At 40.2% G+C, this 72,089-nt stretch overlaps 2 protein-coding genes across 2 annotated transcripts in view; one reads left to right on the top strand and one right to left on the bottom strand.

The window, feature by feature from the left end:
• The first annotated feature begins 5,724 nt into the window (after nucleotides 1-5,724).
• LOC135708285 (uncharacterized) lies at nucleotides 5,725-29,307 on the top strand. The gene is given in 6 exon segments (XM_065230285.1): nucleotides 5,725-5,863; nucleotides 5,920-6,029; nucleotides 6,140-6,320; nucleotides 6,323-6,446; nucleotides 19,220-19,472; nucleotides 29,173-29,307. Coding segments are annotated over 6 exon segments (942 nt in total).
• Nucleotides 29,308-69,017: 39,710 nt separating this feature from the next.
• LOC135708267 (tubulin beta-1 chain) overlaps nucleotides 69,018-72,089 on the bottom strand; it is a 14,869-nt gene continuing 11,797 nt past the window's right edge. The window contains exon 2 of the mRNA XM_065230268.1: nucleotides 69,018-70,374. Within this exon, the coding sequence (XP_065086340.1) occupies nucleotides 69,088-70,374 (1,287 nt within the window). The 3' untranslated portion in view covers nucleotides 69,018-69,087. The remainder of the gene's footprint in view (nucleotides 70,375-72,089) is intronic.

Consider the following 72,089-nt stretch of genomic DNA (forward strand, 5'->3'; position numbering starts at 1 on the left):
CGAGAAAATGAGCGGTTCATGTTTGCTTTTAGGCTAACCATATTCAGAAGCATGGAGAGACCAGTGGAGAAAGCTCAGGTCTGATTGTCGCAACATCCGTGGTTCGAGTCCAGTCGGCAACCTTTTTTCTATTTTTTTCGACATAATTAATTTCACTCACTAATACACTCCACATTTTTTGGTCTCCAATTTTCTTACATCGGACCGCAGCTAGGTATATCGCATCCTCGGTTCATGCGGTCTCCACTAACATCCTCTGATGATGAATCACACATAATTGTAAGCGAATCTTACATCCCCCGGTTGGGTGCAGTTTTTACATCATTTAGATTAGCTCCTGTTGCACACTCAACAATAATAGAGCCATCTTTACCATTCCTAAAATTACTGATTTTGTGTGTTTTTGGATCCAACTGAGTTTTCAAAAACTTACGAGTAACTTCGCAAGCTTGTTTGGACTCTTTAGGTTTGATCACAATGACCGGACTAGTCTTACGATTGCTCTGTTTGTTACTGTTACTGTTAATGTTACTGTTACATTTGGGCCTGGATGCACTTCAATCGTGGTGAAAATACGGTGTAATATTACTTTCCAAAACGGACAAAATTATCATTAATAGTGCATGAACTGACATTATGCTGTTTTTACAGCATTTGTTTATTTGTGTGGTCATAGAAATTACATGACATTGTCGACATGATTGAGGTGCATCCTCTTGGATGTAATATTAAAATTTATTTTTTGCTGTTTTCATGCCGTGTTTTAATGTCACGGCAATCAACAATTTACAATTGGTTGTTATTTAAAAATCCCGTAATCTAAGCGCATTCAACAAAATTTTAATTTCCATAACAGTTTTTCCAAACTTGGATCCATAATAACTTAGTTCCAGGAGTTCGACGATTTGATGCTGAAAAACTGATACCACCCAAGGCCATTTTGTTCTCTTAGATAACTGTTCAGTCCATCATCTAAACGATGAACTCAAAAGTCATGATGGGTTGATCACAATGCACTTTCTGCCTGCCAACGTAACCGCTGTAATTCAGCCGATGGATCAACATGTGATCCAAAATATTAAACTACAGTACCGAGAAAAGCTCTTGTTCCATGTGATGGCTCGCGACAAGGATAACAACACACATTAATGACTGAAGCAGATCTCGTTGAAAGAAGTCTGTATTTGGGTACATGGGCAATGTGATTCAGGAAGCATGAATGAAAATTGGAGCATTGGTTGGAGGAAAAATTGTTCATGAACAATGGCGCAACTAATAGGCTGGAAACTTGTGATGAATGATCAGCAGGTGATCAATGAAGAACAGCCAGAAGATCCGGAGTAAAATGAGTCTCATATCTTGGAATTCAACCAGTAAATCCAGGAGCAGCATAGAATTAATAAGAATGTTCGATAAAATAATTGATTAAGCTGAAGCATCTATGTTATTTATCCCCGTCGAATACAAGAATTTGTGATAACTAAATATCTTGAACATTTAAAGTCAGTCAAAACTTTTATGAACAATGCATTTTTATTACAATATGTAATGCTATTTTTTATCTAAGATTAAATGTTGTTGACAATGAAACAATGTTTTTTTATTACAATAGCAAAGAAGACATAGGTTTCCATGGTAAAAATTATGTTACCAGCAAACAGCAGTTCAAAACTAATAACTCCTAGTTGGGAAACAGGGAGTAAAATGTACAATTGATCTTTTAAACGGTTAAATTATATGCATAGGCATAGTCAGAGGGGGGCAAGGGAGGGCAGCTGCCCCCCCTAAACCCACCAACACAAAGGCTTTCGGTGAAATGGCGTTCGGTAAAATGGTATTCAGCCAAATTATCTATAGAATTTTTTTTCGCCCCTCCCTAGCTCGAAACGTGGCTACGCCCTTGCCCACCAGTAAATTGAGCTACTTGACATTTCATTATCTTGCGTCGTTTTCTGGTGTGCTCGTATGGATTTCATTCCGGATTTCAAACATGAAAAAAGAGAAATAAAATTGTTGTAAAATATAGAGAAAAATCATGGATTCAATAATCGAGAAACTGCGGGAAACCGGTGTAGGGGCTCAAGAAATGTTCCGTAATTAAAATTTCTCATTAAAATTGTTTGTTTTAGCTGTACAAATCTGAAGTTAAAATGGCGGACCCTCCAATTAATTGCATGTCCTGTACCCGGATTTACGAAGGGCTTGAGTCGCCACGTAAATTGGAATGCTCAAAGAGGCGAGTTATCCACAGATTTTTGTCATTATGACTGCACTTATGCTCGATGCCAAATGCAAATCAAAATTTGTCAAGTTTGATTCGTCACATTAAGGAAATTCATCAACCGGTTGAACCATCTAGCGCGTAATTCCTTGTTTACTGATTTTTCCGATGACCTTAATTCCGATGACGTATAATTTCTAACCTCCATTTCCTCACTCAATACTCATTTTTCTGCAACGATTTTTTTTAAACCAACCGTTGAATAAGTTGATTTATATTTAGATTTAGATCGCGAATTGGTTGATTTTCGGGATGTGAAAGATTGAACATAGAATTTAATTTGGAAATCTTGAAGTTGAAAAAATTGAGGCGCAGAGAAAAATGTTCAAAGTCTTAGACAAATTTTAAATCCATTTTAAAAATCTAGAATCTGTAAAACTTCGAACATAGACAAATTTTCATGTTCTGGAACGAGAAAAATTTTCTCGAAAAATCTCGATCTCGAAAAGTTGTAAGATTCTGGCACAGACAAACAGACATAACATATTGAATATTTCTCATCGTAAAACATCGTCGCTAAAACATTACCGCCATCTGTTGCGTACACTGTGGTGGTAGTACGCTGAACAGATGGCGGTAGTGAGTAAACGTCAAATGCAAGGGAATCTACTATGCGCGCCACAGGTGGCAGTACTACCAACTGAGATACTTTCAAATTGACTGTTAAATGATTGCTCGATGAACAACTTATGAGTGTTATGTCTGTTTGTCTGTGATTCTGGTATACATTTTAGAGCTATTGGACATTTTTTTGCTGGTACTAGGTAATTCGCGATCTTTAATTCAAACAAATTAAGAAAGCGTAGAATAGTTGACGGTATGTAAAAATATGTTAACAGTTCGAGAAAAATGTAATGTTTCTAAAATATAGAAAAGATTTCATGCTTTTAAACATAAAATTTATCTAAAATCTGGGATTGGAAATTTGTTGATTCCGGACTTGTAGAAAATACAATTTTATGGGCTTGGGAAAGAACTTCTGAGAAAAAAGGAGATTCTGCTGCATGATTTATCGATGTTTGCCGATACTAAAGCTTCCGGCTTTCAAAGATTTATCGAAATGCAGGTCTTTGAAAAAATCTCTAGCGCTTGGAAAGTTTCCTAAACCATTTTTCAACAAATTAGGCTCGGAAAACTTTCAAGTTGATGAAGAGATATCGGAACCAGAGTTCATCTTTTCGAAACCTCAGAAAATTTGTGATATCTCGAGATCATATACAATGGAAAAAAATGTATATCCTATTTTTTTTTTTCGAAGATAACGGACTTGAAACAAATACAGTCTGGCCATTCTATTTAAGAATTTAAAAGTCTGTTGTTTTGTTTTGTTTTCAGTTGTCTAACCTAGTTTTCCCAGTTTAATTGAAACAGTTAAATATGGTAAAATACCCCAAGTACCATCACAAGTTTTATCGCATAATAAAACCCAAATCCTTACTTGAAGCATAGATTATTATTTCGCTTAACTGTTAACCCTAAAGAATGTGATATGTGGTAAGGTCAAAATATGTTATTCTCAATTGGGGATTGGAATTGAGAATAGAAATAAAAGGAAATTCCAATAATGGTTTTTGAAATAATCTTTAAAGAATCTTTACAGCGGCTGATTTGAGAATACTTATAAAAATTTCAAGGAAAGTATTTTTTATTTATAGTAATTTTCACACTCTCGGACCATTCGTGCTTTATCAAGGTGAGATTTGCACTCATGATTTCGGAGTGAGAGGTATGGATTCAGATCTTTATGTTTTACAGACTAACCTCGATATTCAAAGATGTCCTCATTTTGGTATCTGGTTAGCACACAGTGCAGAAATTAATGTTTAATTTATCTCTTTGTCCGGTGTCGAACATTTTCATGCCAAACATGATCGGAGTTTGCAAGGAGTTTGAGACGGCATGAATCTGCTTCTCTATCTTGAAGTAGCTAGCTTCGTAACAGGATATGTCTCGCTCAGCCTTTATACTAGAGCTACTTCAATCGGAAAACTGTAGCCAAAGAATTCAAGCAATGACACCATATGCCACCTTATGGAATTCTATAAATTTAGTTATCGTAGCAACGATAAAACCACCGCTTGATCAGGGCGCGAACAAATTGCGAGTGAGAGAAAGGAATAATATGAAACTTGTAAGCAAGAGAATATAATGGTGTATGTGATATAAAGTTGATTGATTCCAAGGATTCTTCAAGACCAAATTATGGTCTACAAGACTAATATAAAATCAAAATTGTTACTTAGGATGAGTTAGAGATGAACTAGCCTAAGGCTAAAAATCTCTTTAATAAAGAATCAAAAAAAAAAAAAAAACGGTGCAATTTGGGTTTTGCCGCATTTTTCGCGGTAAATTCGAATTCCCGGTTTTTCCCGGATTTCCCGGTTGGATGGACACCCTGTAAGATATGTTATTTATATTTATTTAGGGTGGAGAACGGTTTCAGAGTCCCCCCCCCCCCCCATGGATTATCTGCCAAATTAACGCGAACGCACGGCAACCGGATGCAATTTGCGTGGCCCTTGAGACTCCATAGATTTTCCAAGCAATTTTGTTTTGTCATTGTCCACTAGTAGGATAAGTGCAATAATTTTAAACATTTTTTTAACTTCAATCCTTTGATTCAATCAAAAATGACTCGAAAATTACCAGGCTAAAAATTCGCTTTCAGGTAATCAACATCAATCGTGTCTTCAGAAGAACAGACCAGGGTCAACAAATAATGGAGTCCTTGAAGCAAGGAAGTAAGCCTAACGGCAAGGTTTTTACGAAAATAAAAAAATATGTGTTGTGCGATTTCCTTAGATCAACGTATGGGCCGTAAGTTCAAGCTGTTAAGTTCCATTGTTCCTATGCTTAATCAATTTTTACTTTTCCAGGCGTCCTTCAGCATTTCAAAAAAATCTCATGATTTTGCGATCAAGCAATGCCGATGTACCTCAAACACTGTGGTTTCACCAACATGCTCGAGGCCAACATAGACATACTGGCAGGATACATTATCATCTTGAGTATCTCATTCGTAAATCCACAGATAGAAAGATTATCCGCTGCAAATCCACGGATGAGAAGGCAATCAAAATTGAATCTTCTGACACGATGGATAGTGAGGATCCTGCTGAGAACGTTGAAGAATTTGTTAATTTGTTGTATCTTGTTTATCGTTAGTAGCTACACAGAAAAAAACAGACGAGACACTGTGATTAATGTTCTGGTTCAGATTATCTTCTTCATATGCATGGAACTGAGAGCTTTCAACATTTCAGCATTAAATAGTCTTTCATATAAAAATTGCATAGAAACGGGGACGATGTGAGTTAAATTTCAGTATTGGTGTTCACACAAGGGTTTTTCGAGTTTATTAACCAGTTTTTTTTTACTTAAATATAGGAATAAGTGTGTCTTTAATCTGTTTCTCAGTGATAGTAACGTTTTTTAGACACGTCATGGCTCTTTCTGCTTTAATTTATTTTTTTCTATTTCTACGGCTTTATCATAATGCTCCAGATTTTTGGCGAAATTTTGTGGATTTACAAACCAGGGTTTTGAAGACTTACTCAGCTATACTTAAGCATGTTCAAAGCGGTAATGATAATCGAACGATTTTTTTTTAATTTAATTTAATTGAAAACTATTTATAGTTACTATCAGAACACTTGGGATTATGCGTCTGAAAAATCCAAGTCGTGGAATGAAGTGGACCATAAATGGCACTGATGACAACAATCCACTAAGTGGCATCGTCGAATGGATTCACATTTGTGCTTTCAAAAATGTTCTCATTATTACTGGATTTTGTTCCATTTCTATGGTTTTACTCAATCATGAAGTACCTACCTATTTTTATATTTTTCCCATTTTTTACAGCATGATGAACCGATCCCGATCGTCAAAAGCAACAACCCCATACTCTACATGAGAGGAAATTTTCCGGAGGACAACTCTGATGCAGTAATTTCATGGAAAGGCATCACCATTCCCATCAACAAAGATTTTTCATATAGTTTTGAGTTGATCTGCCAATCCATTGTGATTTAGCTGGAATTAAGCCAACTGACAAATAGTTTTTTGTCTCTTTAATGGCGACGATAATGGGAGTCAACACCCTCACCACTACGGGAGAAAAATTCTACATACCTAAACATATAAACGCAAAGTGCTGTGGATTGTGAGATGCCCGATTACCCTGGAGGGATCGTTTCTGCTTACTGTGTAGAAAATCGCGGGTTCAATCCCAAGCTCTCCATCATAACTCTTAAGGGGGGAAATATAAGTAAATTTTTTTTTCAACGATTTTTATATTTTACTTTAATTTTTTTTTTAAATGCTACGAGCACGACGAAGAAGTGATCTATGGCCCCGGTATCGCCGATTAACCGTAAGTTCCAGAAATCATGTTTTTACACAACCCAAAACTTTAAACGCGTTTTTCTCGAAACGGTGTTCTCCAAATTGGCGGGAAAGATAACTCAAAAAGTTCTCATCCAAATGACTTGAAACCTGGCGCATCTTAAAGGAAATAGATTTTTGATCTATGTGAACCACTGATATCAATAATAAATAATTTTCAGGTCTGCCTAAAGTGGAAAAAAAACAGTGAAAAATTATGCGGTTAATCATTTTTTTTGGGTTTTAGAACAAAAATCTTTTCTGAATAAAGTTCAATTGATAAAAGTAAGTTTTGTTCATTTTTCAGGTCTCTAGAACGCCCGTCAATTACCAATCCCCACCGGAGGCGACCTCCTTCCGATGTGATCCCAAAGAGCCACAGAGATCACACACCAATGAAAAAAATCTCAAATGTAGAGGAAGATTTAAGCAATTTAATGCAAAAAACCCCAAACGTTTGCGTTGTTTCATTTGCTCACCAAAAATTCCGAAAATTGTCGAGTTTTTGACGTCTTACTTGTTTTCCCCCCTTATGGGGAGGTTTACTTGGATTTTTTCAAAAAAAATTATTTTTTTGTATAAAATGAAAGCTACAAGTGTGTAGAATATGTGGCCAAAAGGATTTTACGATCCGAAACATATTTAGCGAGTTATGGCGCTTTGAGTGAACCTTTGTCATGCGCGCTGAGGGACGCAACAAAAACTTTAAACGCGTTTTTCTCGAAACCATATTTTTTATAACAACTTAGAGCATAGGGCTTGAACAAATGATCCGATTTACAATCGGAAAATTGCGCTTTGAAGGATACTATTTTTTGTTATTTTTATACCTAAAATGAAAAAAATTGTTAGTTACTATTTTTTTAAGCAAGGTCAAAGTGAGAAAAAAAGGGGTAAAAAAGCACTAAATTTTCAAATGTCCATAATTTGGTCAATTTTTGTCGGATTTCGTTCTAGTTAGGTATAAGCCATAGGAAATATTATCAACTTGAACCACAATAAAAAAATTTCATTTCAGTTCACCACCAGAGGGTGTGCACTCGAAGATCTGCAGCAAAACCTGACTGACACTCCTCCACGCGAGCCGCCATTTTGAGCCGCCATTTTGTTTTTTTACCTTCAAAAAATTTCCAAGTATTCAGGAATAGTGGACAAATATAATTATCGAAACCGGAAGTTCGTATGTCTTTTCATTCTCCTGAAAAAAAATTCCAAAGTTCAACTGTTTTTCAGCCAAATCCAAGTAAACCTCCCCTTAATATACATTATCACAAAACAAAATGAAAATTTTCTTTCGATAGTCGGCTATCGGGAGATTAAATGAGCAACACATAAACAATATATACTTTTGGTTGCATCGCCAACTTGAGGCAAATCCTAACCAACTACCCTACCCAACCCCTCCAACTCCGTAGCACTTATGAGGATGTCGCTAAGTCGGTGGTCTCTCGTTAGGTTATCAACAACTCCTTCCCTAACCTTCCTGGCGTCGGTAGCATTGGTGCTCAGCACGGAAAACAAGATCGACGAAAAACAAATCAAAGAAAAAAAACTGTTTCAATCGTGATCAAAATTATCACCGATTGCCTACCAAAAGCGCTTTCCCTAACACAGATTTCAAAATCGCTTATTCAATCACCGTGTGTGGTGTCTGGTCGACAACATACAGCTCGCCAGCCTCATCCGTGTTGAACAACCTAATAGCTCAGTATTACTCAACCACAACGACAAAACGGTTCTATTCAGGACCACCATAAATTATTGTTGTTAAAGAGTTAATTTTCATTGAACGTTCTCTCGCCTTGCTGCCAGCCAGGTCACCCCCAAAGCTCTTTTATAATGTACCCAGCAACCAAACGTTTGTGGTCAAAAGCGTAATAACAGTACCAACGTAAGTGGTACACAAAAATTCTCGCAATGACCGAATACCACACGACCTTGTCAATTAACCAGAAACACTTCGAATTAAGGTGAGGTTTTCTCCAGGACGCTAGAAAAAACGAAAAAATCCCGAATTTATATGATTGACCGCGAATATCTCGCGATTGGAAAATTTTAGCAAGAAATTCCTCCAATCAATTTATGCTTTTCTTTTTCGCAGGATTACGTCTTTCGGCAACATATTGGGGGTGTAAAAGCGGATGGATTTTAATTTTAAACAAGCCAATCGACAGGAATTTTTTCTACGGAGCTGCTAAAATAAATGCTTTATCAATTTTCAATAGTTCACTATTTAAAAATACACAAATGTCCAACTGTTGCAATGGTTACCTGCAAAAGGGGTTTCCCTAACACAGTCGCCAAATATAGATACCGAGCCAGTAATCCTACGCCAAATTTACGGTTGTGTCTAGGATACAATCTCTTAGTTTTTTTTTATTTGTTTTCCGTTGATCTTGTTTTCCGTACTGAGTACAAATGCTACCGACGCCAGGGAGGCAGCTCCCACACTTGAACCTTACCTATCGACCCATCAACTCATGGACCGGGGATCAACGGCTTTACTTCCCTTCCGAACCTATAGCCTATAGGCCTTTTGGGATGAGACGCAATCACGCTTACCACTACACCACCGGCGCCGCTAACAGTTTCTTATTAATGCACGGCGGATTTCACGATTTTGCGGATTTGAACTTTCAGTCGCGAAAATCGCGGAAACATTATTAAATGATGTCGCGAAAATCGCGAAGGGACTGATGTGCTGTCACAAAAATTGTGGTATTCATTGTAACCTTTCATTTGGCTCTCATTTTTTTACCGCTTCAAACCAAACACCCTGCAAATAATCGAGAAATGATCTCAATTCCATAACTCACACACCAGATTTACACGGAAATTCCCTGGGGTTTGTCCAATTTGAGACATTTTTATGTTTCTTTTTATTTCCAATATGAACATAGCATTTTTCATTGTCAAATCATTAACGAATCGTATATATGCGAGTAATTGCCATGTATACCGGATATTCTAGGTTCTCCAAATCGTCCTGGAGTTCAGTTTATTTTTTTTTACTATATCAACCAAGACTGCAATAATGTCTGTGGTATCGAAATATGCCCAAACAGATTCAAAGTGTCTATGTGGATCGTGCCCAACCTATTGCTACGTATACAAGATGTTATAGGTTCTGAAATCATTCTGGAGATCAGATTATTTTTCTACTAGATCACCCAAGACTAATTCAATGTCATTAGTATCGAAATATGTCCAAACAAATTTGCAGTGTCTATCCTGCCAACCTATTTCCGTGTATGTCAAATGTTCTAGGATTTCCAAATCGATATTTCGATACTACAGATATTATCCTAGTATTTGTTGATCTATAGGCTTATATGTGGGCTTTTGTATACAATATTTGCTACATTGCATGAAATGTCTCAGAACTTTACATGATTTATAATGTAAACTTATATGATATGTGACGCTCCATTTATGTGCATCATATTCAACAGAAATTTACACTACTTTTTCGAACTGTATAGTAAAACAAATCATCTGAAATGCAACACAATTTGGAGAGCCTAGATCATCTGGTATACGTGGAAATAAATCATACATTATCCATATGGACACTGTGCATCTGTCTGGAAATATTTCGATACTAAAGACATTGTCCCAATCTCGGTTGATCTAGTAGATCAAATTATCTGAACTCCAGGACGATTTGAAGAATCTTGAACATCTGGATTACTCGGAAATAGATCATACATAATCAACATAGACACTTTGACTCTGATTGCACATTTTTCGATACTACAGACATTATTGCAGTTTTGGTTGATCTAGTAGAACAAATCAACTGATGTCCTGGACGATTTGGAAAATCTATAACTTCCGGTATACATAGTAATAAGTCGTTCATGATCCAAAAAGTCACATTTATACGATTCGGTTATGATTTGACAACAAAAACGGCTAGGTTCATATTAAAAATAAAAATAAAAATAGAATATCATGAAAATATCTCAACATTGGACAGACCCCAAGGATAATCCGTGTAAATATAGAGCCTCGACGTGACCAATAAGTGTGACTTATGAAACACTGGTAATTTCTCGATTATGTGCAGGGTGTTTGGTTTAAATCGGTAAAAAAATGAGAAAACTAGAGCCTACCTACAACATTTAGGACAGCAAAAAACGTCAGGGACGCAAAAGTTAATGTTCAAGAAAAGTTGCATTTCAAATAATAGTATAATAGCAGTTTTTATTTGAAAATTTACGTGCTGCAAACATTTTTTTACTATTATGTACCTATGTTAATTGGGTAAGGAAGAATTTTGAGAAATGTGAAATTTAAAATCTCAAAATTAAGCTGAAATGAAAATTATTAGTACTGCTATTATCTTGAACAATTTTACCTGTTGCCTCAATTTCCCGCAGGTACTTTCAAAAATATAATTTTTTTTTTTTGGTTTGTTTTTTGTCGATCTTGTTTTCCGTGCTGAGCACCAATGCTACCGACGCCAGGGAGGCTGCTCCTACACCTGGACCCTACCTATCGATCCATCAAATCATGAACCGGGGACCAACGGCTTTACTTCCCGAAGAAAGGCGTATTCAGAGATGTTATGCCTCGGAACATCCCGGCGGCGTCGACTGGGATTGAACCCAGGCCTTTTGGGGTGAGAGGCAATCACGCTTACCACTACACCACCGGCGCTGCTGTAAATTTAATATTTTGTAATCGTAAAATTGAACATCGTTAACGCGAACGTTTCAGCTCAATTGATCATAAGTTAACAAAGTTACATAATTCATTTTTTTTTTCAAAGGTTACAAATGATACTCCTTTAGCTCAGTCGGTAAAGGCGCAACTACAAAGCAAGTCCATGCTGGAGGCGACTGAGTTCGATTGCCGTCCGGTCTATTAATGTTTCGGTTTGGAAATTTCTCTACTTCCTTGGGCATAGGCATAGAAAACTCTAAATTATAATGTGAAAGTACTTCAAAGATCACTAAGTTGAGAGCAGGCAAAAATCTAATATGCTATAAGCAATAAGCTTGAAATGCCTTGTAGTAGTTTGCAAATGGTAAATTTAGGAAATGAAAACAGTTTTTTTTGTCGCGGATTAGTATTTGAAGTCGCGGATTTCTTTTGAGAAATCGCGGATTTTGCGGATCAAATTGAGAAAATATTGTAACAGCCCTGTTAATGGTAATACATACTCATCAAATGGGTAACAATTTTAACCCATTATTGAATTGAGTCAGTTGGTGAAATTGTACTCATTAAAGGCTTCTTTCAAGTTATTAAGTTGTAAAGCAGCGTGGTGAAAGCTCGTCTAAACACGAGAAACTTTTTCGAAGCGTTTCGAAAGTTTTATTCTGCTTCCACATTTAAAAGCACACTGACGATCAGATAAACTCAAACTGGAGTCACGCAAAAGTGAGTTGAATTTTCCAGGTTTACCTGGAAAAACTTCTCGAATATGAGGAAAATAAAGGAAAATCGATAAAAGCTTAGTCAGTCTATTCCTCAAGTAAAGTTTTGGATTTTATAAACATTCGAGAAGAGTAAATCCTCTTTTCGAAAATGGTTCGACTCTATTCAATTTTGAGTTGGTCTGATCGTCCGTGCAGAAGGCATCATCACAATTAATTGCACGCGATATTTCATACTCCGGCATACTTGCACACAATTTTACTTGCACGGAACGAATTATTTTGTATATATACCAGCTTTAAACGAAAGTCTTTATATTGAAGCTTTCAAGTTCGTAAGCTTTCACTCGCTTTTGACGAAAGCATTGAGCTTTCAACGACACTTAACACTCAGAGAAAATTTTAGGTGAAATTTTGAGGAATATTTTCAATCGTCATAATAAGATACAATAGAATAAAAAAATAACAAGATGTACAATATTAAGTGTAAAACTGTTGTAATGTTAGACATTTTAAGTAAAAAAGTTTTCGATTTTTAGCATGGATGTTTTCTCTATCTAAAAATGAATTTCTGTCTGCCTGTCTGACCCTTATAGACTCGGAAACTACTGAACCGATCGGCGTGAAAATTTGTATGCAAGGGTTTTTGGGGCAGGGAAAGGTTCTTATGATGGTTCGAGACCCCTCCCCCCTCTGTACTGGGGGGCTCTATACAAATGAAATGTCTGCATAACTGGAGAACTAATCAAGCAAATCGAACCAAATTTTGCATGTGGAGGTCATAGCCCCTTAGATAAGAGGAGGGGGGGGGGGGGTTACGTACAATGTAGCATGCTTTTTTAATTGGCGCATAAACTCAAGCTAATATTGAATCCCAAGCAAGGCCGGGCAGACTCAACTAGTTTGCTATAAACGTTGAAGTGCTAAAGTTAAACTTTAGTTAACAACAGGATTTTCAATAACTACCTACACTTAGACATTTTTACAGAAATCTGTAAAATTTTACCGAAATCTCAACAGCTGAAGCTTCCGGCAGTTTCACAGATTTCCTGTAATTTTACACAAATATCTGTGAATTTTTCACAGATATCTGTAAAAAAAAATTACAGGAAAACTGTAAAATTGTTTACCAAACGTTCAGCTGTTGAGATTTCGGTAAAATTTCACAGAAATCTTTGAAATAATCTTAGCAGGGCTTACCACACCAGAGGCGACGGGATCGATTACCAAGTCATAGAAATTGAAAATGGAAAAGCTTGGAAAATATCTCGACTTCATACAGCATTCTTGCCTCACTTATCACAAATGCCAAATAGTGTACACCTTACACACCTCTCAATTAACAATTCCAGATTTTCCAGGAATAAGCTTTAACCGGAGCACACTCATCGTACGTCTTTGATCAATACAATTATAACTCCATCACACGTTATCTCTTGGACTGATACAGAAAGTTTCGTATCAAGCACCACTAATTAGTGAAACTTTCGTAATGGACCGTAAACAAAAATTCCGGAGGCCTATAATTTCCCATCATCGCCAACCTCCTCTGCCGGCGTAAATCAACCGGACCCGGCTAGCACTTCATTACTAGCAAGGTGGTAAATTTCGTCGCAACATTGTTTAACTATAAAAATCCAGACCTGAGTGAAGGTGTGAAACTCTGAAAAGCATGAAAGGGGAAAAAGACGCAGAGTGGACCATCATAGCATATTGCATACACACGCGAACATTTAATTTCAATTAATTCGATCATCATCGCTCTTCCCTTGGCGTCACGACCCCGCATCGTCTCCTTCTTTCTCTGGATGCAATATAACCGCACTGAATGTATGAGGAATCAATTATATTGAGCCCACCGGAGCCGGTATGTTTCAATGACCTCAATATGGCACGTTTTGTGGTTTCACCTTTTCGTTTCTTGATCAGACCTAACCGAGTGATCAACGCCAAAGAAGGTTCCAGCGAATAAATCAGTTCATGTGACCCCGCCATCACGATTTAAATCCCTTCAGTTATTTATCACTAATTACTCACCGGATCTTTCTTTTCTTTTGATCGTCGTCTTTATACAATATTTTTATCGTCAAATAAGTTTGCATGTTTTTACATCTGTTACATTAGTTGCTACTTACGAGAAACGTAATGATATGCGAATAACTGTAACAATCAAATAGTATATTACTTTTCTTCGAAATCAAACGCACTGAGATGGACTTATACATGAAATGTTTAAAATATAATTGACAGGGCTTTCGACGACTATGCACCAGTGAGGAGGATACGTGAGTGAGTAATGGGCTGTTTACACTTATACTAGTTCACTAGTATAATTGTAAATACCAACTAGCACGAATTAAAATTTTTCCTGAAATCTCATGCTGGTAGATGCTGACGCCGATAGATTATGTTGGTTACTTTTTAGTACAGTTCTAGTACACTAGCGCCAGAATATATGGAATCACCACATAAGCACAAACGAAGTGACAGACGACTAACTGGCGAAGAAATCCATTAAAATAATGTGGTTCACTGTAATAGAATTTTCTTAAAAGCTTGTGCCATCATCCACCAGATGGGCTAGTATTTTTGTTTTGATTTAAACAAAGTTTATTTTGTGTGCAATGATCTTTGACAGTGTGCAAAGAGTGTATCATTTTGTCATTTTTATGCATTTCAGCTTTGAGTAGAGTGAAAGAGATAGAACCAAAATATTCTAGTACATTTGGTGTTGCCATGTGGTACAATCCAATAGTAGTGTTGTCATCCATGTGGTACACTGAAAAATTGCAATAGCAGGTTCGTCACCAAAGTTTTCGAGCCGCTTCGTCTGTCACTTCTTTTGTGACATAAGTATTCGAAGACCTCAAAATAGGACATATTTATGCGGTTAACCATTACAAATTTTGCAAATCTTTCTACCAAAACTATACTAGAATCTCACAGTCGGATTAATGTTCATGTTAAAGCATTAGCTTATTATGTTTTTCCAAATGTATAAGTTACAAAAATAGCTGATTTTTTCCCCAACGAAGCGAGAAAAAAACGTGCCTAGAGCTCGAGTCACCGTTTTTCGATCATTAATTGGAAGCCATGCCAGCGTGAAGTAAAACAACGGACCCAATTTGATTTAGAACAACAAACTCCCAACGGAAGCTATGGCTTGAAAAAAAACGGCGAAAGGCAAAGCTCAAACAAAACCGAAAACCTATTACAATTCCGTGCACTATTACTACTTTGCGTATTGTTCGGAGAGAGGCAGACGGATCAAACGAAGGCAAATCAATTACCTCACCATACAGCCCGTTTGCATAAATTATTCACTGCGAAAGGTAGATGATCTCATTCTATGACTGAATGTTTAGTCCGCTTCGCAGCCCAGTTCAGTCTGTCCACTATCATAGCGATTCTTGCGAATACACAAACACACACTGATATGCGCACCTTGAGCGATGATGAGTGATGGAGTAGCCCCAAACAAACTGATGGTCATCTAACAGTCAACCGGGCGGCCGTTGCGTTGGTGAAAAAGCAGTGTAGGTTAATTTGCACCTCTTGGAAAAGGTTTGCCAGCTACGCTGACTTGGAAGGTTGAAACATTAATACTAGGGTGGTTCAAAATATCGATATTGCTTTAGATTTAGAATCCATTGAGCGGGGTGGAGCAAAATCTATATTTTGAACCACCCTAATAAATACATACATAGTTCTGTGTTAAGCTTTGTGTATATGAATTGTTTTAGATTACATCTGGACGAGGAAAAAACAACTGTGTAAGCTGCCGACCTTAGGCCCTAGTGCTCCACTAACTGGACCAATCTAATCGGTCACTTAAGTGCTCTAAAACATTCGATAACAGAAAAATATTGATTTTTCACCTAGCGAATAGCATTCGCTAACTGCAGAAAATATAAAATCAGTTAAGTAGTGCGTTTAAAGTGCAATGGTATCTTACTCACTCACTCATTTATCCTGCACAGCCCTATTGGTGCACACAGAAAAAAATTCTGAATTTTAACTATCGCGTAAAATCTCCCTTCGTTTAATTTTGAGCTACTGTTGGCATAAACAACGAAATTTTTTACAAGCTTGCATACAATATTGCTAATTTAAGAGATATTGCGCCTAAATTTACACGAAATATCATGTAAATTAATGCCAAATCTAGCGTTAATTTTATGTGCGCTATATCTCGCAGAAATTAACATGAATTTTTCAAACGGTGCATAGGGCCAACGTGAAAGATTTCCATCCTGGGCAACTGTTCGCTTTTGCCTTGATCACATCCTTGACATCCTTTATTTCTTTGATGAGGCTCCGCCACCATGAGCGCCTGGGTCTGCCTCTGCTGAGATGTCCAGCGCATGCTTGCAGATTTCGTTTCCGCGCCTTCGTAGTGTGTGGCTGACCCATCTCCACTTACGTTCTGAATTTCTGGAGATATCGGCTTCTGATGACATCGGCGATGGAGCTCAGCATTCGATATTTAGTTGTGAGACTACCAGGCAAATTCGGATTTTGGTGTATTGACTTATCTGGTTAGATATCCATACATTTCGTACACTCGCCAATGTAGCCCCAGCCTTATTGGTTCGTGCACCTATGTCGCTATTGGTCCCGCCGTCTGATGCTATCTGGAAGCCAAGATATTGGAAACATTCGACTTTCTCCACTGCTTGCCCCACTACTGTAAAGTTGGAAAAGTTGTCCATGTTGACATGGAACGAATTGGTCTTGTTGACGTTGATGGTGAGAGGAGTACTCGGCTAGGTCGTTGAGCTTATTCTGCATATCAGAGCGCCGTTGAGCTAATAGCACAACATGATCAACCAAATCAAAGTTGTAGAGGTGCATCATAGTGATAGGCTTCCAAAGCAGTCCATGGTCAATCACCAATCACCTACCACAGTAGTGGTGATTGTATACATCCTTACCTTACATCTGCGACTACCCGGATAGGGTCGGACAAGGCTCCGTTATGCAGGACTCTACATGTGAAAGCCTCGTACTGCGTACGCTTCAATGAGGCTGACGATTCTATCCGGGACTCCATTGCATCGCAAGGTGCCCCACAGTTTTTGGTGATTGAGTCCGCTTGGCCGCTTTTTCGTAGTCGCTCTGAATCCCATAGACTGATATGGTTCCGTCTGGAAGTAATCGAGCTCCGTAGCGTGGGTAGATCACCTTTTCGTGGTACGTTACGGGATGTAAGATCTACCACCGATTCCTAGTCCTGACTACTTCAAACTAGGGGAACAGGATTTTTCAGTAATCAAAAGAACACATCTTATAGCGAATTCGTTTATTATTCAGTTCCAACCTGGATCGGGTATCAAGATTGGGTCTGCTTGTTTTCTGACAAACGTCAGTTTGCTCGTTTGTTTTTAAAACCTAGCTCAGGTTGAGGTTCACACTGACAAAAAGTTCGGTTTCGCACTGGGTTGGAACTGGTGTTAACCCCGATAATAAACCTATTCGCTATTAGTCCTTGTTACTTTTTATGCCTTGTTATTAGTGATAAGTCCTCGGGTTGCTTGGACCGAGGATGATCTTGAAACAAGGAAAAATGAGTTAGTTAGTCTTCATCTATATGATTCCTTATCTTTCATTCGTTGTTCCCTAGTTTGAAGTGGTTAAGACTAGAGTTCTGATGCATGGTCATTATCAATGCCATTCTTTAATTTTGTTGCTAAGGAATCCAATTTTGACTGACATAGGGCCTCGCCTTTGGAGGGTGTTCCAACACTCCGAAGGATATAAATAGCGGGACCTTTCAATTAGAGTCGGATCGTTGCGATAAATGGAAGAATGACAACTGTAAAAAATCGAATACTTCATCATATCTCAATAGTGCTGGAGTAATACGACATACAATACAAATTCACAATACACAATAGATCAAATTACTGGTCGCAGTGGTGTTAGGTCCTGAACAGAGAAAAAAACGTAATCGAGCTTATTACTTACGGAAATGCGTTCATCCTGGTTTTGAATTTGCCTTTATACCTGTGCCATGTTAAAAATTATACTTTTTAACTTTCACTGTAACAAGCCACGGTCGCACTTTTCCCAGGTTGCTGGTGTGTGTTAACCGTATAAACAAAGCCGTTCTACGATTTGACAGTCTGTTTGTACAGAAGTTCAGTAAGGGGCTGTTCATAAACTACGTAGACAGTTGGGGGGGGGGGGGTTGACAATTATCCATGGCCCATACAAATTTAAAAAAATTTGTATGGTCAATTGCCTACGCAGGGGGAGGGGGGAGGGGGGCAAGAATACCAAAAAAAACTTTCTACGTAGTTTATGAATAGCCCCTAAACAAATTTTCGATTTACAGTGTGTTTGGTACTTTTTTACCGAAGCGGCGTTTGCCACATTTTACAGTTCGTATTCTAAAGTTTTTTACAGTGTTCGGCAATTAAATATTTAGATTACCAAAATATCGTCAAAATTTTACCGAAAATTCATTTTGTTTACCGAAAAATCTGTAATATTCTGCATTTACAGATGTTTTGCGTAACAAAATTACATAACAAACTGAACAAACAAATTGTCGCTGAGTGTGCAACATATAAAGCATAATAATTTACAGAAGTTCGGTTCTGTTTTACAGTTCGTACTGTAATATGTTTGACTGTGTTTGTCAATTTAACATCCAGATTCTTTTGGTTTTCCGAAAAATCTGTAATATTCATCCTTTACTGATTATTAGAATGAAAAACGTTGGTTAAAGATGGTACTAAAAAAAATCCAGCACTTTCTTTTGTGTATAACTTTTTATTACATAGGTAAAAATTAATGAAATTTTGAGTAAAACTAGTTTAGAGTGAAATGTTAACATGCGCAAAGTCTCGTCACAATCTGTTAAGTGGTTATCGAGATGACTTCCAAACAAAAAGTGCTTCGACAAAAAATTATGGGAAAATCCAGGCCAGTCCCACAGGTGGATCACGAAACAGTTTGGAATCGACAATTCGACCGTGTTCCGTGTAGTAAAATCGTTCAGGAGACCCAGACGACTCAGCGGCGAGTTGACAGCGGAAGAAAAGCGAAGAGGACCGACCCCGCGAACGCAAGGAAGGTGAAAGATTACTTCTAGCGCAATCCGAACCTTTCGATTCGGGACGTGGTCAAAAAGGTCAATTCTTCCGTCTGGTTTGTCCAGCAGACTTCATGCCATCAAGGTAAGGAAGGCGCCTAACCGAACCGATAAACAGAATACGGTGGCCGAATTCCGCGCCAGGAAACTGTACCACAAGTGGTTGGTGCTGCCAAAATACATCGTAATGGATGACGAGACGTACATTAAAGCGGTCTCCAAGCTGATCCCCGGCCTGGAGTTTTTCGTCAACAAGTCCCACCTGGATGTTCCGGAGAAGTTCCAGAAGAAGATGGTTGACCAATTTGTCAAGAAGTACTTAGTATGGCAGGCTGTGGGTGCGGCAAATTCAGCAAGCCGTACATAACGACCGGCAAGGCAAAATATACAAAGAAGAATGCCTCCAGAAGCGCCTGCTGTCCTTCCTCCAGTCCCACGAATGTGACACTTTGTTTTGGCCGGATCTGGCATCGTGCCATTACGCGAAACCGGTGATGGAGTGGTACGAAGCCAACGATGTGGTTTTTGTGCCGAAGAAGGCTAATCCACCAAACTCCCCTCCCTTTGGCTAGTTTTTGCACGTTGTTGCTGGTGGGCAGGCTTAATTTCATGCTTTATAGCGGAGTGTTAGAGACGGTAGGTTTATGGCCGGCGTTGCTGGCTCATGCCGCGATAGAATGGCGTTATGGGCAGGCGATGGGGATTACTAAGCTTCCCCTCTCTGATGAACCACTGCATGAGAGAACCAAAGATCTAGTCTGGCAGTCATAGTATCACACTTGTTACTCCTTTGTTTGAGAGCCGCGTCGTAGTGCGCTTACGTATAGGCACTGGCGTTGGGTGCGATACTGGCGGGTTTTGCTGTAAATCACTCATATTTTATTTATTTTTATGCAGATAGATTTATTTTGGTTTGCAAAGAAATTATAATATTGAAATATTTCAGAAAGTTCCCTACAGTGCTCTTTCTATTTGCTTGACAAGCTTTCATTGTTGTTTTCATTGAACAATGTTAAACACCATTTTTGTACATGGTATTGTAACTAATCTTATGTGTGCTTCATTTTGATTTGGGATAAGTGTTTGAACTATGGCTCGGGATTTCCACTGTGGCGTGCTTTTACGTTTTTTGTGGTGCAACATACTGGAAGCGTGTGAGCATAGTTGGAGCATATATCCTATTTAATTAAAAAATCAGCTAGCAAAACTAACTTCAAAGTGTCACTTGAAGGTGTCACCTGGGTCGAAATAAGATATAATAAATATAGGTCAAAGTCAAAAGTACTTGAAACACGTTTAATTTTTCATTACAAGCACAAGTGCAGGTACTTAATAAAGCATAGGTTATGATTGATTAGGTGAATTAGAGATTTCAATAATTTATTAAATTAGACTAATGAGATATCATCATATAATCATCAAACGAACATAAATAAGAAAATTCAGAAAGTCCAATAACATTAGGTAGATTAACAAAAGAATTAGGATGTGGGGTCCGCTTAGGGAGGCAACTAACCTTTAAAATTGTAGAATAAATCTTCCTATTTAGTCTTGAACTTCAATAAGAAAAGACGCAAGCAGACCAATAGCATTAAGCAGATAAACAAGGAGAGAAATAGTTTAGGAAATAATTAAAATTAGAGGTATGTGACAATTAATAACATTTAATCTTTTGTAGGTACTGTTTTCCCGTGAGTTTATTGTACTCGATTACTATATTATTCTATCAATACTCGAAATCTCTGATATATGCGGCTAAAGCATTTGAGTTAACTTATTTCTTTTTGTTCAAGTACTTACATTTGTAAACAGCTATGAACGAAACCCTACGTGACTGTAAAATAGATCTTTCCTTATGTGATATTGATGTTTGTTTAACTGTTCGCGGCTGTCGGATTCAACGCGCCTACGTCTACGGAGCTTACGCAGAAGTGGTTCGCAATTCAGTAGAGCTTGCCAAAAGTTTTTTGAGCTTATGTTTAGAATTTGTTCGGTACGGTCGCAAAATTTTTATATGATTGATGCATGCGGTAAAATAACTAATTTGAAACAAAGCTCAAATTAGAATATCTAAGGAGGAAACCAATATGAATCAACTTGCCAACATAGGCTATCACATTTATTTTGGTGGCACTCTTTAAATGCTAATAAACCTTTTTTCTTTTTTTTTCGGTTCGGTTGTTTCGCACGGCGTTCGGAATTCACGCGGTTTTCGTAACTTACATAATCGAGATATATTTCGTTCGAAACGGATTAAATTCGTTCGGATTACTACGCGGATGTATCTACGCGGACACGTCACAGCATTTTTTCTATAACTATACACAAGGAATCCAGTGTTCAAGTTGCCAACATAGGCTAGTCCTTCTGCTGTATTGTCAAAGATAGAAGCAAAATTTATTCAAATGGGTTAAGTCTTGAAAACAAAACTGTCACGCAGCTCCAGCTTGATACCCAATAAAAAGGAGGCAAATCCGCCAAACTCACCTGAACTTCACCGAATAGAAAAATTCTGGGCGATTATGAAGGGCAAGCTCCGGAAAAAATGACAAGGATTTGAAGAAAGAGTGGATGAAAGTGTGTAAGAAAAATGGCGCAAGTGTTGCACAGGATTTGATAGGTAGCGTTAAGTCCAAGGTGTAGGCATTTAGCCTAGGAGAGGAGGTTGAATAAATCAACTTTGCAAAAACAGAGAGTTCCAAAAATATACGACTTGAAATAAATTTTGGTGATCATTTTTGTCTGCTGCATTTTTTTCGAGAACAGTCTTTTGTGTTTAGATTTAAAAAAAAACGATGATAAGTTGATTCTATTGTACTGCTTATAATCCCATATCAGTCCCATGTGGAAAAAATAGGCATTGAGAAAATGGCAGTTGAAGTTACGAAGTGCAATTCCCATGTCAATATTTGAAAAATCATAGTAAATTGATATTTTTTCAAGTTGAAATCAGTTGCAATTAAGCAGGCATGTTTTGTTACGTTAGTGAAAAATATGACGGTCCAAAAATAAGAACGATCTTGACCTCTGGACGATCGAGTTTCAAGATGAGACTGATATGCGATTACTTTGCTTGATGGGAAAAAGTGACACATTTTTCATGATCAAAGTCCGTAGTTGTACCACGTAATATGAAAGTAGAAACCAATTATTGATAGTGGATAACATTGTTATCTTAAAATTTACGAAAATCCATATATGTCTGATATGCGATTTTAGGCAGTATACTGATCACAAAAACAGGAACAGAGTAACATGCAACACATGCGGTGATTGGGAGTGCTCAAAACATCGCACTGTTATACTCACAACCATATGTGAAAGTTGTGTTTAACAATAAGAATGTGAAAATTGTTATTGTTTGGGTTTTCATAAGGAAACAAAAAAACATGAAACAATTGTTATATTTTAAATATTTACTTAATCGTTGTACTTCGGTGTCATTTTACGGTAGGTTTCTGTACTAAAGACGAAATATTGGACATTAAATTTAATGACTTACAACATTGCTGAACATTTAGAAGCTCCATATTGTCATCTTCTAGATTTAGTTGAATGATGCACTAATATGATAAGTCACTTCTTACTATTCTCTCAGTTCCAAGTATTTATAAAAAACACGGAACTTTAGTATCAGTTTCATTCAATGAGCATTCTCACGGATGATCCAGATCGTCCGGAGGAGCAGTTCCGTAGCCATTCGGATTCATGTTTATGTGATGACTTCAAATTCATTCTTATATCACAGTTCCACGAGTTTTCGGAAAAACCGCTTATCTCTAGGATCAGTTTCATAGATGGATAACTTTTACGTATGTTCCAGATCTACCGGAGGACGGTCTAGGTCCATTTTTATGTCACGACCCCAAATTATTTCTTATACCACAGTTCCTAATGTTTTCCAAAAAACCACGGAGCTATAGGATCAGTTTCGTGGATTGACCACTTTTATGGATGTTCCGGATCTTACAGGAGACCGTTCGTTTTCTCCAGGTTCCTTATATAGGAACCATGTCTATATTCTGGTTAATTATGATAATCTAAAGCCACTTGCAAAACCCATAAACACACCTTTAAAAAAAAGGTGTAACGACTCTTTTTGCTTTAAAAAAAGTAGGTGAACCTATTTTCAATCTATTTTCAATCAAAATAATCAACAAACACTAAGAATTAACGTTTGCATTAAAAAATGGGCTTTTTTCGGATGGTGATAAAAAAAGCTAAGACAGATAATTTCTTTTGATAAATTTCACATGGAAGATAATTATTTAAGCTTACTTGCAAAAAAATTCTACGCCCTTGCGAGCGGCCTTCCGGCAATTAACCGGAACATTCGCCATGGCGGACGAAAACATGCGTGTAGGCATGTTTTTGAGTTCTTTCTTCGTTTTATTTATCAATTCCTCCTCAGTTTTCGCGACAAAATTGTTGGAGTAGATCTTACGCTTCAGGTTGGTCCAGAAATTCTCGATGGGACGCAGCTGGGGGACGTTGGGTGAGTTCACCGACTTGGGTACCACATCGAATTCAGCCGCTCCATCTCCTCCAACGATCGCTTCGAGTAGTGGGCCGAAGCCAGATCCAGCCAGAACACCGCGTCTTCACCCTTATGGTATTTCTTGATGAACGACGCAACTTTCGACAGGCATTTTTTATAAATTTCCCCGTTCACGGCCAGTCCGGAGCAAAAGAAGAGCGGCTTTGACATCCCCTTCTCGCTGATTGTCAGCCACAGCAGCACCTTCTTGGGGAACTTGGTGTGTGAAATAAACTTCACCTCGGAGCTCATTTCCTTCGTGGGGGAAGTAAAATACGAAGTGCCCTGCCAGTCGTTGCCATCCAGGGTGAGATAGGTCTCGTCGTCCATCACCACCACCACGTCGCGATTCGCCGGGAAAAACTAGTTGACCATCTTATTCAGCCAATGCCGCTGCGTCATTGCCTGCAGTTCCGAAACCAGTGGACGTCACTTCCGCTTCCTGACATGTATGTTCATGTTCGCCAGGTACTTTTTCACTGTTTGGCCGGTTGCACCGACCTCCCGCACGCAGCGATGTAGCCACTTTTCCCTCGGTCTTCCTCTTCAACATCCTTTGGAGCGACAAGAAGGCTCAGGGTCGTCGACCGTCCGGAACAGGGCTTTCTTTCGATGCTCTGATTGTTGTCTAATAGTGCCAAGATGTTGTAGATGCCGGAACGGGCGTATCCGGCGTCCACAAAGTGCCGCACGATGTCCGTTTTCGACGCGGTGGGGTGCCGTTCTTTGAACGCGCACGCTTCTGAACGGAGTTGCTTCACTGTTTTTGCCATCACGGTTAGAGTTCGACTGATAGAGCTGTCAAATTTTGTCTGCTGACTCATGGGCTACTATGATTGATGCTGCATGGGTAGTTTGGTCAGGGTGAAGGTAAACCCATGAAAAATCCACATTTTTTGTCCATTTTTTTAAATGCAAACGTTATATATATATATAACTATAGTATTAAAACAAGTTTTGAAATTCATCAAGAAATGGTTAAGCTATGTCATTGCAAACTTGCAATTATACGTTTTTCGGAGGCATCGTGTTCGGAATATTAATCTAACAATAAAACTTTTTTTCCAATGCTACCGACGCCAGGGAGTCAGCTGCAACACCTGGACCCTATCCATCGACCCATCAAATCATGAACCGGGGACCAACGGCTTACTTCCCTTCCGAAGGAAGGCGTGATCAGAGATGTTATGCCTCAGAACATCCCGGTGGCACCGACTGGGATTGAACCCAGGCCTGCTGGGGTGAGAGGTAATCACGCTTACCACTACACCACCGGCGCCACTGAGATAACAACGTTATCCACTATCAATTAGTTTCTACTTTCATATTACTAAAACTACGGACTATGATCATGAACAATGTGAAATAACATCAAGTAACTTTGTCCCATCAAGCAAAGTAATCACATTCAGTACCATCCTGAAATTTGATCGTCAAAAAATTAATTTTAATATCACATCAAAGTGGATGCACTTCAATCGTGTCGAAAATATGGTTTAACGTTACTAGCCAAAAAGGACAAAATTATTATTAATACTGACATTACGACCTGAACTGACATTACGCTGCTTTTACTGCATTTGTTTATTTTTGTGGCCATAAAAATCACATGAGATTTTCGACATGATTGAAGTGCATCCTCTTGGATGTAATATTAAAATTTGCTTTTCCTGTGAATGCAATCCATTTAATAATTCAAATTCATCAGATACAGAATTATTATTAACCAATAATACATGCATCTCATTTTCTTAGAAATCTCATCACTCCAAAAGCTTGTATTGCAATCAACAAATGAGTTATTGTTTCGCAGTCGCTATTTTTTGTGATGGAATGCATACTTCAATTCTATCTGTACGAAGATCCATATACGGAACACATCTGTTCAAGATCAGGTCCCGGTCGACGCACAAATGGTCTGCGAAGGGAATGAAAACAACAGTGACGTAATCTAAGAAAAAGTCATTTGCTCACGCAAAGTGGATTCCCTTCTTAGAATACGACAGTACATTTTACGATCGCAAACATTTTCATGCATCCTTCGCACGCAGGAGGATGATTCGTAATACACGTACCTACAGCTTATAAGTAACATGCCTAACCGGTTGAAACGACAAAAATGTGGGCGAAAGCACTAAACCAGCGAAGATGCATGGGGGGACTGCTTAAGTTGAATTGGAAGCTTTGTGTTTGTACACACAACTTCCCAAGATCTATAAGATAAATAAAGTTTATTACGAAATCGGACCGGGTAATATCCATCCACATCATCCCCACATGTAGACGCGCTTGTTAATGGATTTGTCGTCATCGAGCGCTCGTGCGATTTCTTTTAAGTGGAAGTGTGCACAATACAAACAATCTCAACAACAACAACAACAACAATAACAAGAGCCATACGAGATGTCGTTTTGCCTTTATTTGGTGAAAAGGCGAAATCTCTTGGCCCAACGATGAATCAAACGCATATAAATAAAATGCTTATGCCACTTTGGCGAAGAAGGGAATATATGACGAGACTTATCGAAACCAGAGGAGGTTGGGAACTGTTCTGTGTGCGGTGTTTTGATTTACGAGCGACTGATGGGCGGCGGCCTGCCTACCCACTTCTTACTTTTATGTGAGGATTCTACACGAATAAATATATTTAAATGACGAATGGGTTGTAGGCATCGATCAAACATTGACTAGCTGCTGGCCCCAAGCTGAAAGTGAAAACCATGGATCGAATGTTTGAAGGTTTCGGTTAACATTTGTTAGTAGCTACAGTTAAGCTTATCGGATATTTGGTGCTATTTAGAGGAACATTATTATACAAGATATTTGCTCCGTGTTGTGTAGTAGGGGAAACCTCCATACACAACAATAGGCTTCTAACGCTGCTAACGTACCGCAACAATAGGGTTGTTTCCCCTATACAGGAATCCATTGAGGAGCACTATGGGTTGTGCAATCCACCTATAACTTCATTTGAAAATTATGCAATTAAAAATGGATAGAATTATCCATCCTAATTTTGGTACACAACATTCTTAGATGTACAGATCGGACTCGATTATCTTTATTAGCTTTTCGAAACGAAAAATGACTATTATTGTTGATTTACCACTCTAAAGAAAAGTGTTCAACATCTACCATCACGCTAAGGTTCGCATAAGTATATAATGATGCATTATCAAATCTTGGTGACATTGTTGAATTCAGTTAAAATGATGATTGCATTATGAAACATTTCTACATTTCTACTAACGTAATCGTCCCCCTAATGCTTTTCGATGACCAGAAATGTAAATGGATGTTGAACAAAAATATTATATTATATCTTTTTTTCAAATTAGTTTTTTTTTATTTAAAGCAAATAGGGGACATGGATGTCGGCCTAAATGCCCCTAATTTGGACCCATACATAAATTCAGCAATCGACTTAATTTTCAATAGCGACCAAAAATATCCATTAGTCCCAATGACGCGTTCATCTAGATAAAATATATAAATAGCAGAATTTTAGCCAATAGCCCAATCTTAGATCCATAGGCCAACATTGGAGCCATTTCCCCTATCTAAAAAAAAGACACTACGGATCCGATTAACAGTAAAGAATTTCTTTAAAAAATACTAATAATAAACAATAATTATAAGATAGCAGCGCCTCTCACCCCAAAGGTTTTGGGTTCAATCCCAGTCGGTGCCGAGGATTTTCTGCGGCATAAAATCTCTGATCACGCGTTCCTTTGGGGAAGTAAAGTCTTTGGTCTCCGGTCCATGAGTTGATGGGTTGATAGGTAGGGTCCAGGATAGGGAGCTGCCTCCCTGGCATCAGTAGCATTGGTACTCAGTACGAAAACAAGATCGACGGAAAAAAATCAAGGAAAAAATAATTATGAGTTCTTTATCACGTTTTTCTTCAGCTCCTCGACGACGAAAAATTTGCTCTTTTGGGTGCACATGGTAGGCCACGTTGATTTTTCTTCACGCAGCCATCGGGGACCGTACTTCCACAGCTCACTGTTGACCAATTCCTCCACTGAAACCCCACACGACACCATATCTGCAGGATTCTCTTTTCCGGAAATGTGCTGCCACTGTGAACCGTGAGCAGCAGCCTGAATTTTCGACACACGATTCTCTACGAACGTCTTCCACGTACGGGGGGGAGCTTTCACCCATTGGAGCACTATGTTGGAGTCGGACCAGAAGAAACAGTCGGAGAACTTCATACCAAGCGAACTGATGCTCTTTTCGTAGAGACGAGAAACGAAGAGCGTGGCACACAGCTCAAGGCGTGGGATGCTGAGAGGCTTTAAGATCCATGAGCAGTTTCGGTTCGAACCTATATGCATGCGCCGTACACTACCTCTGACGAATCTGCAAAGCAGTGTAGCTCCGTGGAGCAATAACCAGGAACGAAAGCAAATCGCTCGACGGTTGGAGTAGTTACTCGCAGAATTCAGCCCTTTTGCGTTGCCGATCTTATGTGCCTACATCGTCCCAATCCAAAGCCAATATGTTTGCCTGCACCACAAGTGGCGTGATAACTCCGATCGTGTAACTGGGCGATGGCCAACAGGATACTGCGCTTGGTAGGAGGCTGATCCTTGGCGGTGACGGAAACATCGAAACGGAAAACATTTGCTGCGGATTCCGTCGGTCTTGATGCTTTCTTCAGAATCGAATTTCAGCGACGATTGAGTGCCGAGTAGTATGAGCACGAGTTGCGCAATTTGAAACCACCCTTCTACAGAAGTTCGTCCAGTTCTTCTCGAAGTTGATACTGTCATCGCCTGCGAAGAGATCGTCCACGTATACATAGGGGAAACGCTCCTATAGTTACGGTTCGTTAGAAGCGTTAGGTTCCTATAGTTGTGTATGAAGTCTCCATACACAACTATAGGAATCTAACGCTTCTAACGTACTGCAACTATAGAAGCGTTTACCCTACATCATTCTTTATCGCTTTGCTTGCTTTCGAGAATGGGGTGCCTTCATCTTTGAAGAGCTGCAAAAGAGTACGAGTGGCAAGAAACAAGGATGGAGGAAGGTCATAACTGTAATCATATTCAGCTCATACGTCTGCAACGGCTCGAAGCTGTTAAAATTATCACGAGAAGAAGTAGGATAGACAACTCTCACGTTGGTTGTAGAGCTGGATTCTTTTACAACGCGATGGTAAGGGATGTAATAAACTTTCGATTCGTTTCCTTCTTCCTCCTGGACGAGAGTTATGTGCCCTAGGGACAGGTATTCCCTCATGAACTCTTGGTATTGAGTCTTTGAGGTTTTCATCCTTTGACAATCGCTGTTCCAGCAACCGAAATCTACGCAGCGCTGCAGTCTCCGAAATTCCAATCAACTGGTCATGTTCGGGATGCATCGGTATTCGCACGATGTATCGACTGTTCGGGTCACGGGAAAGGGTTTCTTTGTAATAATCTCGCATTTTTGCTCGTCAACGGAATTAGTTCGAACCATGTATTTCTTACACTAGCCAAAAACGTTCCAGCTGATTGCTGATGGAAAGAACTGTCGCAGCACGACAGGTTACCGCAGACCGGGAGTCCAATCCATAGAGGTTATCGAGGCTTCCGGGTTCTATCCAGCCGAACACCGTCTCGACAAGTAGAGATCCAGGCCTGGGCAAGCGGATCTGGCCATCACGCATGAACGAGTAGAAACGAACAGCGCCGATAATCATGTCTACCTTTGGGGACTTCTTGAAGTCGGGATCACATTCGGGAATGTTCAATCCCAATAAACAATTTTTGTTTTATGAGGGTTCTGTAGATCATGATTTAGACTTGTATTATGCTATACAATACAAGCTTGCAATGTTACTTGGGCATTGAACGGCAGGGAACTATATACGCGGAGTGTCACGGGTCACCTTCCGCAGCACCAAGAACTCCATGGATTCCTGGAATTCAGCCATTCGAGAACAGATTTCTGCTCGGACTTCGTGCTTCGCGTTGGTGATCGTGCTATCCACACTGGCTAAGGAGCACATTGGTGTTGCATGACTTACTCTTTGATACGAATTCGGGAGCAGGTATTGCTGTGGTCACTACGCTGGGTGATCCGAAAGAAGAACTCTCATTGCTGGATGCGACATTGCCTTCTGAAGCAGGTCTGTCCACCTCAAACGGTCCTAAATGGATCATCGAACGATATCTCCTCGAGAAATGCTGGCAGGAGTCTTTCGAGTGGCAGTTTATTTATTTATTTATTTATTGTTTCAATTGTTCATCTGACAAATGGTTGTCCTAATGAATTAAAAAATTATTATTAAAACAAAACGAGGCACGTTATAATTCAGGGAAGTCTTCTAATAAAAACAGCTAACGGCACAATAAAGTCAAACAATGCATAAACGTCATTAAACGCATTAGCGACGGCAAGGATAGATTCATTCAACCCGTATTGCCGATTACGAGCAGCGAGATGTACAAAATTACGCTGTCTAATCAATCTGTCAGGTGCGTAAAAGAAAAGCTGCCGAAGCAATTCTGGGGAATCAATCTCGCTGGTATCTTAGCAGCAAACAAAGCTTGCACGTTCCGTCTCCTTCGTTCCAAGGTGTCAATTCCAAGCAGACGACAGCGATCCACGTAAGACGGAAAGAAAGCCGTGTCACGCCAGGACAGATGACGAAGCGCGTAGAGAACAAACTTTTTCAGTATACTCTCAAATCTAGCTATCCAGCATGCTTGGTACAGGTACCAGACGACAGCACTATACTCTAAGATTGAACGTACTAACGAACAATACAGCGTCCGCAGTATTACTCCTAAATCTTTAATCTGGTTCATCCGCTCTAACGTTTGCTCGGAAATGGAATAATCAAATATTATCGGGCTTTGTTTGCGGTGAAAAGATATCACAATGCACTTGTTGATGCTGAGCGTCAAGAAGTTACGGGAGTACCAACACGATTCACAATCAGCTGCAACTCCTCACAATCAGCGATGCAATTGATAACCATATACATTTTGACATCGTCAGCGTAGAATAGCCGGCATCCAGGTGGCAGTAGACACGAAAGCTCGTTGACGAAAAGCGAAAACAGAAATGTTCCCTGATTACTTCCTTGAAGAACGCCGGAAACGTTCGTGAACACTTCAGGAGAAACTCCAATCTTAACGCAAAGCGAACGGTTCGTAAGGTAAGATTTGAACCACGAGATGAAGGATCCAGCCACTTCGAGTTTCTAAAGCTTGCTACGGGCGAAGTGATCGCTACGGAAACAGTTCCTGCATAGTTATTTGCCCACAACTACTTTCATGCGGCCTTTCGCGTCGAAACCGTTGAACAAGAAACAGTCGAAGATGGAATTCTTGTGCCTTTCACAAGCAGGACAGTTAGGGAACGATTTCGCTGGAATTTCAGTTGTTGGGTGGGCGCTGAATCGGGGCTGGTTGCATTTCTTCGGAGCAAAAGGATGATTAACGGGCTTGAGATTAGCATGCTGCTGTCGATTTATCAGTTCGTTTCCAGAATACGGGTTCGCTTCTGAAGAAACTTGACCCTTTGGGAGTACATAGGGTGCGTCTCCGTCCCATGAAGTAATCGAAGCATCGTACAACTTGTCCTCGACCAACTGAGGATTGAGCTGAATTGCTCGACAGTCTCGCCGAGTTGTTCAAGCACTTTGATGTGGCGCTGAAACTCATCCACAATCCGAAGAAAAGCTTCCACGGCTCTGAATTTTCGGGGACTTGATTAGGGCTCGAATGTGCTTCTTGTGGAGAATGGCCTTGTTCGAGTACCGATTGACCAACGTTTCCCAGGCGACAGCGTAATTGTTCGCCGGTATTGAGATCGACTGGATCAAATTGGGTGCCTCTCCCTTGAAGGCAACCCAGAGGTAATGGAACTTCTGCACCTGCAATATTTCCGTCGACGAATGAATCATCGACATGAACGTGTCGTGAAACGTCAGCCAATTTTTTTTTTTTTTTGACTAAATGTTTTAGTATTACTTCTACGTGAAGTCAACGATTTACATAGTTGAAGATGCTAATTTTAAATAACAGACTGTAGTGGTAATTTTTATACGATAGATGGAGTAAATGAAAGCATAGAGTTGATAGTTCCGTTAGAGTACGGCAGTGTGAAGATTGTATATAGATATTAGACAAGCGAGCTAGGACAACTTTTAAGGAAGGTACAAATCGGTTTTTTCATCTCTCTTTACCAAACTCCCCCTTTGGAGAGGGATGGTGAGGGGTGTCCTCTATTTATGCTTTCATCTACTCCATCTATCATATAAAAATTACCACTACAGTCTGTTATTTGAAATTAGCATCTTCAACTATGTCAGCCAATTGTTGAAATCGCCATCGACTCGGGTAGCGATATAGTTGGTAGCAATTGAATAGCTAAAGAACTTTTAATAAGGGCAATAGGAAAACTGCTTGTATACAATGATCTAAAAGCTTGGTTAGAAATGTTCATATAAACTTCAAATGGTTTGTGCCAAGTAACTTTCTTAGTAAATAAGTTCAGATTTTGAGAGGCTAATCAAGACCCGATTTGGAGCCGTTTGAGCGAATATTTCTAAGTTTGCATCAGTCTATTTAGTGTCTACTGTCCATATGTTTTTTTTATATGTATGGATTATTTTTCATGCAGGGGATGGAGGGGAAACTGAAACCTATCATAACCTGTCCACGTGGATTATGGACAGCCCTAAGTTGTTCTCAAAGAGAGTTTTTTCATGTTTTCCATGCGTAAAAGAAATTATAATTGGAATTCGACCATAATTTTCTATAGCGAAATTCCCTTCGTGGTGAAATAATGGCCAAACGACGGACGGCGAAATTACACAGCCAAGGTAAGCGCAATGATCGTCCAAGAAAGCCATACATCTATCCCTAAAATATCCTCGAGCAAGCCAGGGGCACGAACCAGCGACTTCCAGGATGGCTCACCACACGCCACACCAAATCGTTAGGTTTTATGCCATAATTGTATTCCCTAATAGCCCCTTATATTGCAGTAAGAGGCAGTTAACTTAAATAACAGGCTTCAAACTCCGTAGTGTCCTGATTCCAAATGCAGTTAAATTGAAAATTGTGCCTACATAACTACGTAGCGAGAATACACTCACACACGCCTTACCATCACACGTGAGACTGCGCTTGGGGTGGTCTCCTTTCGGTCTGGCAGGAAGCGGAAATATTCAATATACTTACCAACTCTCACTGCAGTATTCCCTACGGTCGGTAACGGGGTTCTGCTGACGTGGCTGACACTCCGCCTGACCCAACAGGATGCAACGACGCAATCGCGCCTAGTTACCCCCATTTTCAGCCGAATGCGGTGGTGTCGAATAAATTGCAAGGAACTAAGGAAATTCATGAAAGCAGAGCAATGAAAGAATTTCTTCTTTCACCCTTCCTCAACATTTTGCCTGGGTGGTGGTGGGATCCAAGTTGATGACTCATACTTTTTTCCTAGTCTGAAATTTAATTTCCGAGTTTGATAAAATGGAAAAGCCATAACCATACTACATAAAAGCAAACAAAAAAAAGTAATTGGATTTTTATGCCTGCTATTTTTACATTGAAGTACTGCACCATTTAGGCAGTGATTGAGTAAAAACGCAAAACATTGAAAAAAGCGTAGTAACAAACATGTGCTTGCAACTTATGCTAACGAAAGGCTCGTTCTAGGTCACCTCGGGCAGCAACCGACACAGCACACTCTTTTGTGATGGCGATGGGGTTTTCCGATTCAAGATTACCTACCGAGCATGTTAGTGTACTTGCTTGAGCTTCAGTTAATTTATGGAAGTTTTAAATGACAAGCAGAAACGCTAAAGTGAACCGACTTACGACAACAACGTGCAGACATACATTTTATGCCATACATATGTTGCAGACGACCATAAAATATTGAATGCGTTGCGTTGCTCGCATACAACAAATTCCAGTTGAATGTTTATGGTGATATGCCGGGGAGTCGATTATTATTAGGGTGGCAGTGATGTTCAAACATGTTGATCATTCATAATTGATACAGATTCTTTTGGGGTAAATGGAACACATTAAAAATGAATTAATCGAATATTTATGGACTTACTAATATCGAATTATGGGATATCTGTTGAACTAGCACTTTTCTCTCAAATCGGAGAAAGCAAGTTAACACATAACGACTTACAAAATTTTGCAGAGCAACATGATCGTTTATACCACGTTCAGACTATAGACTTATAACATTTTATAGAAATTATTGACAAGTAACTTTCATCAAGATAGGCGTTCATAAACACGTATATAACTGCTCAGTCTGGCCAACGTCTTATGCTGATGATCTATGAAACCGGTTTATCGATTTTCAGTAAATCATAACCAAATAATTACATAGGAGAAATGGATGTAATGTCGGCCTAAATGCCCCTAATTTAGGCTCATACATAAATTCAGCAATCGACGACCAAAAATATTCATTAGTACCGTCCCAATGACGAGTTCATCTAGATAAAATTGATAAATAGCAGATTTTTAGCGATGGGCCCAATCTTAGATCCATAAGCCAACATTAGAGCTATTTCCCCTAGTACATTACAAAGAAGACAGGATTACGAACTATAAACCTCCTATAAACTATACTCCAACATGCACAACAGTTGAAAAAAAAAATACAAAAATTAATAGTAAAGAACAAAATTTGAAAGCCAAAGTGACTTCCACCAACGCAACTATACCTACGATGCAGTTTTTTTGAGAATCCGAGTAAATATGACAATCATACGCACAGCTTTTAGAACTGAACGAAAAACGGTACAACTTTATATCCTCTGAAGTAGGTCAAGTCAAAAGGTCGAAACGTCGGACATAAAAGATCTTAACGTTTTAATCCACAGTGAAACTGAATAGCCGATATCCGAAAAATCAGTTATAACGACTATCTTTATAGCAACAAATCTCTCAATAGTAACATTTCTAATGATCCCTTCAAATTCTCATGCTAAACCAGTACTGTATTTTTCCATTTTGACAGATACGAGTCTGTTCAAATCTTATGTGAGTAATCATTAATGAAGCTGGAATCTTTAATGATTAGCTTGCCTAAATTAAAAATTAATATAATAAATATGTGATTCCTACATGTACGCGCTTGTTGAACATTTATGTGGACATCTATGTGGACGGAGCATAATTTCTTAATAATTGCATCAGCTGTCTTATAGTACGTTCAGACTACAGAGTTATAACATGTTATAGCGCTATCTTGATGGTGGTTTCTGTGTTGCAATTATTTGACAACCGTTATAACATGTTATAACTCTCCAGTCTGGACAGCGTTTTAGATTGGCAGATAATCGAGCCGAAGAACCAACAACTTTGCCTTCAAGCAAAATTTTCGTGCATGACGTTTCTGCCACCAGAGTTGAAATATCGCTCAGGGTGGTATATACCATCAATCCTAACCCTAGCATAATACAAAGATAATAAAACCATACGACGCTAATAATAACCCTAAAACGCTGTCCAGACTGGAGAGTTATAACATGTTATAGCGGTTGTCAAATAATTGCAACACAGAAACCACCATCAAGATAGCGCTATAACATGTTATAACTTTGTAGTCTGAACGTACTATTACACTAGAGTACAATATATCTAGAGTAACATTTGAAATGGGCCTATGTCCAAAACGTAAACAAATCGGGTTTTGATACCAGTCTTTAGCACCGCTTGATAGTTACTAATCGTGTAGGAAATTTCCGCATAATCGAGAAAAATTATTAAAAATAACTCGATTTTCGAAACGGCTGATCAACGAAATTTTTTGATTCATTAATAGGCCCGCACGCTAAAACGACCAACCATTCATTTATTTCATTTCATTTTTAAGCCTAGTGACGTAGAAGGGCCGATGATTGAAAAATTTCAAACCAAAGCTACACAGCAAAAAAAAAGTTAATATCGATCAATGTAATTCAAGCTGATGTATGAAATAATAATGATGTAATAGCAAAAAGCAGATACAATATTACATCAATGGATGTAATTTTGTTCGCAAAATCGATGTACATCGTACAACGTTATATTACATAACCGATGGATTGACCTGGTTGCAGCATTTTGGATGTAATATTCAACAACTTTTTTTTTTCTTTATAGGCCCTACTGCTTGAGGCAGGGCCGATGATTTGTTTTGAATTTATTTGACGTTGCGAAAAGGCTTAGCAAAGGGCGTACCATTTCTGATGACAAGCACAATGGCTTAACAAAAAGGGCCTATCCATTGAAAGATTCACAAAAAAGGCTTATTAATGTATGAAATTAAATTGTTATCGATTTTCATATATTTTTGAAAGCTTTTCGCATATTTTGAATGTTGTATACTGAGATACAGTTACTATTGTTATTGTGAACAATATTAATGCCTAAAATACTTAAATTTTCTTAAATACAAATTGAATAGTGGCGGAAAAATTTAAAATTCATTGTCTGGTTTGTTTACGTTTTGAACATAGGCCCATTTCAAATGTTACTCTAGATATGGAAGATCTATATGGAAGAGAAAACAGAAATAAAGCAATTTTGTTAAGTCATTGGAGCAGTATACTTTAACAAAATCCGTGAGCTTGATTCAAATCGAAGTCCGAAAGTATCTGTTTTGTGCGTACGTTCGCTCTTATAGTTTTGGGCTGCATTTGCCGGATTAGCGCTGGCACTCAGCCTCCCGGACGGTTAAACGTGTGTGATTGGTGGTTTTTTTCGCTTTCCGGGAAGTTTTAGATTCGAGAAAAAAAACGTGATTCATCATGTTTGCAAGCAACAGAAGAGATGTCGCTAATGGGGGCTCAATCTCGCGAACAGACTATACCAAATGATAGAGGAATCATGCCTCTACAATGTTTGTGTTGTTAGTTTTTGAAGATGAGCTTTGGTTCGCGGGGGGTTGTTGATTGACGTGTTTGTTTGCGGAGGCGATTGCGCCCTGGTCTAAAGGTTCTCCGGAAACACACGAGCAATTTCAGGCTCCACAAAGTACCCATGTGTAATCTTAGCAACTTGAAGTTCAAAATCAGATCCGAAGAGCAACCCTAAGCAGCATTCAAGCTGAATATGAGTTCCCTAGTCACTTTTTATAAACTCTAGACAAGGATGCAGAAATGACCACATAAAAGTTCCAAATAAGTTCACAGTGAACTTCTAAGCAGCTTTAAAGATTCTAAGAAGTTCCATGGGCCTTCCTTAGCTTAGTCGGGAAAGTAGCAGCTACAAACCAAGGACATGCTGGAGGAGCCCGGATTCGATTCTCGGTTCGTTCTATGTATTTTCTGGCTGGGAAATTTCTAGGCTTCCCTAGGCATTATGTGTAATTGTACTTGCCACACAATTATAATAATGTAAAAATGGTACAGGCATCGAAAGCTCTCAATTAAGAACTGTGGAAGTGCATCTAGAACACTAAATTGAGAGCATGCATTAGGCTAATATGAAATAAGTAATATGCTTCAAAATACAAAGAAACGGAAGAATAAGTTCCGAGGAAGTCCACATGAAACAAATCGCACAAGTCTTTGTTTGTAATAGTATTTCAAGTGGGGTAATTGTCGGCTTCGGCACCCATTGACTGTTTTCAGCAACCAAAATTTAAACGTTAATTTCACTGTATTTTCCCATAAAAAAACTTTGCTGATTGTATTCAAACGATTCGTTAGTCTTTTAGCTCAATCTGATTACAATTTAAAGACTGAACAATCCTGTTATGCTAGATTTTTCTTTAAATGACTACAAAATGCGGCTGATTTCGAGTTACCGATAATAGAACAGCTGGTTAACACGCAGTTAAAATGGAAAGGTTACCGAAGAAAAAGGGGCTGCCAACAATAGTCACACTCACTTTAGTAGCTTGAAGCGTTGTAAAATGCTTTCAAATAGTTTTGAACAATTCTGTCGATTGAAATGCATATAAATGTAAACAAACAAATACGTATGTGTGTGCGTGATGCTGATAAAATGCTTATAGAAGTGCGGACACTACTTAGATTGACGAGAATACGTCAAATCATCTACCTACGTAAATCAAAAACAATCGGTGGCTCAAATAAAGCATAATCCTTATATTTATGCGATTTGATGCTATCCAAACACTTCCTGAATTTGAACTTAGGTATTCCGCATGCAGCCTACGACCGCTAACCACTACGCCACGAGTATGTTGAGATATCATGCGGGAAAACTCCAATTTGAAATTCATGAAAGTGGAATACCTCTGCATCTTCTCGGTTGTCACGGGAAAGGTGACTTAGATCTGAATTCTATTTGTAATGTGATGCGATCTTTTAAAGTATGGTAAGCAAATGATGAGACTCTATCAACTCTCTACCGTGAAGGGGCTTGGGTTCTAAACTACGATCTGCTGATCAGTAAGCAAAAACGGTCGCTTCAAGGCCACCGTGCTCTTTGCATGACAACAATTTACGACCGACGATCGTTCAAATTCCGGGTACAAGAAGATATTCAAATTAAATGACAACCCCGAAGGCAGTTAACAATGTTTTCCAAACCGGATATAGCGTTATATTTTTCTAAACATATTAGTTTTTCCGTACCGTTCCGCCCGACTTATATCAGTAACGATGCTAGAAAAAGTTAAACGTCAAAATTTGTTCATCTTTCGATAGTTTTGTTGTCTACTCCAGCGTTGGATTAACGAGTTGCGTGAAATCCTTGATAAGGGTGATTTTCATCCATTGGAAGCAGGTACTCAGGAAGTGTATCTACATAACATGGAACAGTCCACATAAACAATTACCATAAGAAGCGCCTAACCACCAATTCGGGATATCATCCCAATTTTATGCGGTATTGGCGTCCCATTTATGATATCGTTAGTGTATGGTACCCGTTTATTAGGAAGGTGGAAGATTCCTTCTCCATTGCGATGAAGTTTATGTGCGCTTGCTTGGAATGTTTGGAAGAGTTAACCCTTTCACCGAATAAAATCACTGCTATGGTTCGAAAGGCAGCCAATTTGCAGCTGAATGACAGCTTCTGTTGGCAGATTTCCGCAGTCACAGTCTTGCAATGGTACATGTTATTCAGATTATCATGGAAACGCAATTTGTGGAGAAGGCTGTTTTGTTTTTATTCAGAACATGACGTACCATTTTAAGAGTCTAATTTGACGGCTTTCAGTGCTTCATGGACCACATTCACTTCATTCTTCTCAGTTGGTTGCTCTCTTGTTGTTTTTCTATTCGGCCGGAGCTACTGAACCTCCCAGGAAGTTTTGGAATCGCTAGAATTATTCGTCCTAGTTCGACTATCCTTTAGCATTTCCTTGTTGTTTCTTGAAAGCCTAACTCGACCATTTGTTTCACTATTTGTCTCAGGGGAGTATTTTTTTATACCCTTTATTTACTCCAAAAGACATGCTGCTTGTTCCCATTTATAACCAAATGGTTTTATAATGACTTTTAAAATGATAAAACAAATTCATGGTGTATTTAATCGTGACATCAATAAACAAACACTAAAGAGGTTTCTGATTGATTTTCAGAACAGTTTTATGGAGTGATAGAGTGCTGCATTAAATTCATTTTTAAAACCAGACACGTTTTGGCTTTATCGTCAGACGTTAAACGGTTTTAAAAACAGCAAAATGCTGAGCTTCTAACCATGATTGATTTTTGCTATTAAATGCTGTATTTAAACTAAAAATATTGTTTATTGCCGATATAAAACTACGATAAATCAGAGTGAAAGCCACAAGGCTGTTGAGCTGTTACTTGGGATACCAACCACCTTTTAAAACTGTGCGTTGCGCTGATCGCGTTGCAGTTTCATGTCTGACAGTTTCAAATTTTAGAACTGTCGAGTAGTTTAAATAAGTTTCGAAACTCAGCATTGCGAACGGCCTAAGGCCAACCGGTGGAAACTAAAGATTTTAAATTGGCACACTACTTGACTAGCCTATTGGTCCCAAGTACATCTATAAGCGTTCCCCATCCTAGTCGAAATTTTAGTACTACACTATGTTTGTTTTGATTCGCTATGAAAATTTGACAGATAAAATGAGGGGTTCGTGGATTTTTCTGTGTTTAGAGGGGTGCATCGATTAGCTTGGGACCGAAGGAAGTACCAGAGCTGAGCCAAAAAGTTGAGCACGTTTCTTCGGGACCTGCTGGTCTTAAACTTACCTCTTTGCTAAGGCTGTTTTACATTTGGTGACTTTTCACTTAAATTTGACAGATGGAACCCTGCCATTCCAGCATACTTATTTCTGACAGACAAGGAATCAATTTTGACAAACACATACTAGAAAATCGGTTGATCAACAACAGATGGGTTTTCGAATATTTTAATTTATTTTCGAATGGTTAATTTTAAGTGAAAATGCATTAAATGGAACACAGCCTAAATATCTGTTGTCGGAAAGAAGCGAGCGCGATAGAGCTCGCATATGCCGAAGCCTTCAACCCTTCTGGTAAATTCAGCATAATTTCCTAAACTTAAAAATACCTCAGCCGATCAACCCTACTGAGTAGGGTTAGGGTAGCAGTAACGACAGCAGTTCAAACACACCAACTTGCCAATCACACTGCCAACCAAAGTAGTGGAGCTACGAGTTTATTTAGCATCTCGTCACAGTTCAGAAACAATATGCGATGGCCCTGCTCATGCTCATAAATTACAATTTATTTTATTTTCGCTTCAATGAGCATCTCTTTCAACATCTGATGGCATTTATGTGGCTTCGTTTGTTCTATTGTTGATGTCAGGGCAAGACTGCTTTCGGAACTCCTTCTTCTGTTGATGAGGTGCCCAAAGATCGCCTCGACACGACAGGAGAATGAGAAGAAAGGGTGATCGTTGTCCGTCGGCCAGTTGCTACCAAAACAGCGTGGAATGACAGCATCGGTCATTTAAAAATATGAGCTATGGATGGTGCGTTGCTCACCATCCCAAGTGATCTGACCTTTGCTGGTTGCACACTTGGAGTTAGTGATAATTGAACAAGATTCACTTTGATTAAATTTTACGATGTTTGAAGAATCTTGCGCGTGTGGAGGTGAGATCATGTCAACAAATTTCGGCAAGGTGCGATGGCGTCAATTGAAGGTTTTTTGAGCAGGCAATTACGGGTATAATCAGTGGGCGACTTTCAGCATTCATTTTGGCATGTTGAATGCCTTTCATAAATATCGGGCTCGGCTCGGCTTATCGTGAAATGTTATTGATTTTATGCTTGAACTTTTGAGCGGTGCATTTGCTTGTTGTGTCTGGTCGGGTAGTGCAGTTGACAATGAGTTGGCGACGAGCCGTAAAGGCAAGACTCAAATGTATAAGAGACCTGCAGCACACGATGCTGTTGCGTACTACATGTTATATGTTATACGAGCCGTCACTGTCGTCTGCGATTGCTGTTGCACTGGCAGCTATCCTCGACATATCCTTTTACGGCAGCTTGGACGAACTTTCCCTTTCTTCAACGATCTGAGTGAAGTATGCAGTGGATGCTTGACGCATCTAGTTGTGCATTGGAGATTTCTCGTAAAATTTTCTCTTACATTTTAGAGTTTTTTAACCCACATGTACCATTTACGATGGAAAAAGTTTGTGATTATGGTCCACCCATAAAATCCAAACCCTGTTCTTCATACCAAATGCGCCAACGAAAATCGAAACATGCAAAAACTACATAAACTGCCTTCCAACTGAGACCTATTCCCATCTGTGGACATAACCTCTTAAGAAGATTACCGTCGCCTATGGCTTTGGCAGTTTTCCATTTATCTTCCATGTTTGCTAGCAAAATTTCCTCTCGCTCAGATGAAATTACATCTGACACAACACCGTCTCCGGACGGTTGTTTTCTTGCCAATCCGGTTCAATTCGTACCTATGTACGAAAGTCTGGGACAAACATATAAAGGAAGCTAGTAGCAAAACCGAACATCTCTGTTTGCTTCAATAATGTATATTATCCCAAGAGACTCCACGAAAATGGTCCGGCTCTTATGGCTATTCTCCCGTTGCCGAGGACTCGCATGTTACATCACTTGAATATGGCTGGAAGGAAAGACCTTCAATCGATATCGGAGGTCGAATCCAGGACAACCACATTTCGGCTGCTTCAGCATGTGGTCTCGGTCGAATGATTTTGCATTCTAGGAGAGAAAAAATACCGGCTTGAATACAAATTTTCCATTCTATCGGTCGGTACCGGGAAGCAACAGCAAACGGAAAAGTCATGCGCCAAGCATAATATGACACTATAGCAGGCAGCAAGACAGTCGGACGAGCTTGTTTCCGAGAAAAAAGAATTATCTTCGCTTCATTTTTTTTTTTTTTTTTGCACAGGCCTCTGTCATCGTCAGCTGGTTTTATGGTAGGTTTTATGTCTGGAATAAAATGCTGCTTATTTTTAAAATCGATAATGCTCCGATGCGGATGGATTGTCTTTATTAGGAGAAGTCACAACCGGCAGTCGATGTCGAAGGGAGCGAACGTCAGCCAACAGTGACGACAGTGCTGTGGCTATATGTGCGCCAGAAGAACGTCGAAATAGATGGAAAAGGGTGGAAACATGCCAGCCGGAATGGTTCTTCATATATGCAACGTGCTTAGAATTTTTATGTTCAGTTTGTCAGCTATTTGCGAGCATGCTTCATTCATTGCTAAATGATGTGGCTTATGGATAGAGTGGAGTATCTCGGTGAATATCTTAACCATACTCTTCTAGGCTTATTTACGTTTCTACTGTAATGTTTACCTGCTTTCAATATTGGTGTCTCATTGAACACTTCCCGAGCCAATGCATTTAAATTCCAGACGCTTGTACTGATCTCAGATTACTTGTTAAAATAAAGTAGCATTACTGGAGTGAATTTATTTAATTTTCCAAGTAACTGGCAAGCACTAGAACACAAAACACAGCTCTGATCTTGCTCTATATTCATGTTATAGCCTGATTTTTGAAAAATTGTGTACTGTAACTGAAACAGATTTAGAAACCAAACTGTATTTATAGCAGTTCATCACTCACTAAAATGTGTGATTTTTCGTGAATCCGATGATTATTTGACTAATAATAAGGGTTCAAGAACCAATGTGACGAATAAAATAGAACATTTAACCTAAACCATTTTTTGTAAAACCACGATTTTTTAGGCATGGTTTGATTAAATAGTTATAATTTCTTCGCCAAGTTAGCTCTTGAACATTTATAGTTGAAAAAACAACGGAGTCGTATTAATGTCCGTGAACCGTGATGAAATTTATCTCACGAAATCCTCGGTTTACTACTCAAGTCTGTTGTAAAGTATGATAAATTTCCCATTAAAATTTACCAAGAGTTTACAATTTGAGTAGCTCAAAATGAGTTGGTGAGCGGCAATGTTGCGTGACGTTACACCGTTTTGCACTTCTCAACAACTACTTACCAAAATGCTTTGAGCTAATCAAATCAGAAACTCTTGGTCACTTCTTATGTGAAATTCGACGCACTTTTGAAATCTGCATTAAAATTAAGGGGTTTCTTTTATTTATTTATTTCAGTAACAGTACAAAAACCGTCAAACAGAAACAGGCAAAAGATGCGTAGAATGGGTCAAATATGCTAATACAGTACTTTTCCGATTTTGTCAGCCCCATCTGAAATTTTAACTGACAAAAACGGGAAGCTGACAAAATCGGGAATTTTGTTTTCAATATTTTAATTATCAAAATGATTTTAAAATCAAGATTAACCATTATTTACCCATTATTAGTGGATTTACAGAAAAATGTTACGTCTCGAAAAGGCAAAACTGTTTGCGTACGGTTTGTTGACCCGGTAGGTACTGTTCAGTTTCTTCAAGTTCTGCTTGGTTTCCAGCGCTGTAACCCAAGCTGGACCTCCGTATCTCAGTATCAACGTAGATACACTAGCCAGGAGCCGTCTCTTGCTACTGCTTAGTCCCGAGATGTTCGGCATGATTCTGATTACTGCGTTGATGGCCGTCGTTGAAGGATGGTGCAGAACCGGAGACGGAAACAACAGGACCACTGAAGACGGACAGAATGCCGCCCTTCTACGTGAAGGGCTTCCCTCCCGGACTGCGGGAAAAATAAACTTCTACATCACGCAGGGTGTCCGGTGCACCATCCAGCTGTGCACGGAAGGATACAAACTTATGGTTCCGGCATTGAAATATTACAAGGCGGTTCAGACCATACTGGACCAAGCACTGGTGGATTACTTCTCCACGACATCGAGGCTGTTGAACCGTTCAAGGTGGTCCGGCGAGGACTATACGACATGGACACAGGTGTCCTCTTGGAAGAGCTGGTGGCTAATGGACTGAAGCCGGTCCAAATTCACAAGATAGCCCGCCACAACAAGGCCGTCAAGTACCGCGACCAGCTATACCTGGTCCACCTTGAGAAGAACTCAACAACTTTGATGGATCTCCAGGGTATCTGCGTCCTGTTCAACATTGTGGTGAAGTGCGAGCGGTACAAGCCGATCAGTCGTGGAGTCACCCAACGCTCGAACTGCCTGCTGTTCAGGCATAGAACGAAAAATTGCCATATGATCAGTTGCTGCATCAAGTGTGGCAAACAACACAAAACCGACGCCTGCGACAGACTCGATGAAGCCGATCCCATTTACGCCAACTGCGGTGCTCACGAAGCTACAAGCAAGGCCTACCCAAAGCGCACCGAGTACATCGAGATCCGGAAGAATGCATAGACGAGAAACCAGCCCGGCCGAAAGAAAATGCCGGAAATTGATGACCAGAACTTACAGTGCTGCCACCGCTGCTACTCAATCAACGATTGGCTGCTGCTTATGCCACTGATACTGCTGCGGCGGCCGCCACTGCTCAAGTTCAAATTGCAAACTCAGGTCAAGAGACGACTGCTGCTCCACAGCCGCAGGATCTCCCCACAGCCCCTGGGCTAAACTGGCGTCAGGATGAACCGTCCCTAACGCAGCCAGAAATCAACGATGGTTCGTGGTTCACCGCAGCGTGGTTCACCACAACGGATCATCTTCCTCAAGATGCACGACATTGCCAACACCACCAGGAACAAATCTGACCAGCTCCAAGCTGTGGCTACCTTCATGCTCAGTTATGGACCGTGAGCTCATCAAAATCGCAAACTGGAACAAAGCTCAAGAGCAAAATTATCGAGTTCGTTGACTTCGCCAACGAACATAGCATCGACATCGCCATCATCACCGAAACTCATCTGAAACCGGAGATGAACGTTTTTCTTCATCGCTACCAGAAACAACATCTGCTGCCAGCTGCTACCCAGTTTTCAGCTGAAAATGATTGAAGTGGAAGTCTCCACACCCGAAAATTCATCATCGCTGGTGACCTGAACGCCAAACATCAAGCTTGGGGCAACCAAAGGCGGAATCAGAACGGCACCATCCTAAACAACGACGTGCAAGAGGCCCAGTACACCATCCTGGTGCCGGACGCTCCCACCCGGGTGAGCCGGTTCGGTGTGCACTCCATCATCGACATCTTTGTCAGCAATATGGAGAACAACTCCCAGCCCCTCAAGAGTTAAGGTCTGACCACTTTCCGGTGGTGGCCGAGGTGGGCTCCTCCGTTAATTGATTTCATGCTTCCCGTCGGAATTACCATCGGGTAAGCTGGGATCGGTTCCAACAAGTCGTCGACGAAGCCATCGATTTCGGCGCACTACTGGAACATCTTTACCGAGGAATCCGAGATCACGGCTGACGAACTGTTGGCTTATATCAAAACTTCAAAAACATCAAGGCCCCAGGTTTCGACAACATCCTGAATCTGGAACTCAAGAACTTGTTGCAGCACTTGCTGGAAGTTAGCTAAAGTCATCCCCATTCGGACATCTTGGAAGGATCCTTCCTCTACTTCAAGTTACCGATCCATCAGCCTTCTCTCAGGTTTATCCAAGCTGTTCGAAAGGGCAGCTTACAGCCGGCTTCTAACATCTGCCAAAGAAAACAACATCTTACTCAAGGAGCAGTTTGGTTTTCGAAAAGGTCGATCAACCGTCCACCAACTGACCCGAGTAACAAACATTCTTAGACGGAACAAGGCTGTTTCAAAATCATCTGCTATGGCATTGTTAGACGTTGAAAAGGAGTTTGACAATATATGGCATGATGGCCTGGTGTATAAGTTGCAACAATACGGTCTACCGATCTTCCTAATGAAGATCATACAAAATTATCTATCGGAGAGGACGTTCCAAGTCACAAGTCACATCGGATGCCTTTAACATCGGTGCAGGTGTGCCCCAAGGAAGTATCCTTGGGCCCATCCTGTTTAATCTATTCACCTCCGATATTCCGGCTCTCCCTGATGGTGGATCGTTGTCTCTGTTCGCAGACGATACATCCATCGTCTTCAAGGGTAGGGTTATCGGAACTCTGACTACCAAACTCCAGAGCGGCTTGGATGTCCTATCTGAGTATTCCAACAGCTGGAAGATCCGTATGAACGTGGTGAAGACCCAGGTCATAATTTTTCCACACTCAAAATCTCCCAGACTTGTTCCGTCTGAGAATAACAAAATTTGCCTAAAAGCGAAGAAAACAAATCAAGAAGACCTTTCCATTTTCTCATACGAACGCTATGAGATAGGTACAATCGCGTCATCTACCGCTCAAAGGTAAATGCTTCGAACGAATTTGATAGCAAAGATTACATCGATCCTCAGAAGAAAGGATTGTGTATTTGCTCATTTTTCTATGCGTTGCTTCCACCTTCACTCAAGCGCAGCGCTTTTGTATCTGTCGCTTGGATATGATGTCTTCGCTAAAAGGCACAGTGGTGGAGTGGTCCTCCGAGGTAGTCTACCTCGGACTAACACTCGACAGCAAGCTGATTTTAAGGGAACATGTTGACAATACAAAAACAAAATGCAACATCTTGATAAGGTCGTTGCACCCGCTTATCAATAGGAGATCCTCCCTATCCCTGAAAAACAAGCTTGCTATCTACAAGCAAATAATCCTTCCCGTCATAGAGTACGGGTTGCCAATCTGGGAGAGTTGCGCACATTCTCATTACCTCAAACTACAAAGGATCCAGAACAAGATTCTGAGGATGATCCTCAACAGTCCACCGCGTACTAGAAATTCTGAGGTCCACCGCTTGGCTGGTCTTCAGACCTTGATGTTACCGAGAACTGCTACCATCAAAAGGTTCAGAGATTGATGCATGCGATCCGATCAACAAATCATTAGGGTTCTGGCAGGTTAAGTAGGTAGAATATCAAATTTTCTAATTAAAACATATTTGTTCCGTCCACTAGCAGTCCTACGTCAAGCTTCCGTTTGTGCCCCTAGGTACAGACCCTTCTACTTTTTTCCTCTGTTCTGGACATAAAACTACTGCGACCAGTTATTTGATCTACTGTAGTATATCCCGTATCCTTAGTTTAGTGCATGTCGCATTACTCCATCACTATTGAGATGTTTAACGGGGCTCAATTACCAATGATGGCGACCATTGTTGCTTACTAAGGGTCTGTTCATAAACTACGTAGACAGTTTTTTGGGATTCTTGACCCCCCCCCTCCTCCGCATGCGTAGACAATTGTCCATACAAAAAATTTCAAATTTGTATGGGCCGTGGATAATTCTCAACCCCCCCCCCCCTAAACTGTCTCCGTAGTTTATGAACAGCCCCTAAGCAGAAAATCGTGGGATCAATTCTATGCCGCTTTACCTTACTAAGTTTAAGTGGTCGCATTATTTGCTTATCAGGCAATGAAAGATCGCTTCCTTTCTAAAATAAATCCAGATCTTATTTACCCTTCCCACTGACTAAATCATTATGGATGACCTCATCACAACGGTTACCGATAAATTACTAGAATGAATGTAAAAAAATGTTTCGAAACTAGTTTCTATGTTACAATCTTCCATTCTGAGTCAACCAAACTTCTTCGTCAAGTCCATAAACGATATCTAAATAATCCTATGCCACCATATAAATTTCCCCTACGGGCTAGGACCGTTTGGGGACCAGTCGATGACTAAACGCATAAACCGATCATCACTTGAGGCACTCGATCAACCTCCTTCGCACTCTCGGCGAACGCTGGCTCTTCTGGTTGGCTTGTTCGTGTTTGTCGCGTGGGTGACATCCTATAGCCTCTGGCAAATGTTCACATAAACAAACTGATTTGATCCCTGGTTCAATGTGCAGCCCTAGCCCCAGCCACAGCACAAACCAGTCCCCGGCTAGAATTGTGGTACGAGATCGACTTGATACTTTTTGTACTTTTTCCAGTCGTTTATTTTTATTCTTTCAACATTCAATGTGTGCTGGCGACGATGGTCATGAGGAGGCGTTAGTTAAACAACCTTCTACTTGAGCTCTGACAAGCCGCAGGAAAAAAAATGGCTAATTATGGCCATCGAGTAGCACCATCTGTTACACAATCGATCGTTTTTGGACTCAGAGAATCGGCGCCACCAATTTCGGATGAGCTCAGTCGAATATGCCCGGTTGGGATATTCTGCCGATGCAAGATTCAAGGCAAACACGTTCTAATAAGTACGGGTTTTATGACTATTTTTAAATTAGCAGATATTTTTAAATCTCCTATAAGGAGATGCAATTGGTTTCAATCAAATAAAGTGAGCTCAATCCGGAAATAAAATGCTCTAACGGAAAATGGATTCATAATTGGTGTTGCTCGGAAATAGCACAAACCCACTCAATTATGCGACGCTGAATGCAATAACCTCATTCGGTTGTGCATTTTTAATGGATTCAATATGCTTCTCCCCGTATCTATGATATACTACAAGAGGCAGTTTATGCGTTTTCCATGAATCGATACATTGGGGTTGTTCTTGCATTGCTTCCTGAACCAACGACAGAATTCCATCTCGTAATTACGGTAAGAACCCTACCCGATGTGTTTGTCGTCAGAATATTCAAACCAGATGGAAGTCATTCAACCCTAGAGAGCTGGAAATGGAGTCACGAACAAAAATCAACTCGCACATATTCGTGGGGATGTGTACGAGGTAGTTTCCCACTCGGTACACGCCTTGATTATGATTACAAAATCGATACACGCGGCCAAACTTTGCCGTATGCACGTAGCCATTGAGGCGGCAAGACCTCAGCTCCTATGTAGGGTAAATTTGCCTTTTTATGAATCTTTTCCCCTTAGTGGGTCACTAACAGGTAAATTAATCATTTTACGTGATTGATCAAATGCTATTTAAAACAAGAAGAAAACACATTTTAATATAAAGCACGGCACAAGCTGCCAAATAAACAGAGGGTCCATCTAAGAGCACGTTTTTTGAACTTTTCCTTTAGTGAACCACTTGACAATTTATCAAAACATCAGATTGAAATAAGTGTAATTAAACACCTTCTATTGATTCTACCCTGGTTCATAAGCTGAATTCTTTTTTTAAATGCTATTTTATTCTAGACGATTTATCATAAGATGTAAACAATCATCAGGTGGTCCCATGAAAGGTAAGGTACAGGATAAACTTACACGTTATTGAAAGACATTGCTTAAACATAAATTAAAAGGTAATCAATTTAGCGCCAATGGCTGAAACAGCTACTAGAGGGTCCATATTAGGCCAATTTACCTTAGGTACACGCGAACAGAGCACTAATCGAGTGTGACATCAACCCAAAAAGCAAAATATTAAGCGCTTTTTTCCTCTGTTGGTTGGAAGGCAAAAGTAGGCAAATGATTTCTTGGTCTAGATTTGGCTTCTAACATCGTTCATAGTGCCGTGAATGTGGGTAGCAATGCCACCGTGTAGGCACGCGTAGGTGGGAAGGAAGTAAGTTCTACTCGTACCAACGAACACCTCAACCAGGTGAGTCGTTCAGTTGTTGGCCACACACACTTTTATTGCCTGATGGCCTTGGGTCTTGGCGGTTTCCAAGTAGAATGAGTCCTTCAATCGGTACGCTAGATTTGGTGTTACCGGTGGAACACAATTCGGAAGCTATAACTATTTCAATCTCAATAAGTTATGTCTCCTTCAAAGATATTACTATCAATATAAAATTCAATTAGTTTGTGAAGTGGTTCTAAACGTTTTTTTTTCTTATCTCACAAACTTAGGTGAGCTGAAGGCTACATTATTACTAGACAAATCAATTTCTATAAAACATCTGTCCATGCTCGTGACGGCGAAATGGACTTTATTAAAAAAAAAATTGTACATGTTTGCTGTCCTTTGAGATAAACTAGCCAGTCGGCTAAAAATCTCCTTAAGGTCTGAGTTCAAGCTTCCAACGCACAGTGGTTGAAATCGGTATTTTCGTGCGCTTAATTAATAGCTCCTTTATTATGGAATTTAGAGATATGGTGTCTTCAGAGAAGTATTTCAATTTCTTACTGCGCTTCTTTTGATGTTTTCAGTTAAAAGATTAATCTCTTTAAAAGTGAGTTAGAAAATTTATTTTTTCAACTATTCAAGATACAGGGTTGGTGTCTTCGAAAAAGTTGTAGAAAATTCTTTTTCAAACAACTTTGCCCAAGCCGTTCAATTGATATCTTTTTTTACTTTTCAAGATATGTGACGTTTTTTGCCGACGGTCCCTCAAAAATTATTTTCTCATCATAACTTTTTGGTCTACATTTTTACAAGTTATTGAAGTTTTTGTAGATTTTTAGACCACAATTTATGAACTTGCAACTTAGCAGGGGGCAAAATGGGACATGGTGCATCTAAAACTTCAAGAAATTTACTTCAAAATGATAGTAAACATTTGCCAATGTAAGCGATTGTTGGTAGACTTTGATTTAAACAAACTAGTGATAGTCGTACCTAAATACGCATGCTATTTCATCAGAATTGCCTCACCTAGTGTAAGAGATATCTTGTATACATTATAATGCTACTGTTGAAATCAAGTAAGCTTTGTTTGAACGAATTAAATTGGTAACTCTTAAGAGTTGATGAGTAGTTGAATGCCCATGGCAAAATCTAAACTGCTCATCTGCAAAAATTGAGTTCGTATTGATGTGAAGCATCATTCTATTTAAAATTATCTTTTCAAAAAGTTTACTTATTGAAGAAAGCAAATTTATTGGACGGTAGCTAGAAGCTTCAGCTGGATTTTTATCCGGCTTCAAAATTGGAACAACTTTTGCATTTTTCCATTTATCAGGAAAGTATGCCAAATGGAAACATCTGTTAAATAATTTTACCAAGAAAAACAAGATACTCTCTGGGAGTTTTTTGATGAGGATATAGAAAATTCCATCATCACCTGGAGCTTTCATATTTTGAAACTTTTTAGTTATAGACCTTACTTCGTCCAAATCAGTCCCCCAGGCATCATCAAAAATATTTTCCCTAGAGAAAGTATTCAGATAATCCCGAGTAACCTGATTCTCAATAGGACTAGTAATGAGAATCGAAAATTTTGACAATTTTGACTTGAGAAGCATTACTGCCCCTAAAATGGAATTTTTACAGAAATCATGAATTGACATGATTTCTGATATGCTTAAATCTAACTCCATGTTTGATGCTATTCAAACTGTGTGTGTGTGTGTGTGTGTGTGTACAATCTAACCCCCGCTGTCCGGCAGTGTTATTATGGAAGAAAACTGCTTTTTATTACCCTTAAATTAAAGCAGGTTTAGTCCGGGAGTTAGAAGGTGTTAGCTCTATTGCAGCTCCAGTGACCCATTTCAGAATGCCTGGTAATTCACGACCACTCCGAGGTCACTTTTACTTACAATAAGCCCCGCATGTTTACTCTACCTTTATCAAATGGATCATGGTATCATAAACACACTTCCAGATTCAAAAAATATTATTTCCAAATCTGGCACGTATATAGTTTTGAAATTTTTTCAACTGTATTAAATCGATTTGAATAGACATTTCTTAACAATTTTGTTTCGAATACCTCTTGATTCATCTGCTGGCAGCACTTACTGGCCCTTACCGGCGACCAACTCGTCTGCCCGCAAAAGCAACAACGCCTAAATCTCAAAGCTCTCCGGACGTCCCCTCGAAAATGCAATCGAGATATGTATAAGAACAATCTTCAACTGGAACGTACTCACCAAATCAATACATCCGGGAAACGGCGCCGGTGGTGTAGTGGTAAGCGTGATTACCTCTCACCCCAGCAGGCCTGGATTCAATCCCAGTCGGCGCCGCCGGGATGTTCTGAGGCATAACATCTCTGTTCACGCCTTCCTTCGGATGGGAAGTAAGGCCGTTGGTCCCCGGTTCATGAGTTGATGGGTCGATAGGTAGGGTCCAGGTGTGGGAGCTGCTTTCCTGGCACGTCGGTAGCATTGGTGCTCAGCACGGAAAACAAGATCGACGGAAAAAACAAACCAAAGGAAAAAAAATACATCCGGGAGCACATTCCTGATGCTTATTTTTCTCTCGCATGTCCGTCGTCGTCGAACGGCAATAAAAAGGGAACTCGGTGCAATTTTGTGGTACGGAATTTTCACTGAACATAAACCGCGAATTTACGAATTTCACCACTCCCAACCGCGAAACACGTTGAGAAGCACTTTTGGTACACTTTCGATCAATTTCTTTCGAAAACACAAAAAAAAGTTGCAAGCGAGCCAACATCAACACCCGAGTCAACACCGATTCCATGTTTGATGCTATTCAAACTGGAGTAAAATTTGCAAATAATATTGTCATGACTTTTAAATTCAGTAATGGATTTTAAAGCATTAAATATTTTAAATTGAAATGCTCAATCTCTTAAAGATAATGAAGACGAGCTATTTAATTTTTTGAGAGTTCATAACGTGCATATTGCCGTTATAACTGAAACGTTCCTTAAACCTGACCATAAGGTTAGGAAGGACGCAAATTATTTCATTTATAGAAATGATCGTCTTGGTGGACCCTGTGGTGGCGTTGTCATCATTGTTCATAGACGAATCAATTATAAAATTCTTTCTTCATTTGAAACCAAAGTTTTTGGAACTTTGGAAGTTTCTGTTGAAACAAAATTTGGACAACTTACGTTTATAGCTGCCTATTTGCCATTCCAATGCGTAGGCCAGCAAAAGAATTTTCTCAAGGGTGACCTTCAGAAACTTACCCGTCATAAGTCTAAATTCTTTATTATTGATGATTTTAATGCAAAACACCGCTCATGGAATAATCCTCAAAGCAATTCCAATGGTAATATTCTGTTTGATGATTGTTCTGCAGGTTATTACACTATTCAATATCCAAACAGCCCAACATGCTTTTCTTCAGCAAGAAATCCCTCAACTATTGATTTGGTCTTAACTGATTCATGTCAACTTTGTAACGAATTGGTTACCCATGCTAACTTCGGTTCTGATCACCTTCCAGTAACTTTTGAAATATCCCAAAAAATAATTTCTAATCCCAACAGCTCTACTTTCAATTACCATAGCTGATTGGGAGCAAAATACCAATAGCTGATTGGGAGCAAAATCGAACATTTATGGAATATAACTTCGATCCAAACATTTCTTTGCAAATCAAAGATGAAATTAATTATGCTCTTGAATCTCTGACTACTCCTATAGTTGAATCAAGAGCTGCCTCAGTACTAAAATGCGAGGTTAAATTCGATTCAATTATAATAGACGACGATCTTCAGCTCTTGATCCACCTTAAAAATGTCCGTAGGAGACAATTTCAAAGAACACGCGATCCTGACATGAAAGTTATCTGGTGGGATTTGCAAAAACAAATTCATAAGCGATTCTCTGCCCTGAGGAAGAAAACTTTTGAAAATAATGTTTCTAAATTAGACCCGAGTTCCAAACCTTTTTGGAAACTCAATTTTTTTTTGTAAAAACCTCAAAAGCCTATTCCAGCGCTTAAGGGGGGAAGTACAATTAGAAGGCCTAAAATGAGGCCTATCTTTGAGAGTGGATTGCGAGTAGGGAAATAAATGAATGTTAGCGATTCCTTATGTATGTTATTAAGGATTTAATGAAGATTAATTATCAGTGACATTTTTTTTAAATTTTGCAATTTAGCCCAATTATTATAAATAATGTGAAGTCAATTTTTTAAAGCAGCACTTCGCGCCGTGCAGTCCCTACGTCCATGATCACGTCTGAAACAAAAAAAACAGGACATTAAATTTGAAGGTACAGCGCACAACATGAAATTCGGATGTAAAAATAATGTTTTTTTTCACAAAAAAATTTGAAGTTAAAAAAAAAATTAAAAAACCCTATTTTTTCGACTTTGTTTATAAAAAAAAAAAAACATGTTATAACAAAAAAATCTAAAAAATCTTTCTATTCATGTTGTGGAGAATTTAATTATGAACATAAAACAGAAAACCGGAATCGATTTGAATGAAAACTCTGACCTGTACATTGCACGGCGATTTTGAAAACACTACTTTTCAGTAGAAGCATTTAAAGTTCAACTTTGACATGTTCAGCCATTTGACATGCACTCACTGAATTGCGTATAACTTTTTAAATAAGTTCCAGACGGCTTTATGCTTTTAAAGGCTCATTCCCAGATACATATAGAGTAAATTAAGCCAACAAAAATTTTTTCGAAAAAAAAATTCTAATTGTATTTCCTCCCTTAAAGAAGGTGGTAAAATTTTGATCACAAATTTGGAAAAAGCTCAGAAACTTGCTAAGAAATTCGAGGGTTCCCATAATTTCAGTTTGGGCGGGGCTGGATGGCGGCCACATATCCTTCGCCCAGAACGGAAGATGTTCCTGCAACCACTTCTGAGTGCGGTTCGAGGTGTGGCACGGAGCCCCATCTAGTTGAAATACAAAATTTGGCTTCGGACCGTACTGTTCTTTGGTCCACGGAAGAACATAATTACTTCAAATCCCGATGTAGACCTCCGTGTTGACCTTGTCGCCTTCTGGAATGAACACCGGGTCCATTTTTTGGCCATCGGAAGCCACCAATCCAAACACCATAACACTAGCAGGATGCTTGGTCAGATACACGTTCTTGTGCTCGTCGGCCACGTCTTTTACCGGAAGAGAACTAACATACCGGTCGGTTCTGGAATTTGATACGGGATCATTTTCCATATTGAACGCACTGGATTCACCAGAATCTTCCTTTTGATAGCAGCGATAACCCTCGGAACCCGAGCGGACCTCCTTACGACCTGTGGCCACCTTCGCGGATAGTTGTTCTTTCTTTTCTCGGTCTAAAACCCTTTTGACGGTCCACCGGAACACTCCCACGGCGATTGAAATGTCTTTTTGCGACATTTGCGCGTGGGACAAATCACGAATACGCTGCCACTTCGTCATGGTTCAACTGTCAAACTAAGTAAATCATTTTCTTTTATACACAGCCTACTACGGTATGACCTATAGGTTACGTGCATGCAAAGAAAGCCAAGGCATCATGAACCAGGCATCATTTTGATGAACCAGGCGGATCATCAAAAAGATGAAATAATGTATGTACGCAATTTGCTAAAAAGAAACATAACCTCCCAATGCCAACACAGTACTTGCTCGATGTGGTATATGCTCCATTCTCTCTTCTAGTCTGAGAAAATGGCAAAGGATTATCTCAAGGATTTTCATCCTATTCAGGAATCCATGTACAATTGAAGGAACATTTTGCAACTTTGAAGCTTAATTATTGGGAATACACACATGTGTTTTATGCTTAAATGATCATTAGGGAAATACAAAATTTTGGCAGAAGGAATTCTCGATCCTTTTTCTCTAACAACTAATAACTTTGAGAGAAAGGCATAAAGTCACTAGAATGTAGTGCCAGAAATAGTAAAAAAAATATATTTTTAAATTTAAGAACTCCCAGGACTAGTGCTGAGATTTGTCATTGCCATTGAAAGACTTTCGCGCGATATTGACAAAATTGTTCGTCACATAGTCACTGACAGACTTGATCCTCAAAAAAAACTGTTGGAGTAAATCGGTAACGCAGTGTGCTGATCACCTCCTTGGAGACCGAACGTCACCCCTAGCAACCTAAGTTTTCTTAAATAAACAACGGTGAAAAACTTTTCATTCCTGTTCAAGACTCCACTCAAGCTAGTCGTTAAATAAAATCCATTCTACTTTTAAACTTTGCTGTTCCGGTTCTTTCTAACCATCAAGAGGTTATGAGCGACTCACGCAAGGATTTGGTCCACGGGATCCCGCAGTTCTCGGGCACCGGTTTCGACAATTGGCAATTTCGAGTGGAGAAGTATCTGAAGTCCGTGAAGCTGTTGGATATCATCAAGAAGGATCATCCGATGGAAGCGGCCGAGCTCACGAAGTTCCAGGAAGATGACGGTAAGGCGGCGTTCCTGCTGACGTCATTTGTTCATGACGATTTGCTGCATTTGGTGCGGGACAAGGAGACGTCCAAGGAGATGTGGATGAACCTTGAATCCGCCTACGCCAAGAAGTCCGTCTCGTCGCAGACATTCGTCAGGAAGCAACTTGCGAAGCTACGAATGATGGAAGGTTCGTCTGTGAAAGATCACCTGAAAACCTTCGAAGAGCTGATCCGACAACTGAAGCTGGCCGGAGCGAAGCTTGAAGAGAACGATATTGTGTCCCAGCTGTTTGCTACCCTTCCCGAGTCGTTCGATCCGTTGGTTACGGCACTGGAAAATCTAGGTGAGGAAAACCTAAAACTGGATGTTGTTCGCGAGCGCCTTCTTGCCGAGGAGCTCAAGAAAACCGACCGGGCAGCGGATTCCTGCCAAGAGAAACCTGCAGCATTCCAAGGATTGAAGCAGAAGTCTGGTAAGTTCACCGGAAAGTGTAACCGTTGCCAGAAGAAGGGGCACAAGGCCAAGGACTGTCGTGTGAAGTTGAAGACAGATGGGCGCGCTGAAGCTAACGCTGCTGCTGGAGGTAAGGCGGTGGCTTTTATGACCGGGAGATGCTCCCAAACAAAGGACGAGGGAGCAGTTTCCTTTAAGCTGGATTCCGGAGCCTCGGACCACCTTGTGAATGTGAAGCACTGTTTCGCCGACCTCACGAAGCTGAAGCACCCTGTCGTCATAAACGTGGCGAAGGATGATCAATCCCTGATTTCCCGGCACAGTGGCACGATCAACGGCGTCAACAAGGAAGGTAACTATATCAGCTTGAAGAACGTCCTCTTCGTACCAGATCTTCGAGCGAACTTGCTATCTGTGAAGAAGATGGCAAAAGCGGATCTTGATGTCACATTCACGAAAAAGGAAGCGATCATGAAGCAAGGTCGTGACCTGATTGCGAGATGTCCCATGCGGGGCGATTTTTACGAGCTCGATCTCCGTGTCGATACGGTGGCGGCCAACATGTGTGGAGCTGTGACTGGTAACCTGTGGCATCGTCGACTGGCTCATTTGGGGAGCAAGAGTTTGCAGACACTCGCGAAGCATGGCATGGTAACAGGTATTCCCGAGAAACCAGATAAATTGGATTTTTGTGATGTTTGTGTTCTCGGAAAGCAGTGCCGAGAACCATTCACGGGTACTAGAGTCCGTGCTACAAGACCTCTAGAAAGAGTGCACTCCGATGTGTGCGGTCCAATTACACCAGCGGCTTGGGATGATTCTCGGTACTTCGTCACCTTTATTGATGATTACACGCACTTTGCTGTTCCGGTTCTTTCTAACCATCAAGAAAAACCTTTGTCAAAATCTCATTTTTTTTTTTTCGTCAAAGATTCACCTGGTAACAAAAAGTGTAATTTCGTACATTCTGTGTCACATTATTGTTATCCAAGTAATTCAGGACGTAGATGCTTGTTCACAGTAACGACTCCATGTAATTGTGTTTCTCAAGTCATTTAATTACGTTACAAATTTAGTTAATATAAAAATCTACACATGTTCGTCACTGACAGCATTGTCATTGACAATTGACATGGTTTGCCTTGACTGTTAGGTCATATGAGTGACCAAAGCAGAATTGTCAATATCACCGCGGACTTTGACCATTTCACAGAATATTTGGCATTTAGAAAAGATTGTCAGCTGGATTTTTCCATCAATTATACCATATTCTATATAATTCGGTTCAGTACAAAAACTGTAATAAAAAAACAGGAAAAAAACGTTGTAATGTCACGTAGAATGAGTCACAAAATCAAGACTCGATGGACGTAGGACCAGGAAAGGTACTATATAATTGACGGAGGAAGATTTAAACATAATGTAAACTTTCACGAACATCCAATATGGAGCACATTCATTCGTATACTTTCAATTTCAATTCTCCTAGAAACAACTCTCAACTCAACGGCACAGAAGCTAAGAGCAATAATCATCATCATTTGCTTTGAAATGATCTAATCATGAGTCGAACAAAACAGCTTAAGTCCTCCATCTATCCTGTACACTCTACGGGGTACCTATTTTAGACAGGCGGTAACAAAAACATTACACACCAAACCTGAGCAGAGCAGAGGCGTGAAAAATGTACAGGTAGGCGCGTAAGTACTAAAAAAAAGTCGCTCAGACGCGACGCACAATTCGAGCTCTCCGCGGTCGGAATTAATTCCCAAACAAGCCTACTATATTCTGGTGCTGATCGGTTCCCATGGTATCTTTGTTATCCACTAGACTAGCGCCACACACCGCCCCTCTCGGATGGACCGCTCGTCGCTTGGTTCCACGCAAGGAATGATTAAGGTGATACTCTAAGGAAGCCTTAGCGTGAAACTTCAAAGGCACAAATGTCAGCTTCCACAAAACATACAAATTTGAAATTGCTACTCTCTGTTTGTAGTAGCACAGCAAACAAGGAGTAGCAATTTCAAATTTATATGTTTTGTTGAAGCTGACATTTGTGCCTTTAAAGTTTCACGCTAAGGCTTCTTTAGAGTATCACCTTAACGCGATCAAATGCGAGTGGGCGCTAGTTATATGATCTATTGGTCGTCGTTTCATTTTAAAGCTATAATTCGATTCGATGTAGGCAGTGAATGATGTTTGAAATTAAGCAATTTACTTTTAACAAAAAATAACTTTTATTTAGCTTATGAAGCTCTCCATAAATACCTCAAATTATGATTATATAAATTTCTGATGGTCGTAATCCACTCTTAAAAGGATAATTAAATGGCTATATGCAATATAAATAAAAACCAAAACACTGTCAAAGCACTGACCAGTTGCCAAGTTTGGTCAAGACGGAGCTCTAAAAGAAAGCCCAAACTTTGTCAACCACTACTCACATTCGAATGGACTCCTCAGATTACGGTTTTTGTAAACATAAACATTTGGCACGTAGGTAAAGTAGATTTAGCTGATGGATTGCAACCGTTTCGCGATATGCACGCGACAGCATATAAATTGTCGATATTATCAACTTGCCAGCCATGTGGCGCCAGGATCGAGTTTCGCTTTGGCATTATTATGTTTCAGTGGTGGCATAGCTGTTCAGTGCACCCTTCAAAACGCCATATTAAATACAAATGAGCAACTATTTTGCAATGCCACCCTGATGACGACGGTGACGAAGGCAACGAGGTGGTGGCAGATTGGCGGCACTTTTAATCGATTTAATCGTGGTGTAATTTACTGGTTTCAGCTAGGGGTATCTTATTAAGGCAAAATCCAAACATGATTCATATCACCGACCTCTTCAGCCTACCTATGTTTACGAGAATGTTTTTGATTTTTCCATCAATCCAGCGGTACTGTGACCGTTAATCATAACAAGATGGAGCTACACACCTCCAGCAGAGTGAAAGAAACACGAACCAAACCAGAGGCCATGGGATGTTCCGTTTTGGACACGAGGCAATAAATCTAGCCCTCATATCGTACAGGCACTCCTTCCTAACATTTCTTAAAACAATCACATAAATGTTAATCTTCCAAATTTACTCCCAATGCACAGCAGCGAAGGCAATAACAAGATTGTGCTGGTCGGCACGTGTAAACAGAAATAGATAAATCGCAGCATAAGTTTAATTTTGATTGGGAACCTGACTGCTGGAGATTGTTGCATGGGGTTCTTCCTTTCTGTAGCTATGCTATTATAAATTGTGGTTTGAATATTGTTAATTTATGTTACATCGTTGCTAGGTCATCCAGAGTTACAAGGGTTGTCGAAAAAACTCATAAACTTCTTCTTCTTCTTATTTCCTTTATTTAACGTCGGTCTCTGTTCCGCAATCTAGTGCCAATCACCGACGGACATAGATTGCCATCCATTAATGGCAATCGAATGTGCAGGAAGGCAGCTTCCACACCTGCGTAGGATATCGCACCCTGTGTTGAATGGGCCGGGACCAACGGCTTTATTTCCCTTCCGAAGGAAGACGTAACCAGAGATTTTTATGCCTCAGAAAAATCCCACCGACCTCGGCTGGGATTGAACCCAGACCCATTGGGGTGTTAGAAAGCAGTCACGCTTACCACTACACCACCAGCGCCGGCTAAACTCATAAACAACAAACAAGCGGTTTGTGTATATCAGACTGCCGGGTGACAATGTGACGTAAGCGCCAAAGTCAAAATTGTTCAGAAGAAGCTTTCAAGACATTATAAATAGATAAATATGCACTGCAGTTTGATTTCAATCGATTCAGGGCTGAAAATCGATGGACCCCGACTCTGACTCCAACTCTGACTCCATTGTTAAAATTATCGGTTTTTATAGATCATCTGAAAGAGCTTCATTTTCTGAGCACAACGATGTTTTTTTCTTTTTCTTTTTTTTTTTTGACGTAGGACTACGTTTTTGATTTCTATATGGGGGTACACTTTGTGAAAACCGAAAATGGAACATGTAACAAATTAAGAAAGATTTTGAACGTTAATAACTCAGCTGCCCCTGGTCCAATTTCAATAATTTTATCACCAATCGATCAGAAATATGGTTCCGAATGTTGATTCTCAACAAGAAACTATTTAAAAAAACTGGTAAATGTCCAGCATTGTCCAAAAGCGTCGAATTAACTAACAAATCCACCAATTGATCATTTTAGATGGTCAAGTTTTGAAACCACCACAGCATGCTTTTGGCGCTACTGTATATGGACGATCAAATGTAAAATACTGTGGTAGCCACAGCATAGTTCTGTCAAAAACTCAGCATTTTCATTGATCCATAACCTACATGCATATAGGGTAGAGAAATACTTCGGCCTAATCGCCTATTTTGGGCCTATCGAGCAGAAAACTTCAAATTAATCCACGATTTCAGAGTTAACAAGTCTATTATGCGTTTGGTACGATGCTTTAGTTAATAAGCTACGGAACAAAGTCAATGAGAACGCGTGATATGAAGGTTTGATCAATTATTCCCAAAAACAAAAGAAGCGCTCCGACCGAATCAATTTTTATCTTCATCCGATTTCAATGCGTTAGGCCGAGTTTAGAATCCGTAGGCCAAGTTTGGTGTCAAGAAGCAGTGTTAGACTTTTGACAATATCTCAACGATTGGTTTCTATTTATCAAATCTTACGGTACGCACGGAAAGGTAAATCAATTTGGAAGCCACTAGTAATAATAACATTCCGTTTGGTGCTAAACTACGCTAGATTAAGAAATACTATGTGCAGGTTGTGCTTAATAGGCCAGAAATGGGTTAGTTCACCCTACTGCTTCCCCAGCACAGTCGTCAGAGAGTAGTAAGTAGACGAAACAAGTCGAAGTGGCATTCGCCTCCGATCCTCTGGCGCGTGCGAATAGGGAGGATGGAATAACGTAATATTTTGCACACTCATCACCATATTCAGAACCAAACGTAATTTCTTCAAGATAACGACCATCCGTCATCTGGCTCGCCGTGGCGGTGTCTGACGATCTCCGGTCTTATTTACAAGGTGTGCTGAAGGTGTTCCTAAAAAATGAGATCCGTGATGCTGTCACCTACACTAAACACGCCAAGCGTAAGCGGCCATGGATTACATACATGTAAATCACACAAATTCATGAAATATAGATCATTTAAAGTAAAAAAAGGCATTAGCTCATTTTCGCTTCGGACGGCGTGGTGAACAGCAATAGCAGCAGTAGGAAGGTGGTGGCTAGTCCACTCCTACACACCTAACAAGCAACAATTGACTGGTCGTGTCGTGGCAAAGGAGGAAAAGGTCTGGTAAAGGAGTAGCCAAGCGTCATCGCAAAGTTCTTCGAGATAACCGCCATCGGTTGTCTGGCCGCCGTGGTGGTATCAAACGTATCTCCGGTCTTTTTTTTTTCTTTTTTTTTTGTGATTTTTAGCCGTAGGCTAGTTTATCACATTTGATAGTAGAAGGTCAGGCTTAAGGCCTGCCTCTAAGGAAACGTTTCAGTCTAACATTAACGTAACGTAAAACTGGCTCTGAGACAACATTTAAAAAAAAACTTAATGTAAAATGGGAGTTACATCGGGACTGTGGTGAGGAATGGATGCGCGAACAAGGTAGAGCTCCACCGTAAGAGACAGTGCCCCAGTCCGGCAGAGATACCCCGATGGCAGGAAAATAGGAAGGTGGAAGAACACGAACAGCGCAGCCAACGACGAGAGTGCTAGATTTGGTTGTACAGGTGGGCGTCCTTCAAGAAAGCAATCAGCGCAGCCAGCGTCGAGGGGTCGTTGCCAAGTAGCTCCCTGATGTTCTCTGGGAGTCGGTGTTGTTCGCGTAGCCTCTGAAACTCTGGGCAGACAAACAGCACGTGTTCCACCGAGGCAGGGATGCTGCAGATTGGACAAACCTTGTGGAATGGTGTCCCACCAAAATTGTGGGAAATCCTCGCATGGCCGGTCCGGAGTCTTGAAATGATCCGTTGGTCCTTGTACTTGTGGCTGTCTAGCCAGGGTCGTACGGTTTCTTTGATCTTTCTCAGGAAAGTGGTCCGCGACTGAAACCATTCCTCCTGCCAGGCTTCCATGATAATATTCGCGATCCAACGCTTGACGTCTAGGAGTGGTACGTTCCTGGTGAAGCGGGGACCAGATGGACCGGATCCCGCCAGCCTGTCCGCAGCCTCATTTCCGGGAACACCGCAGTGCCCGGGAATCCACGTAAAAACGGTTGAGGGTGGGGCATATCGTGTAATGGCTTGTATCCAGAGGTGGCTCGGGGCTTCGGCTTCCAGCGCCTGGATGACGCTGTGTGAGTCCGTTAGCACAAGGATCGGTTGATCTGCAGGAGTGATCACTGCATCAAGAATAGCAGCGGCTTCTGTGGAAAAAACGGAACACTCCTCCGGTAGACTTTGACTTGTTGCGGAGTTTGGTCCTGCCACTCCGAGTCCCACTCCAGCCCGTGATCGCGATCCGTCCGTAAAGCGATGAACGTGCCCCGGATAGACCGACCCAAGAAGTTCTGCAACTGAACGCCTCAACGCTACAGAGTTATCTCCGGCTTGGAATCCTCTCTTAATCCGCTTATCTATTTTGATAACGTTAGATCGCCAACTTTTCTTTCCATGCCAGTGGACTCTGGCCACCGGGGGGAGGTCAAGGTTGGCTTCAGTGCGGAGGGCTCTGTTCCCCTCGTTGAGGAGAAAGACCCTATCATTCCCGGATGTCTTAGTAGCGAGGGCAGCGGCTTTCGTAGCAGTAACTGCAGCAGATCGATAGCGGAAAGGGAGGACTCCGATTTCCACACAAGCAGCGTCTGAAGGCGTGGAAGGTAGAAGGCCGGATACGATGCGTACGTAGGTATTGTATACCGGAGCGAGAATGCGGTTGTATCTCCGGTCTGATCTACGAGGTGTGCGGAAGGTGTTCCTGGAAAATGAGGTCCGTGATGCTGTCACCTACACTAAACACGCCAAGCGTAAGTGGCCAAGGATGTCCTCTACAATAAAACGGCCATCAAGCTTATAACAGTAAAGAGTTGGCATAGAATTTATCTGTGCCTGTTTGTCCATATTCAGAACCACAGGCCCCCAACGACCACACAAAATGCTCTCCAGAGTTGTAATCTTGTAACCAAATTTGGAAGCAGGGGTGTAAGTGATGTTGATTGATTCTCTTAATCAACTTTTTCTTTGAAAAATATTGCAACCGATTTGGTACGCTTACAATTCAAAAACGGAAAGATTTGAGATAATAGATAATTGATCAATTAAAAGAACTAAATGCTCTTCACATTTATTCCGTCCACTAGTGGTCCTACGCCAAGCTTTCGTTCGTGCCCCTAGGCACAGACCCTTCTACTTTTTGGCTCAGTTCTGGTACTATCTTCGGTCCCAAGCTAATCGATGCGCCCCTCGAAACATATGAAAATCCACGAACCGCTCTTTTTATCTGTGCATGTAGATGGTGCATGAAGCAATATTGTTCGGGTCGCCAATGCAATGTATGGAAAAGGCATGATTGGATCATATTGTTAATATGATATATTTGATAAAACGGATCTTTTTTTTCAGGTGGCTATACCATAGAGGTAACTCTAAGACTAGAAAGTCCCGAAATAACGTGCTCAACTTTTTGGCTCAGCTCTGGTACTCTCTTCGGTCCAAGCTAATCGATGCACCCCTCGAAACATAGGAAAATCCACTAACCCCTCATTTTATCTGTCAAACTTTCATATAGCGAATCTAAACAAACATTGTGTAGTAGTAGAATTTCGACTAGAATGGGGTACGTTAATCGTTTGCTTGGGACCAATAGGCTAGTCAAGTAGTGAGCCAATTTAAAATCGCTAGTTTCGTATTGATTGTTGGCTATACTACAGTATGCGTGATAATGTTTGCACCATCGTACAAATAAGGTTCCCGTTTCACCTGTGCATACAATGCCTTGGTTTTCTTTGCATGCACGTAGCCTACACAAAAACAAAATCCATTAGCAAAAATACTATATTGATGGTTTAAATTAAATACTCCCACCAATAGATTTGTGCAGAAACGAAATTCATTTAATTTTACTAATTTTTCTATCAAAACTACTATACCGTTTGAGTAAGCATAGTAGTATTGACAGAATGGTAGTAAATTTGATTATATTTATAGTCAACTATACTGAAATCATGGTAGATTCAACGGTATTAAGCGTACACACTACGAAAAAGACAAGTAAATTTTAGTGCCCTGAGCATGACACATGTAAACGGCCCTTTTGACATAAGAATCAGTTGAAAAGGACGAGAAAATAAATTCAATCAAACGCACTTTTCGTCGAGTTGCACATGTTTCAGTTTCAGGACACTTACTTTTACATGCCATGTTTGTTATGGTTCCATGATTTACGTCAAAACTGAATTACGTCTCGTGTCAAAATAGTAATTTCTAAGTGTGTAGTTATACTGAAAATAAGTGTTTTCTGCAAAATAGTATTCCTAACTATTATCTTTGTTTCAGTGTATAGGTCATACCGTAGTAGGCTGTGTATAAAAGAAAATGATTTACTTAATTTGACAGTTGCACCATGACGAAGTGGCAGCGTATTCGTGATTTGTCCCACGCGCAAATGTCGCAAAAAGACATGTCAATCGCCGTGGGAGTGTCCCGGTGGACCGTCAAAAAGATTTTAGATCGAGAAAAGAAAGGACAACTATCCGCGAAGGTGGCCACAGGTCGTCCGAGGTCAGCTCGGGTTCCGAGGGTTATCACTGCGAAGGATATGTGGCCGCCATCCAGCCCCGATCTTAATCCGCTGGATTACTCAATATGGCGCGTCATGAAGGCCAAGGCCTGTTCTAAACGCTACCCGTGTACAGCAAGCCTCAGACAAACACTGACCCGTACCTGGAGAGAAATGGATCCAGACTACATTATTACAACCTGCCGTGCACTCTGGAAGCGTGTGGAGGCCGTAATTGCAGCAAGAGGAAACTCGATCCTTGATTAACATAGTTTAAGACTCTGAGAATAAATTTAAAAAAAAACTCGAAAACGAAATTTTTGAGAATTTTTTTAATTTTGACATTACCACGCAAACGGTATTTGGGAATGAATAGCTCTCCAATCAGAATTCACAACATGAAAAGCATGACAATTAACATGGCCGGCCACGCCCATCTTCTCCGTTACAGGGAAAGGAAGGATATTGTTGATGTAACATCTACTTAACGGAAGGCGAGCTCACCGACGCTCCTATAAATACTACGGATTTGAATAGTTGGGTAGGAGATGGGTCTGGATTCGCTGAAGCAGACGATACGACCATAGTAATTGTTTTGTTTTGGAGGAGCTTGGGAATAAACCCACGATCTTCTACTCAGTAAGCAAAAGCGGTAGCTGTCAAGCTAGCCGAGCTCCTCAATTTCAATTAAAATCCTGTTTAATATAAAATGTAAATAAACAAAAAAGAAGGGTCTCGCCCGAATGATCGAATTTGCTCCTGTATATGGATCTATTAGTGAATAATTTACGATAATTACAACAAAACATAAAATAAAATATTGACTGCAGACAAAACGTGACTACACCTAAGTAACATTGATTGGTAGCTTCATGAAGGTTTTAAAGCATTCTACACGTCAGCTATTCTTCAGGATACACTTTTTTCTACCTATCTTTCTATGAGGCTTATGGACATGCGTTAGCTTCGAAACTTCTAACCAAACTGGGAAATCTAACAGATCACAAAAAAAAAATCAAAACTAAAAACTGTGAGATCCTTATTCTCGTAACCACTTCGAAACTTTAAGTGCACAAATATCAGCTTTCACGACACGTTCCACAATGAAGCTGTTACTCCACGTTTGCTATACTGCAGCATACAAGAAGTAGCAATTTCAGCTAAAATGAGGCATTAATTTCAGAGATGTGTGTAGTTTTAAATTCAATATGGAAGTGCATGTATAGCCTACCATTTGTTGGACTCTACAAGGAATCACCTTAAAACGTTTCAAAATCAACTGAAAACTAATAAATGAAAATAAAAAAAGGTTATTTTACTTGAAAACGAATATTGAACAAAAAATTACCGTGAATATTTGTCTTAGACGTCATTTCGATCAGAAGCAACGTTTTCGTGCTACAATTTATTGAAAAATATCAAAGACGTCATTTTGAAAAAAAAGTTATAAGATCCTAAATGGATGTTTTTTTGCAAAAATGTGAATGATTGCCCATAACACCCAGTTATGCAAAGTTTCATGCAAATCGGAGAAGGTCGAGTCAACATTTTAATTTTTTTTATCCCTTTGGCCTGGAACTGGTTTGATGTTTTAGTAAGGTTTATTTGGCCGTGAAAACCTATAACTTAAGCACTAACTTTGCAGTGACATGTGACAGCATTCGTGATTTTTTATGATGAAATTCTGGTGCATACAGCTGTGTTCGATAAAATAGCAGCGCATGCCGATTTTCATACAAAATGGTCAACTTTGACATGATGTAACTTTGTTAACTTATGATCAATTGAGCTGAAACGTTCGCCAAAGAACTTCAAATATGTTCAGTTTTACGATTACAAAATATTAAATTTTTGGAAGTACCTGCCGGAAAGTGAGGCACCAGTTAAGTTTGTTCAAAATAATAGCAGTTTTTTTATTTGAAAATTTACGTGCTGCAAATATTTTAAACATTTTTAACTATTATGTACATATGTTAATTGGGTGGGGATTGTTAGAATTTTGAGAAATGTAAAATTTAAAATCTCAAAATTAAGCGGCAATGGAAATTATTAGCACTGCTATTATTTTGAACAAAAGCTACAGTAGGTAGCTCCTAGTAGACCATTCAAACAACAACAAAAATGATACATAGAATTTTAGAGTTGAGAGGAAATGCTATAGTAATATCAACAATAAGCTTTAATGCGATAATTTATTAGCTAGAGAAAATTCTGAAGAGGATGGATTGATACTTCCGTTAGTGTACGGCAGTGTCAATCTATCCTCTTCAGAACTTTCTCTAGCTAATAATGTATCGCACTAGCGCATCATGTTGATATTAGTGTAGTATTTCCTTCCAACTTTCTGAAATCATAAACTTCACGGATGAAGTAACAAACACTTTGGTTGAATATAGAATTTTATTTTTTTTAGATCTCGAAAACCGCAAAACTGTATTTTGCCCAGCCTTAGTCATACATACCTATGATACACTTACTTCGATAATAATCACGTGTTTATTGCTTCAAATAATGCCGCCTTTCGCCTCTCGCCGGCACTTATTTACAACCCTCGACGAATTCATGCCATTCCAATGCTATCACCCGTCCATATAAACTAATCGTCAATCGAATCATTTCCTTTCTCTCTGAAGGCCAACACGCAAGAGTCAAAACCAAAAAGAAAAAGAAAGAAAGACCGCAAATGGAAGAGGGAAAACCTTCAAGAACACCTTCACCAATCGAAGCGGAACATCCATCAACCGACCAACCAACCAACCAGAAACCGGGCAGGCACAGGAAGAACGAAGTCAACCAATCCGATAAACCGTCATCATTTTCCTTTGCACATGGAGCTTCAAAAACATACAATCGTAATTTGATTTCTGAGATTCTTTTTTATTATTTTTCCATCTTTTCTTCGGTCGATCGCGAGGGATGACCTTTTTCTTCTCTCGAATATCGCGCTTCGTCAAAAAACGGAACAATCGTAACCTGAACAGCAACGGCAAGGCAGCAGAGCGGCCGAGCGAGTAGCTGTTAATTTTCACGCCTGCTACTGCTGCTGTGGCGCTGATCCGTAGGATTTCCAATTGATCGAATGATTTTATCTTTCGTATCTTCTTCTTTTAGGGTTTTTTTTTTGTAAATAACAATAGTTAAAGCATATTTTTTTTGTCTGGCTTTAATCAATTTTATGTTCTTTTTTTAAGTTAGATTTAAATATTCAATTTTCTTAATTAGTAATAAAGAAAATTAGCATTAATAATAAAGAAAGGTAATGTACTTTCTATGATCTAACGATTTTACATCTCTTTTGCACACAAGAGAGCTGCGAAGAGAGACGAACACGAATTTTCCACGTTGCTTTAGAGATTGGGGGAAGGAGGAAGAGAAATGCAACAAATGCAAAACACGAAAGAAAAAAAAAACAAATCACTGCAGAGTGCGGAATGGGAACGAACAAACGAACGAAACGAGGAAAAAACGGAATGGCAGTTTCTCTTTGAGAGGCAAAAAAGTGGTATAACAAGAGGGTATTGATTTTAGTTTGTTTTTCCGTTTTTTGAAATTACTTCACTTTTATTCTTTCTTTTGCTGAGCTGGCAGTGGTTACTAATTTTGCGACTTTTCTCATGCTGCTTTTCGATTTTTTAGTTTTTGTAGGATTTTTGTATGCTGCGCTGGCTTTTTGCTGTTGTTACTGCTGCGTTTGTTTTCTTCGTATTTCTTCTGTTGTTGTTTTTTGTTGGATTTGATGGTGTTGTTTTCTCTCTGATCGATACTTTTTCGGTTTTTCTTTTCGAAAAAAGAACGTTGCATTCTCTCTGAGTTGGTACTTTTCGTTTTAGAAGAGGATTAGTAGAAGTGGCGCAGATAGTAGGAAGTTTTTGGAATGAAACAGAGAAGAGAGTTTTCCATTTTTTTTTAGGTGAGGAGAGGGGCGGGGTAGGTAGAGAAGGGAAGGCAGGTTCGTGTGTGTGAATGAATGAGAGCTCAATTAGTTTAGTTTTCGTCAACTTCAGCTTCCTGCTCTTCGTCGAATTCGGCATCCTCGTCGGCGGTCGCCTCCTGGTACTGTTGATATTCGGACACCAGATCGTTCATGTTGCTCTCGGCTTCAGTGAATTCCATCTCGTCCATGCCCTCACCAGTGTACCAATGCAAGAAAGCCTTACGACGGAACATAGCGGTGAATTGTTCGGAGATACGCTTGAACAGTTCCTGGATGGCGGTCGAGTTGCCGATGAAGGTAGCGGACATCTTCAATCCTCGTGGAGGAATATCACAGACGGCAGTCTTGACGTTGTTGGGGATCCATTCAACGAAGTAGCTGCTGTTCTTGTTCTGGATGTTCAGCATCTGTTCGTCGACTTCCTTCATCGACATGCGTCCACGGAAAACGGCGGCAACTGTCAGGTAACGTCCATGTCGTGGGTCGCAGGCGGCCATCATGTTCTTGGCATCGAACATCTGCTGGGTCAGTTCTGGAACGGTCAGGGCACGGTACTGTTGCGAGCCGCGGGAGGTCAATGGAGCGAAACCAGGCATGAAGAAGTGCAGACGTGGGAATGGAACCATGTTGACAGCCAGTTTTCGCAGATCGGCATTCAGTTGACCGGGGAAACGCAGGCAGGTGGTAACTCCAGACATGGTCAGCGAGACGAGATGATTCAGATCACCGTAGGTTGGGGTTGTGAGCTTCAGGGTGCGGAAGCAGATATCGTACAGGGCTTCATTGTCGATACAGTACGTCTCGTCGGTGTTTTCGACCAGCTGGTGCACTGAAAGGGTGGCGTTGTAGGGTTCTACGACGGTGTCTGATACTTTTGGCGATGGGACAACTGAGTATGTGTTCATAATTCGGTCGGGGTATTCCTCACGGATTTTCGAGATCAAGAGTGTGCCCATACCGGAACCGGTACCACCTCCGAGCGAATGGGTGAGCTGGAATCCCTGCAGGCAGTCGCACGATTCGGCTTCCTTGCGGACAACGTCCAGCACTGAGTCGACCAATTCGGCACCCTCGGTGTAGTGTCCCTTGGCCCAGTTGTTACCGGCACCGGACTGTCCGAAGACAAAGTTGTCCGGGCGGAAGATCTGTCCGAATGGTCCCGAGCGGACAGAGTCCATGGTACCGGGTTCCAGATCGACTAGCACGGCACGTGGCACATACTTGCCGCCGGAGGCTTCGTTGTAGTACACATTGATGCGTTCCAGCTGCAGATCTGAGTCACCATGGTAGGCTCCGGTGGCATCGATTCCATGCTCGTCGGAGATGATTTCCCAAAACTGCGGAGGAAGAGAAAATAAAGAGGGAAAAATGTTGCGGTTAGGAATGTCAGTTGGTATTATGGTATCACGATGGAAACAGTTTAATGGGAAAATTTCCCGGCAAAACTAAAGAAACGGAAGTGACTTGTTTGATTGATTGTTGCCTCACTGGAAGGTCATTAATTATTCTTCGGTGAAATGACCCAGCACCTACTACAGATTTTTTCAAAATTTCCAAGCCATTCTTTGGGAAAAGTGAAGTGAAGTGAAAAGTTGATTAAATGACCCAAACCCCGAAGGATAGTTCTAATTTTGGGAAACGATTTCGATTCGTTACCGTTATTTTCTATAGCAATCAAGCATTCAGATAAATGACCCGCCCCAAGGTAGTTTCAATTAAGATACGATTCTATGTTTTTGAAGCAAGTCAAGAGGCGTTTCCCACATCCTTGTGCTAGAACAATCAGAGCATTTGCTCCTTCCATTAATTTAATTTCCCCTTGATTTAATAGCTTTGCCCTCCAAAACGACAGAAGAGATATTAATCTAACAACTTTTACTGTCGTTTTTTTTTTGGGAAAGTTGCCACCGGTACTTCGCTTACTTGCTTGCACACGGTGACTCATCGTAGTCCTTTTGGCAACCAAAACTTGTACGATTATACCGACGAGGCACGCGATTGGTCGATAGAAGCCGGTCTCTAACGCATCAGACCGTAACGAAGACACTCATACTCGTCGCCGGCCAGGATTTACTGAACACGATGAGTCATGGCTTTTTCATATTTCTTCCCCGCCTTAACATCCTCCCAACGCCAGCAGTCCCACGACAAGGATTCGGTTTTGTCGATAAATGTCGCATCGCATCGCCCCAGTCTCTCACACGATACGAGCCCAAGATCCTGACAGTGCGCATGCTCGGTACAGGAAGGACCCTCTCACTGTTGCCATGTGGGCACAAAATGGGCCGTTGAACCCATTAGGATGTGGTGAGTCATTCTTCTTTAGGGTAGGGGCGTGGAACGAAAAAAAAAAATGAGACCATGGGGCTGCTTCCTTTGTTTCGACACCTGGTAATTATTCTACCGCCGCCGCCGCCACCGACCGGACGGACACTCGGGGTTTGGCGGCGATTTGTTTGTTCCGACTTTCTCACCATGGTTTCTCGGTTCGAATTAGTCGATAAAAAAAACGAACGAAGAAAATTGCTTTCAATGTTTCGCTACTTTGGTAGTCGTGCACAGCAGGAGGAGAATCGATGATGGAGAAAGGAGAAACTACAGCGATTGGAAAGCTTGTTTCTCTCTATGCCGTACCACCAGGTGTGTGTGGGCTGCTGCAGAGCAGACGTAGATACAGGTGAGCCACGTCACCCACACGAGCGATTCGATGAAAGATTCAGGCCACTCGAAAATTGCTTATTGAGGACATAGCTCAAGCCTCAAGTGCACACAGAAACGATCGAATGGAGCAACCGGGCGCTGGTAGCGACAGCAGTTCACACTCCCATGACCATAAATGGAGGAAATGAGAGGAATTTGCATTGGTGTTTGCCTCCCCGCCCCTCTCGCATCTTACATTTCAGCTGTGCACAGACTGGAGGGTCAATACGGCAGCAGTGCGGACGGAGGTGATGTCATCCTACGCGAATGGATCGTGCGCGCAAGCAGAATGACACAATACTCGGAGATACAATTTGATACCGGTTTTTATAGTTCCATCAGAATAATCTTT

This window comes from Ochlerotatus camptorhynchus, unplaced genomic scaffold (assembly GCF_037179485.1).
Source record: "Ochlerotatus camptorhynchus isolate MF236.1 unplaced genomic scaffold, CSIRO-AGI_Acam_v1.1 ptg000329l, whole genome shotgun sequence".
Lineage (NCBI taxonomy): Eukaryota > Metazoa > Arthropoda > Insecta > Diptera > Culicidae > Ochlerotatus > Ochlerotatus camptorhynchus.